This window comes from Scardinius erythrophthalmus (assembly GCF_964197995.2).
Source record: "Scardinius erythrophthalmus genome assembly, chromosome: 21".
Lineage (NCBI taxonomy): Eukaryota > Metazoa > Chordata > Actinopteri > Cypriniformes > Leuciscidae > Scardinius > Scardinius erythrophthalmus.
The window spans coordinates 27,756,237-27,827,382 of NC_138241.1; the positions used below are offsets into that span (position 1 = coordinate 27,756,237).

General features: G+C 37.1%; 6 protein-coding genes across 21 annotated transcripts in view; 2 read left to right on the forward strand and 4 right to left on the reverse strand.

Annotated features, from left to right (window-relative positions):
- Positions 1-1,709: 1,709 nt before the first annotated feature.
- On the reverse strand, positions 1,710-5,020 carry arl3a (ADP ribosylation factor like GTPase 3a). 2 transcript variants are annotated; one of them, XM_081351693.1, is made up of 6 exons: positions 4,970-5,020; positions 4,240-4,363; positions 3,728-3,844; positions 3,165-3,215; positions 2,652-2,837; positions 1,710-2,548 (listed from the first exon to the last, which is right to left on the reverse strand). In XM_081351693.1, exons 3-6 carry the CDS (start codon positions 3,731-3,733, stop codon positions 2,501-2,503), a joined length of 291 nt encoding a protein of 96 aa, XP_081207819.1. In that variant the 5' UTR covers positions 3,734-3,844; positions 4,240-4,363; positions 4,970-5,020; the 3' UTR covers positions 1,710-2,500. The 2 variants fall into 2 exon arrangements, with proteins under 2 accessions (XP_081207819.1, XP_081207818.1); XM_081351692.1 differs by having other exon boundaries at positions 4,240-4,383; positions 4,970-5,000.
- A 744-nt stretch (positions 5,021-5,764) lies between these two features.
- Positions 5,765-8,786, reverse strand: npm3 (nucleophosmin/nucleoplasmin, 3). Its single transcript, XM_081350885.1, has 5 exons — positions 8,577-8,786; positions 8,252-8,337; positions 6,864-6,983; positions 6,674-6,767; positions 5,765-6,541 (listed from the first exon to the last, which is right to left on the reverse strand). The coding sequence occupies exons 1-5, from the start codon at positions 8,647-8,649 to the stop codon at positions 6,438-6,440; spliced, it is 477 nt and encodes a 158-aa protein (XP_081207011.1). The 5' UTR covers positions 8,650-8,786; the 3' UTR covers positions 5,765-6,437.
- A 1,546-nt stretch (positions 8,787-10,332) lies between these two features.
- On the reverse strand, positions 10,333-24,637 carry oga (O-GlcNAcase). 2 transcript variants are annotated; one of them, XM_081350642.1, is made up of 17 exons: positions 23,917-24,613; positions 23,655-23,706; positions 23,301-23,398; positions 23,074-23,204; positions 22,812-22,983; positions 22,609-22,707; positions 22,249-22,533; positions 21,360-21,518; positions 20,640-21,265; positions 19,790-19,964; positions 17,171-17,224; positions 15,735-15,820; positions 14,638-14,742; positions 13,916-14,010; positions 13,624-13,816; positions 12,774-12,933; positions 10,333-12,446 (listed from the first exon to the last, which is right to left on the reverse strand). In XM_081350642.1, exons 1-17 carry the CDS (start codon positions 24,074-24,076, stop codon positions 12,310-12,312), a joined length of 2,787 nt encoding a protein of 928 aa, XP_081206768.1. In that variant the 5' UTR covers positions 24,077-24,613; the 3' UTR covers positions 10,333-12,309. The 2 variants fall into 2 exon arrangements, with proteins under 2 accessions (XP_081206768.1, XP_081206769.1); XM_081350643.1 differs by lacking the exon at positions 17,171-17,224 and having other exon boundaries at positions 23,917-24,637.
- A 1,932-nt stretch (positions 24,638-26,569) lies between these two features.
- pprc1 (PPARG related coactivator 1) lies at positions 26,570-40,629 on the reverse strand. The gene is made up of 14 exons (XM_081350251.1): positions 40,407-40,629; positions 38,554-38,691; positions 38,302-38,454; positions 38,132-38,197; positions 36,186-37,986; positions 36,065-36,118; positions 34,892-34,952; positions 34,538-34,605; positions 32,774-33,428; positions 32,465-32,674; positions 29,713-29,788; positions 29,501-29,622; positions 29,271-29,422; positions 26,570-28,977 (listed from the first exon to the last, which is right to left on the reverse strand). Exons 1-14 carry the CDS (start codon positions 40,485-40,487, stop codon positions 28,877-28,879), a joined length of 3,738 nt encoding a protein of 1,245 aa, XP_081206377.1. The 5' UTR covers positions 40,488-40,629; the 3' UTR covers positions 26,570-28,876.
- On the forward strand, positions 40,475-56,077 carry gng2 (guanine nucleotide binding protein (G protein), gamma 2). Of its 10 annotated transcripts, none has more exons than XM_081350259.1 (5): positions 40,609-40,663; positions 50,593-50,676; positions 52,379-52,511; positions 54,837-54,949; positions 55,053-56,077. In XM_081350259.1, exons 4-5 carry the CDS (start codon positions 54,863-54,865, stop codon positions 55,179-55,181), a joined length of 216 nt encoding a protein of 71 aa, XP_081206385.1. In that variant the 5' UTR covers positions 40,609-40,663; positions 50,593-50,676; positions 52,379-52,511; positions 54,837-54,862; the 3' UTR covers positions 55,182-56,077. The 10 variants fall into 10 exon arrangements, with proteins under 10 accessions (XP_081206381.1, XP_081206385.1, XP_081206380.1 ...); XM_081350258.1 differs by lacking the exon at positions 40,609-40,663 and adding an exon at positions 44,952-45,047; XM_081350255.1 differs by lacking the exon at positions 52,379-52,511 and having other exon boundaries at positions 40,475-40,663.
- A 9,200-nt stretch (positions 56,078-65,277) lies between these two features.
- The window catches only part of gabra2a (gamma-aminobutyric acid type A receptor subunit alpha2a), a 10,962-nt gene continuing 5,093 nt past the window's right edge, over positions 65,278-71,146 (forward strand). Inside the window, exons 1-5 of one of the 5 annotated variants that reach the window (XM_081350233.1) lie at positions 65,430-65,680; positions 66,051-66,135; positions 67,659-67,774; positions 68,238-68,299; positions 68,835-68,902. In XM_081350233.1, coding sequence (XP_081206359.1) covers positions 68,900-68,902 — 3 coding nt within the window. In that variant the 5' untranslated portion in view covers positions 65,430-65,680; positions 66,051-66,135; positions 67,659-67,774; positions 68,238-68,299; positions 68,835-68,899. Of the gene's footprint in view, positions 65,681-66,029; positions 66,136-67,658; positions 68,300-68,834; positions 68,903-71,146 lie in introns of all 5 variants that reach the window. The other 4 variants (XM_081350230.1, XM_081350234.1, XM_081350231.1 and 1 more) reach the window with 4 other exon arrangements.

Genomic DNA, 71,146 nt, shown 5'->3' on the forward strand with positions numbered 1-71,146 from the left:
GTTCAGTAATAGTGTTGATGTTGCAAAGTTATCCAGCTCAGTTCATATTTTGTTCTCAATATATTTTGTTCTTTGTATATCAATGCGTAGGCCTATAATTGCCTTTTAAACATAGTGTCCTAAAAATGAAAGTCAGTGGGGTCCCGTGTTGTTTTGGAACTCACTGAGTTTCACTGTATATGGACAAAAACAGCTACAACATTCTTTTTAGCATACAGGTTTGATGATTATGACAGAATTCTCCTGTTTGTGATTCCTTATCAACATCGCAGTGTTCGGTCTCACTGGCAGCTGACACACCTCATCGCCACATCCTTCACAGCACAGGTGGCTTCTGCGGAGAGTTCCGGTTCTGTGTCATTCAGTGGACAAACTCAAAAACAGCAAATGTCTGTTGCTCACTGATTTGCAAATGAAGGTGCTGACAGTCCCGGTGCACGAAAACCCACCCTGTGTCTCTATGTTTGCTGAGTGCTTGGATTGAAGACTGGGCAAAGCAAGGAGTTGAGTGAATGTATACCCTGAGGAATGAGTTCTTTTGTGAACCCACAACATCTCTGAGTGCTTTGTCTGTCAATCAACTGAGCGTATGAATTTCAGTTACCAAGAATAAAGCATCAATAGCTACGAGATATTTGTAAGTGCACTGCCAGCTCCAGAGAAAAGCGTGAACGCCTTTACTCGTTTATGAAACAGCAGGTATCTATGCATTTAACAGTTCTGACATGACCATAAAGCAGTTGCCATGGCAACATAGGGTTTAACGGAGGTGTGACATAGCCCTGCCCTCCAAGGGGGGAGGAGGGCCCCAGTGGAACACAAGGTCACCTGCCCACATCTGCCTCGCTCCATAGAGATGGATGGATGAATGATGGATGGATAGATAGATAGATAGATAGATAGATAGATAGATAGATAGATAGATAGATAGATAGATAGATAGATAGATAGATAGATAGATAGATAGATAGATAGATTCATTTGTCTGTGTTTCAAATGTAAATACAGGTCACTATCCACCTTTGGCAACACTATTTTTGTGCGATACTTCCGGTTAATTAGCCGCTATAGGAAGATAACTACAAGAAAAACAAAATACAGACCCGGTAAAACTATTTGCGATACAATCCAGTGCGTTTATGATTATGATAATACATTTGCCTACAATAATGACAGCAGCTACCTACTATTTGCAATATCAAGCAGCATAACGGACTGTTTTTGTACTGAAAGCGATTCAAACGTGACCGGAAGCCTTTGGCTCGCACATTCAAGTTACAAATGGCCGCGCCCGCTCTTACCTTAAAAATAAAGTTGATACGTTTAGATTCTCAGCTCTAATGGACTATAATGCATTTAAGGCGGATTGATTTAAGTGTGCTGTAATATGACGGGGTTCGAGTCGTAGTTTTGACTTATTAATGTTAAATGGTAATGAGCCGCTTCTGTCTCACAACTTAAAGGAGTATGTTAGGCTAGCCTACTTAGCTGGCAAAATGGGCTTTCAATAAAACTTGGCTACCGATACAGTAGAAAGGCAAAAAAGTTTTGAAATCTGAAAATCTTTAGTCTAGGTGCAGATTAATCTCTGGTTGTAAGACGGTAAAAAACAACTGTTGACTTTCACCATTAAATGTGCACTGGCTAACATTTTACAGACATAGCCTACACAAAATATTATATTTGAAGCTTAAGAATTGAAACCAAGAGAAAGGAGAAATGTCATTTAATTTTCATTTTGTAGACATTTCCTAAATATTTATTTTCATAAGTTTGAATGTATTCTGTTTTGAAAAAGAGAAAATTGTTTGTGACGAGCATCTGCGCTGCTGGTCTGGTGCTTGCTTGAGGCTTCTGACTTTTACAGAAGGCATTATGTGAATTCGAATATTGTCTCGATATCATGTCATAAATAGAAAAAACCTCCTCACTGCCACAGCCAGGTGCTTAAGCAAGCACACCTGTGTAGCAACCCTGCTGGTTGTTATACACAGGTATCCATTGTGATTCAGCCGGATGCTCATCCCACAGTAAAATATTTATTCAATGGTTCAAGCCAGTAAAATAACACAGGCTATGCAAAAAAAAAAAAAAAAAAAATGTATGCAATGTTTTATTTTATTTGATCTAGCATAGTATAAAACATCTAAAAGGAATAAATCATAGAAATCCAAGATATTAAAATAGATTCCAAGATCAAACGGACAACATTCTAATGAATAATAATAATACCAGAAAAACAAACAAAAAAACACTTATACACTCAATTCAGTGGTTGATTGTACATTATAAATCAAATTATTTCAGAGTATCATGCTGTTGCACAGTGTTGACAGAGTAACTGCGGGTGAGACAGAGTTGATGGCTGAGGAATGATTCAGAGGGGTCAGGGGTTAGAAAAGCCTCCTCATATCCCTTTAACCTGGACGAGCTGGTAGAAAATCCACACAGTCCACAAAGTTTGATTTTCACATTCCCTTTACAAAAAGTACTAGGCTTACTACTTCTTCTTTGCAGTAATGTTCTTGCAGACCCAGTTCATGCCATCCTGAAAGAAAGGAGAACTTTAGCCAAAAACCAGCCGCTGATGGGAAGGTCTAAACAACTGACTGGAAAAATAAAACAAGGCTAATGTAAAAGCAATGACTCACCTGGACTCCCTCTCCCGTAAGTGCAGAGCAGGACTGAATTTGCCAAATACGGTCCCGAATGGTGTGCAGGTTCAGTCCCTCTGCGATCTCAGAGGCTGGAGCAGCGGTCAGCAGGTCTTGTTTATTGGCAAAGATTAAAACAGGTACGCCACTAAGCTTCTCCTCATCTAGCAGCTCAGACAACTCCTGCACACCACATAAACAATTCAAATAGTAATTCAATAGCTCATTCAAATACTTTCAGCATGGATTTGCTTGAACAAATGCATATCAAGAAAGTATATGCTTACACATTTCTTGGAGCAATTTAGTGTTTCACTTCCAATAAAATAAAAACGCTGCAGTGAACTGTATTAAGCAGGAAAAAGTAGCTAGACATAGACCTGACCAAGTGTGAAGCCACATAGTGTGAGAAATATCCTGCAGCATAATCTCTCATCTACACACATATGCACACACAAACAAGACAAGTAATAATGAACACATTTACTAGAATGATAGATCTTTTTATACCTGTCCCGTTTCCTCAAATCTCTTCCTGTCTGCACTGTCTATGACATAAATCTAAAATGCAAAAACACAACGTCAAAATCATCACATAAACAAATATAAGAAAATATCACATACTTAAAAAAATATATATATACACAACTGTTCAAAAGTTTGACGTCAGTACGATATTTAAAAAAATTAATTAATACTTTTATTCAGCAAGGATGTATTAAATATATCAAAAGTGACAGTAAATTTATCAAAGAATTCTGAAAAATAGACTGCTTTAAAAAAATATTAAGCAGCACAACTTTTCAAAAATTGATGATAATAATAATTGGTTACTGCTTGCTGCAAATTAAGCTTTGCCATCACATAAAAAAAAACAATATTCTAAAATATATTCAAATAGCAAATATTAAAAAAGAAATATTTACTAGAATATTTCACAATGTTAGTATTTTTTTAAACTATATTTTTGGTGAGCATTAGAGACTTCTTTAGAACCTTTGAATGGCAGTGATATATGATAATGAATAATGGCTATGCATAACTCATAAACATATCTCATAAGAAACACTCACAAGCATGTCAGTATTTTCAAAGTAGTTTCTCCAGTATGGTCTAATCTTCCTCTGGCCTCCAATGTCCCAGACATTCAGTTTGAAGCCCTGAGACTGCACGCTCTTAATGTTAAAGCCCTGGCAAGGACAGAAGAATTAAAACTAACTGAACAATGCTGTATTGTGCTAAAGCAAGAAAAAACCCTTAAAGGGATAGTTCACCCAAAAATGAACATTTTGGCATTACTTACTCACCAGAAAGTTGACGGCACCCATTGACTTCCATAGTGTTCTTTTTTTCCTACAATGGAAGTCAATGGGTGCCGTCAACTGTCTGGTTACCGATATTCTTTAAAATATCTTCATTTGTGTTCAACAGAAGAAAGAAACTCATACAGGTTTGGAACAACATGAAGGTTAGTAAATGATGACAAATATCTATCCCTTTTTAAGAGCTTATTCTATGAAAATGGAAGAAACTAACTTTTTACAAGGCAATTTGTATTTCCTGCAAAAGGGAGATAGTGTGTTACCTGTGTTGGTGTGATGTGACTAATATCCTCAGAGGCTAGCTGTTTGAGAAGTGTCGTCTTTCCACCATTGTCTAATCCGAGGAGCAGAATGCGTATCTCCTGGTCTGGGGCACTCTTTAGTTTTCTAAGGATTGACAACAAACCCTGGAATAAACATAATATGCTCAATAACCAGATTTTAAACAAGACAACAATGACACTATATAAGGACATTTGTAAGGGAAAAAAACTACTTCTCTCAGCTAAGAGCCTTATCTTACAAAGTATGAAAAAGACAAAGACATTTGTAGATTTAAATTTTAAGAATTTAGTTATATTCAATACAAAATAAAATAAGAGATTAAAGATAGAATGACACAATTCACTCATTATATAAAAAAATCCAGTGAAAGTGAAAGATGATTAAATGATGACATTTTGTTCAACTATCCATTTAACGTCGGTGGCTACAATATCATAATCATTTCTTGAATGAGTTACAATCTTTACATTTGAATTATTCGGGGAATAAGTAACGTTAACGAGACAGAGGAAGGCAAATAACGTTAACTGAGACTTAGCGCCGCTGATCCATCAGGCTTCACTCCTACAGAAAGCCCGCTACTGCAGCTAATAATCAAGACTTCACGCTGCAAACGCGGAATAAATTACGCGTATTTCCAAAGTTTCTAAAATCTCAGTTAAATACAAAATACACTAAGATAGGACTAAAGGCAGATTAACTTCTCACCATTATCCTCCCTTCCGAGACGCCGACGATGGTTACTAGGGGGAGTTAAGTGACGTCACCAGCTGTTGGCGTCATTTTAAAGGAACCGCAGTTGTCACATTTTTCTGGTTAGGTTTCAAAGTCAATTTCTGTATCATCACAAATGTTAAAGGCAGGTATTCCTAAATAATAGCTACTGAACATTTCCACCGTTATTTCCCAAGAAGAAATACTATTCGCACATTTTGTCACACAACATGGGGTAAGTTGTCACCGAAAAACCCGACATTAAACAATAAACAGTCTATTATAGGTTTTTCAGCTAAGTTTGAAGTAAAACAAATTTAAATGGTAGAAGAATTATGAATCAAAACAATTTATTAAACAGCAAAAATGTAAAAGGTAAAGTACAAAAATAATGAACAGATGTTAGATTGACCTAATAGATCTGTTAATATTTAACTTTAGGTTAAAATCTATTTTCATTATATAAAAGACTTGTCTGAATGTATACATTTGTGGTTTTATTGTGTTCATGTTGGCCATGTGTTCCATTTTATATGTATATACACACCCACACACTAATATATGTGTGTGTGTGTGTGTGTGTGTGAGTGAGTGTGTAAGTATATATATATATATATATATATATATATATATATATATATATATATATATATATATATATATATATATATATATATAAATAATATGTTGACTTGCACACATGGAACAGTGCAAAACCAGGTTCACCCTGGTGAATTTACCAAAACAGTTGGTAAGTGAACTCTTAAATAAAAGTACCATTTGCACTGATTCTACTAAAACAACTAATTTTATTTACAGATTCTGTAAATAAATCTTTAAAAATACAAAAATGACAACAATGGCAAGTCCTCCTTGACTGATCTCAACATCAAATGCACCATGCAAATCTTCCCTCTATCAGTCCTTCAAAAAGGGACTAAGATTTAAAAACCCTGGTTGCCAAAAAAAAAAAAAAGATTATAACAAAAGTTCAAACAACAAAATGATGCGTGATAAGAAGAAAATCTGTAGAGAATAATGCTGGTGCTTTCCCTGAATGCAGATGCAGATTGACAGGCTTTTCACTGTCATGGTACAGTGTGTTACAGGGATAGTACATCCGGAATAATCCTCAAGTGCCCTCACTTAAGGGCAAAATGGTGACAGGACTGTGAATTCGTGGGTCTCCCAACTGAGAGTGAACCTGAAGGTTGGTGTTGGCGGTTACTTACATACACATAACAGTATCAACTAATATAAACATTTTTAACATGAAGTAAATGTTCACAGAGCTGGCTGTATTGAGGCTTCAAACGTTCTATTTAACATTTGTACAATCTGACCGTACAAAATTCTTCACCACCCTCCATCATGTCTCATAGAAGAACATTACATCTAATATTGTATAAAACGTATAAAGGTCTGATGTAAACATCTCAATTTCTGTTCCACAAAGTTTGATTTAAATCTGCTTTTTCTTGGCTGGTTTGACTGAGGGCATTTCCTCCTCACTAATATCATCATCTTCATCTTCATCTGATATTTCAGACTCTTCATTCTCTGTGGCTGAAAGAGGAGAAATAATCAGCACCATTCAGTTTCAAAACAAAGGGGATAAAATAGCATGCTGTGTGTGATTTTTAGCTTTAAATGCATTTTTGTGAAATAGAGACTTGCAACTGAGGTTTTATTTCTCACCAACTAAATGTAACCCACTGACAGTCACTGGTCCAGATCCAGATTTCAGCCGCAGTGTGACAGGAGCCATCAACTCAAACTCTCCAAGGCTTACCTGAGTAGAAACAGATGTGAAAAAAACTGATTTAAAAACTTGCAACATATTTGAATACCTATATTATACAACAGTTTAGTAAAAAAAAAGCATTACCATAGGGAGGCAGGAAATGTTGAGATTAGCTACGGGCACAGATATTTTCTTTCCTTGGTGATTCATAGCGGTCACTTCCACAACATTATTCTCCTCTTTGGCACCATCACCCAGACAAATCTAATGGTTTGAGAGAAAGGTGTTTAAAAGTACAGGTCATCAAGCTCTTTACACATCTTAAAATCACGATGAAATGAAAGCAGCAACTGATCATTTTGTCTATATCATGACATACAACGGAGTATAATGCATTATCGTAAAATAAAAAATGTTGGGCAGGAACTTGGTTCTATGAATCAGCTGTTTTTTTTTTACCAGACTGGATTTATGAGATGTGGTCGTTACACTCCAGAAGTTGAGCTTGCAGGGGCGGGGTTTATGCAGACTAAAGGGGCAGACACATTTACCACTGTCTGGCAAATTTTCACGAGCGAAATCCAGCTTTCAATAGGAATCCACCCAATCGGGAATTTCACATGATTTTAACAGATTTTGCATTGGGTTCACTGTGTTAACCAACAGAAAGCTGCTTGATTTGAAGTGAGTTCTGTGTGAGCTGTGCTTCATATATTGCTACACTACTTTTTGGCCCTTGAAACTGAGCTACGTAATGAGCTCCATTAAATGACTGGAGTAGTCCTGCATACATCACCTATGAGAACTAAAAAAAAAATATATAGGGCAGCACTTAATTTTGTCCATCGGGAATTGATTTGATCATTGTGGTTTGCTATAGCTGTGATCTCATATAAGTGACAAGTTGTCCCACCCCTGCTGAAAGAGGGAGGGTAAGTCATTTTAATTACGGTAACCACACAGCTGACAGCACCCTTTTGACTTCCATAGTATATATTTTTTTTTTTTTACCAACATTCTTCAAAAAAAAAAAAAAAAAAAAAAAAAATCTACTTTTGTGTTCAACAGACCAAAAAAAAAAAAAAAACACGTATACAGGTTTGGAACAACTTGAGGATGAGTAAATAAATGACAATTTAAATTTTTGGGTGATTTCCCTTTAAAAAAAAAAATAATGTACATGGATGAATCATTTATAAAAAACAAGGCTAAAAAATAAGAACTGTCAAGTTGGATTTCGTGGTGACTTCAAACAGAAGGTGATATGAAAAGAGAAAGAAACACACACAGACGAATTGTTCACAATAAGATCTATAATATGCATAGAGAAAATAGATGCATTTTTATTTCATATTGACTTTAAAACTATAAATTAGCTAAAAATGAAAATCTATCATAACTTGATCAACATTATATTACTTAACTTCACAGACACCATTACAAGAGCTGTATAATAAAACGTAATGAAAGCGAATGGCGACATACAGGTTTAGGACAGGCAAACTCTTCCTTTAATAAAATATTCTACGAACCGTCCTGAGCTCCAGAAAATGTTCCACATCTTCATCTTCGTCTGCTTGAAATGTGTAAAATGGAACTTCAGAAGACAACTCACAACCTGATGGAGATCAAAATCACACTATTATATAAGTAGCCTATATTTAATTTAAATGCAGAAATTAATGTAATTACTGAAAACGAACGCGTATGAACGGTATTTTGAGAGTAAAGTAATCCAGTTTTTTTAATGAACGTTAAACATCTCTGGCCACAATTATTAAAGGAATAGTCAATTGCAGTTGTTCCACGTGTGCTAGTAAATCTACAAAGCATGCAGCGCGTCACTGTTGATCTTACTGAACACATAGCTTTCCAATCGCGAGCGTGAGTCCACCCCACTGTCCGATGTTTCGTCCTCAACAAACGACATAACTGTTTGAACGTTACTAATATCACTCAATAAAGGCTACAATATCCACAGTGCAAGTCGCGTTTCCAAAACACATGTGACGGGTGCGCGAAAAACGGCGCGTGATTATGACGTCATTCGCACTGACCTAAAAGCTCGTTTTTAATTGTTACAGTATCTAAAATACATTGTAACGATTAAATATACAATACAGGTAAAAAGTTGGGAATAGTTACGATTTAAAAAAAAAAAAGTTTTGAAATAATTCTCTTATACTCACCAAGGCTGCATAAATATAGGCCTACAGCAAAACGGTATTGTGAAATATTCAAACTTAATGTCTTACAATGTAATTTAGTTCTGTTTGTGCAAAGCTACATTTTCAGCAGCTATTACTCCAGTCTTCAATCAACATGATCCTTTGCATAGAGTCAGGCGAAAAAGAAAATACACCCTTTCGAATTCGTTTTACATATCTGGACATATAAAAAAAAATCATCTGGTCTTTAACAGGTTCACAAAAATAATCCAAAATGGAAAAGCCATGTGTGACAAACTAAGTAGGCTACACCCTATGATTCAGTTGTTTGTAGAGCCACTTTTAGCAGCAATACGTTGAAGGAATAGTTTTCTATATGACTTTATCAGTCTCTCTCACATCATTGTGGAGGAATTTAGGCCCACTCTTCTTTACAACGTTGCTTCAGTTCATTGAGGTTTGCGGGCATTTGTTTATGCACAGCTCTCTGAAGGTCCCGCCACAGCATTTCAATCGGGCTGAGGTCTGGACTTTGACTTGGCCAGTGCAACACCTTGATTCCTTTCAATTTCAGCCATTCTGTTGTAGATTTGCTGGTGTTCATGGGATCATTGTTGCACAGCCCAATTTCCACCAAGCTTCAGCTGTCGGACATATGGCCTCACTTTTGAATCTAGAATACTTGGGTAAACAGAGAAGTTCATGGTCGACTCAGTGACTACAAGGTGTCCAGGTCCTGTGGCTGAAAAAGTCTTGAGGATTGTTCAGATGCAACTTTGCAAACCTAAGCCGTGCTGCCATGTTTTTTTAGAGAGAGAAAAGCAGCTTTCTCCTGGCAACCCTTCATTGCAACATGCTATACTCATCCAGTCTTTTTCTAGTTGTACTCTCATGAACTTTAGCATTTCATATATTAACTGAGGCCTGCGGAGTCTGAGGTGTAGTTCTTGGGGGTTTTGCAATTTCTCTGAGCAGTGCCCGGCCTGACCTTGGGGTAAATTTGCTGTATAACCCTTCTCAGATTGATGGCAATTGCTTCTTTAAGATCATTGTTGATGTCTTTCCTCCTCTGCATTGTGTTAACACACACCTGAATGCTCCAGATCAGCAAACTGCCAAAACATCTGCTTTTATAGAGTCGGTCACGCATGCTTGATGATCAGTTAATCAAGGCATTTGATTAGCAGCATCTGACTGCTACTTACCCTCTTAATTCCTATGGAAGCAGTAAGGGTGTACTTAGTTTGTCACACATGTATATAAATATACTGTACACATATATATATATATATATATATATATATATATATATATATATAAATAAAATCCCATATAACCCCCAATATATATTAAACCCACACACACAGTAGCTGTCAACACTTCCAAAATTTGAACCGCCACTACTCTACTAATTATAGTGCTAAAAGAAATTAGTATACTTGCATGCAATAAAATCCAATTTAGTTTAATAGCACACTAGGAAAGATAATGAGAAATGGGAACAGCTTTCAATTTTTCACAATTTAAATGCACCACCTGCAAAGTTTTAGTGAAACTAAGACGGAAATAAGAGTGTTCACCAGGGGTGGCGATTGTGGGTCTAAAAAGCATTTTTTCATTTCACTCACTGACCAGATTTTCTTTTCTATTTAACATTTTAATAACATCTTAATTACATACAACCCTTACAGAAATTACAACTATATTACATATACATTATCATAATACATCAAAATACAGAAAGGTCTTCATATTTTTAAATGTATGCATTGTATATGACCTTTAAAAAGAAAAAGAAAAGAAAAAGCCCTTTACATTGTATGTGATCAACTAAAATGAAATGATCCAAGCAACAAGCCATAGAGATAAACAATAGCAATTTTTTTGTACAAATCCCCTTAAATGGGAAGGGGAAGAAGTGGAAAAACTGTCAAAACTGCCCATGCACAAAAGTATTTACATTTTTCTTTTACCCGGGCATTATTTTAAACAATACATATGGGAATCTGCAAGGGACTTTTGTGCTCATCTAGTTTTTCAGGATACAGCACAACCGATATTATATAAATAAACAACTTTTCTGTCCGTACTTTTGGTTAAATAGGGGAATAGAACAAAAACAGTTTATGTTGTACCTACATACAGGGAAACAATCCTGACTGGCTTGCGATTTCAGAGAAACACAAATTAAACCGTGGGGCTTTTAAACATATTAACAAAGAGGCAGACCTTCATTAAGAACAGGCAATGGCTGCTATCATTCTCGTCAGGCAACAGAACACGGGTCTCAAATATGTTAAAATTAATTCATAAATATACCTTAATTTTTTCCACTTGTTTGAATTTTTCTTCTGTTCTAATTAAAGACATTGTGCAGAGCATTGGTCTTAAGGTTTAGGTTACAAATTGTACTTTTTTTGTTGTTGTTGTAAACAACAGAATTATAATGTAACCCTGTTATATCTCGGAAATGTATAATTCACCACTTTAAACAAAGGCAGAAGTGTAGGAAAGTATTTTTCATTATCCTAAAATATATTACAGAGAAGGACAAGAGCCAAATGGCATTTTTGTACAAAATGAAAAAATGTATCGTTAAAAGATACACATGCTAAAGGCTTACACAAAAGGTATCCCATGCGGTCTTAAAGACAATGAACATTATGATTTAACTGTATTTACTTCTGCCTGCTCAAAGTTCAGTTTCAGTTCTTTTCTTTTCTTTTCTAAAGCATCCCAAACCTCAAAGGATAGCTTTAGCCTGCTGCATTCTCCATATGAGCTCACCAACGCGGTTTAAACCTGGAAAACTGCAGAATTTATTACAATGTCCTGAAAAGCAATAACACAAACCATGACTGTTAAGAAGTCCTTCTGGATTATTGCTTTGAACACTGTAAAGCACTGAAATAAACTATTAAAAACAGTAAAGTGAAGATCTCTTATCAGGTAATGGCAAGTTTTTTTTTTGTCTGGAGAATCTAGACATTAACTTAAACATGCACATATGCCGAACACAAACTGCAACTCGGCCACATCTAAGAGATTTAGTAAGTTCAATGGCACTTGGCCAACTCAAGCAATCTGTCTACCAGAAAAAAGTGAAAGTAACTCATGCGTCCTGAATTACTCTTACAGACTCTATTCACTTCTTTTTCCATTTCTCACTCCCCCTGAACACACAAACCACTTGAGCATCCACCACAGACTGGCAAAGTGAATGAACAGCACCTAAAATTCTAGAAGTGCATACAGCATAATGATGTGAGTTAAGCTACCGTTACAGGGCACCAGAGTTGCCATTACAAAACGTGATATTTACATGAATAGGTAGCGAGTTGGGGCCTTAAAATGTGGGCCAAAGCTTTATGCACTTTCTAGGAGGCTCCTTCTGTATGATTTTTCTTCTAGGCGGCTCAGATTCACAAACTCCTTCCCATTAGAATAACGTCTTTTGGGAATCCCTCCATTTTGGCCACTTCAAAGCAGCCCAGTTTGCTATAAAAGTCCAACATCCTTTTGTCCATCTGCCGGACCTCACAGAAAGCACCATGCGAGCCTGAGGAGAAAAAGATGTGTTTATGAAACAAAGCATTCAATAAAATCACTGCAGCTTTTCATGTCCTCTGACAGTAAAGATCATCCCTCTTTAATGTCAGCATCTGAAACTGATAAATATAAACATTGTTCTGCTGATTAAAGTTAAAGTAAAATGTGGTGAGAAGGGATAGACCACACAGAGATGAAAAAGCAGCTTTACTGTACAATTAGTGACTAATTACTGTGTAATAACAATTTTATTACTATAGCAATGAATAACAGTATCATGTGGAACAAGGACACTGTTAAATAAAAAGTTCATGTCACACAACTTAACTCTACCTACCATTAGCTTTCAGTGATGAGAGGAGACATCCCATCATGCTTTTAGCTACACTGGGGTCAGTAACCTTTGCATGAATGTCCACTTTAATAAGCGATGGGAAGTTACTGAGGAACGATTCTGGCAAAACCTCCTCCTCCTCATGGAAACTTAGCATCATTTTCTATAGGGAAAAAAAATTGATGTTGCCACAAACATGTTCCAAACCTTTGTATTTTATAAAGCCTAATGTATCATATTTGATACGCACATTTCTAAGAATATTTATTATATATTATATTGCATTAATTGTTTTGCCCACCACAATGAAAACATCGCTTTGATAATAAAACGAAGCATTTAAATAACATCTAACTAAGACGTATTATTAGGAGACAGAGTGACAACTGATATTTCTATACATTATATTTCTATACAACAAGTAGTCTGCTATATTGTTATAAAATCTCATTGCATTACAAGCTATCAGAATTTAATCAAACTTTTTGGCCATATAAATAACAGCAACTGCAAATTGCATATTTCTTTCTCTGTTTTGGCCCCTGAATAAAACTAGGGATGCACCGATTCAACTTTTTCCAGAACGAGGCCGATTTGGATACTTTCATTTTTAGTACTTTTCGATAACCTGTATTTTCATTGCATTTTTTTTATATTGGCAAGCGAAACCAAAAGAATACAAATCAAATTAGCTGGCTTAGCAAAGATTTCTGATTCTGTCTGAAGCTTCAATAAAAGGTTATATATATATATATATAAAAAAAAAAAAAAAAAAAAAAAAAAAAAAAAAAATCATATTCCAGGCTTTTAAGAGGATGAGTTTGATGTAGAAGAAATGACATGACATGCAAACCTCTGCCTCTGACAGGTCCTTCTCTGTGTCTGGCTTGTTGTATTTCTCCTGCATGAACGGAATCCAACTCATCTGGCAATTCTTTACAAAGGGCTTGACATCCACAGTGCCCAGAGCATAGCCGCAGATACCTTCTTCATCCTCAAGCACAAAGCCATAGTCTGGGCTGAGTGTCAGAAAACCTCCCACAAACCTGCAATGATGAAGATGATGGTACAAAGTTAACATGTTATTAATCAAGCATGCATAACACATTATTTGTGATTAAACATAGTAGAAGCTCAAACTTCACCTGTCTCCAATAAGGTCCGGTGATGACTCATCTGGGAAAGAAATGCCATCACAGCTCTCAGTGAACATCTCCTTGCAGACCTTATAGATGGCAGACTGAGGAAAAAAGTGAGAGAGATGCAGTGTGAGAAGGCATCTGACAGCTCTCATTCCACAAAATGTGAACCTTCTTAGGACTAACAGGTGGACCAGACTGCTGTTTCAGCAGAATGCTTCAGATGTGATGCAAATAAACCTAAAAGCAAAGCTTAAACTGGGACACGTCAGATGGGAATTCAAGCAGCCAACAGCAAAGTTTTATTTAGACATCAACATCTACAGATTTTTCATACTAGACAGCTTACCGTAGACAAGCCATGCCCTCAACATAAAGCACAAAACTAACATTCCTAGGGTCGGTTGCACCAGCTGTGAGCAAGTTACAACTTATGGCCCATTTTCACTGCAACCGCCAAGTTACAAATTAACCACTATTAAATAGTTTTTTGTTGCGCCATAAAACAACATATAAATGAAATATTTAAGGAAGTCTGCAACCAAGTGTAACAGTTTGAATAAAACAGCAGATTGACTGAATTACATCAAAAAGCGAATGTTTTACATGAAAAACTTAAATTCTTTAGACATATATAATGATGTTGACAACCCTACCCTGGTGAGCATTTTTAATTGAGTATTTTGATTATAATTGTAAGCAAGTACAAAACGAAAGCCAAAACCTACCTCGTCTTTGGAAAAGTAAGGCCTTATGGTATAGATTTTAGAAGTAGGCATTGATGGTGGTGGCTGGTAGAAAAGATCATTTGCCCCATCAATTGGCAACAGTCTCTGTGGAGACCAAAGCAAAAGTATATAATAGTTTAGAACTTTTCTAGATTTGATCATGTGACTGCACTGCTACTGAAACTTCAGCATGAGTTTACCTGCTCAAGCTGTGCCAACCTCACACAGGAGCTGAGCAAGAATGCGCCTAATACAGGCATGGAAATAAATGCCTTCACAAGTAAACTGGCTTCTCTGGTTGGTCAGTTTTCAGCAAGAGCATGTAAACATCATACTTAAGATACATACCATTGACAATCATTTTCCACCTTTTTTTTTCTGAGAGAAACCAAAATGAAACAAAAGTGCGCAGGCTTGGTCTGAGAAAGGCTTAACTGGCTAAAGGAGATGCTCCTTTCCCGCTCTTTTTCGCTGCGCTAGAACGTCCTGTAGAGAAAAGGAATGATGCTACAGCGCAGAGCAAAACTCCATGACCAAAAATGTCAAGCTTAAAACATCACATATTTTCCATGACACACCAATTATGATAATCAAATTATTTTTAAATGTTTCGAATGTTGAGGTTATGGATTAGTAATACTTTGTTCGTGGAGCTTTGAGTAGGCAGACTCGCAGTCGCACACGCAGGCGCAGTGTTGTGGACGCAGGCGCAGACAAAATGTGGAAATAATTTTTGCGCTGTTTCCTGCAAAGAAACAAGATGTCATAAAATAAAACCTAGCCATGCTGCGCTGTCGCGAGCGCAAGGGGAAAAGCAGCATCTCATTTGGGCAGTTGCTGAAAGAAATACAAATTTAGGCTGGGTTAGAAAACACCATCACCCCAAACACTAGATCTGACAGTTGTCGTTCGACCACTTCAGTTGACACTTCAGAAAAAAAGCCCAAGTGGCTCAACACCCCTTTGTTTTACTGTGCAGCTGCTGACAGCTCACCTTAAACAGACCAACCCGTAGCGTTTTGTAACCACACCAACATCTAAAACAAACGAAAATATATCTTCGTGTAACATTTTGCTGGTAATTCAATATTGGATACCTGGAACTCTCCTGCTAGACCGCCCCTAAAGGCCCAGGGCTCTTGGTCGCCACTTAAGAACTGTGCTGACGACTGACTACGACACCCTGTTGAGATCAGATCCAAGCGGAAAACATTATGTGAGGGGCTTTCTGGCATAATGAGGGGGAAGGGGTATAGGGTAGAGGTGTCTTATTTCCAAATAACGCATTGAAAATAAATGTAGATACTACAATCAAGGAAAACGCCTCAAGATTAACAAAAAGCGTGGATATCTTCTGCCTAGGGCTCAAGCAGCTTAAGCTTACGATGACAGAGGGCTTACACTGACTGCAAAGTCAGATTTGGGCATATTACTGAAACAATTTGTTTTTCCACATGATCCTCAAGAAGTTATAAGTGAGGTTCATGATGCAATCTAGGATAAGGTTTGGTACTAGCTCTTCAACTCAAGGTTTCTGCCTGTTTTGAAGAGATGAGATATTCAAGAATAATAAGCTGTAGCCTAGCGCTTTTCCTACAACAGCCTGTGTGGGGATTTTGTTTGTTATACGTCATCAGTTCACTCGCTGGTACTAAATAAGCTTCAGCTGTTTAAGCCCTCTGAATTCTAACCTTCATCTGAAGTCACATTTAGACCTATCTGCCTTGTCACATGACTATCGAGCATTGTTCATCAGCCACCACTGTGGACGCTTCCTTTGCGATGGAAACTTTATTTTACATGATTGATGGAGTAGATCTGGACCCTTCCAAAAGAAAAACCTCTAAATCAAGAGTCTGCAGCAACTGAATATTTCCAGTCACAACCCCTATTTGCTCCAATAACTACGATAAAATTGGGCACTTTTTAATCGTCATTAAGCAGACACAAGCATATTGAAATTTGAAATCCATCCGTTTCTAAATAGCAGTACCAATGTGAGGGGATGAGGACTCAGTGTCATGTAACAAGACAAATGCAGCGCAGATCCAGGAGACAAAGTTCCCCCATTTTCAATCAGTTTGATCATACTAACACATCCTGTGGTGAAATGGCAGGACACACAGCACACACACCATCTGAGGGGAATTTTATCACTTCCTTTACTTTTTTTTATTTATTTATCCATAAAATTATATTCTTGTTAACTGATTATTTTTATTATAGAGATGTTTAGATGAGGCAAGAATATCAATTTTCCCCTAAGATGGTGTGGTAAAGCTTGTCTGAGCCATTTCAATTGGGCCTACTGATAGAAACAAAAATTATGTTAGAGCTGCCAGAGAAAAGAATTGGGGGGTTAACACCTAAAACTTGAGCTATCGCTGCGCAAATGTGACTTCATACAAAAACCTTTCCTTTCCTGAGACACTGAAAGAAATTAAAATAATTTGGGCACATAACGAAAAAGAATATGATCTATAAACCCCCGGAAAAAAAAAAAAAAAGATAAAAATCGCAGCACTGTGCATACATCGGGCACTGTCCATCCAATAGCAGTAGACACTTGTGCTGAGGACTCTTCCATCTGTACATAACGAAGGGAAAAGACAATACAACAGCTCATTAGTAAGTGATCTCAGCACAACAGCAGTGAGCCGCTGACTGAATGCCATCTGCAATGCTTAGGACGGGGCAGAAATGCTGGCTGGCCTGGCTGAAAATGCACTGGGATTTGGACTGTCCATCTAAACAAAGGCTGAAAAGCATATTGAGAGGGGACAGTCCACACAAAAACCTAATAAACTTATAGGGATGCACAATATACTGACCACAATATCGGTATTGGCTGATATATGTTCATTTTTAATGTTCTAGTTATTGAACTGATAAGAAATTTAGCCGATATATTAAAGCCGATAAATACTGTATTATTTGTAGCTGAAACACTTCAGAAGCGCAGGTCCGCCATGAAGGTTGCTCGACATTTGCTTGAAATCACTTTGAAAACACAGTAAGGGGAACATTTTCAGTGCAAGTCTGTCATATAGGCTAGAGCGGATCCACAACAGGAGTTGTGGACACATTCTGAAAAGCACATAACTTAGTTCAAGTTCACTTGTGCATTTGCATTATTTTGTGAAGATAAAAGTTGTAATATGTTTATGTTGTATAAATAGCTTATTAATCTCATATAGCATGCGTTTCGTTGAGTTAATTAACCCCCAAACAAAGCACTTCAGTTTAAATGTTCATTCAGCTCCAGCGCAGCTCAAAAAAGCAATGCTGATATTTGAAACAGTAATATAACATTTTAGATGTTTTTTTTCTTTTCAAAAATAAATTATTAATAACTAGCACTTTTGTTTTTCTTGTGTCATTTATCAACAATTTAATTAAAATAATTTAATAATTATCTGTGCAGATGCTATAACATTTATTTATCAACAGCACATGCATTTTGATTCTTTATATGCAAGTCATGTTGTCCAGTGATTTGTTTGCATTATTTAGTGTAGTGTAAAAGGAGTGAAAAATAATTTTAAAACTTGCACTGGTTCAAACTAGTCTACAGTGCTGTATATCTTTGATGTACGTTGAAGTGCTTTGGACATGGCTTTTAATGGTGAGACTTTTGTTTTTGAAATCAGGCTCTCAAAAATTATATAAAAATTTGGATTTAGATTTATCAGCCATATATATCGGTTATCGGCTTTCAAGCATAAAGAATTATCGGTCATCGGACAAAATATCGGTGCATCCCTATAAATTTACACTAAAGGGTCAGTTAAATCAACATCACATTTGTTCCATGGGTATGTTCTCACATAAAGAGAAGCCTTTATGGGGGGGTTTTCAAAGAAAGCCAATCAAGTGTTTGATTCCATTTCTATTGAACACACTCATTAGTGCAGCATATTATACACTTGATTTTCCCCTCCATCAGCTAACAATTTAGGTGTGGCATGCCAGTTTTGGTTGCTGCCTGCTGTGTTGCTTTGTTATAAAGCTGGACAGAAACCTGTGAATAAAATGTGGTTACCAAGGTAACCCAGGCCATGCTGGTGCTATAATTACTCAACCAACTTCCAACAAAAACCTCATTTAGAACCGAATCCATTACTCTAACTGCACTGTAGCGATGCCCAGAAGCTATATGGATAACAAACATGGGCATTCTCAGTAAGTGACAGGTCTCTCAATAAAATCATCGTAAATAAAAGGGCTGGCTAATGACCCAAGCGTTTCTCTCATGAGAGACCCTTCAGTTCGCAGACTGCACAAATGAATTTAGGATCATGAGAACTGTGTACAGTTCACCCGAATGTAGTATCACTTAAAAAGTGTTTTCTGGCTGGACCAGACCGGACCAGTTCAGTTAGAGTAAAGCATACGCTGAGGTTGTTTGTGGAGTATCTTCGTGTACACAATCTGTATATTATGTTGGTTTTTTTTACCATATCTGCTTAGTAATTGCTCAAGGTGCACCAGAATAGCCTTACACAGCCGCCTTGCTTTTCAAGTTCGCATGCGCGGCGCGCTAGGGCGTAAGGGGCCGATTTTCCTTCACGATCACACCCCTGATCGAAAGAGATTGCAACAGATGTTGCCAAGTTAACGCACTGAATGCACAGCAAGCAGCAGGACCCACCCTGGCAACTGTGACCACAGCCATCCAATTCATTTCACCAGATTAAGAGTGGCCTGAAGAAGAGGCACTAACTAGCAATGAGGACAGCATCCAGTCAGTAGAGGAAAACAGTATTTACACAGTGAAAATAAGTAAGGAAAAGCGAGTGTACACTAGACTTTCCCATAAATGGCAGACTTCGCCCAAGAAATTTCAAGTGGAAGCTGTTCATACTGTAAGTGAGAACTAAGGTCTTATGATAGAGTAGAAAGTGTTAATTTACTTAAGTATAAAAATATGCACTGCCATCTATTAAGGAATGCATTTTAAGCACCTGAAATCTTAATGATGTCACTATAAAACGGTGCAATGCTTGAAGTGTAGTTTAAAAACTGATGAGGATGTGACTGACGAATTTAATGCTCATCATTTGGGATTCAACTAAATGACTTAAGCATTTCATGGGCTCAGCATGGTTAAAAAACAACGAGGGAGAGCAAAGAGATTTGTGGCCATACCTACCTAACCACTGAACAAATGATTTCACCATTGAGATGATACTCTTTATATCCCAGATATAGGGATACAGGTCATACAGAATGGTCCTGTTGGCTGAGTTGGAGAGTCTGGTGAACATCTGGATGACGGAGCAGCACATCTCCTCAAAGTATTCCGCTCTGGACTGCCATTCAGTCACCTATGTGAAACATATGAAAACCACCTTATTACCACTGTATCTAAAGTCTACTGCCTCAACACAGCTCTGCAGCAACTAATAAAAATGTGTAGTTACCTAAAAAGTGAGTATTTTATTCTTATCATAAAGGCACCACCATGTGGTGCAAATAATTACTGCATTGCCACCATTTTGTCTGTCTACTGAACTAACACTTTTACTTCCTATTTAATTCAACATGGACAAAACAAGGCCATGCCAGAGAAAAAGAGTTCCCATACATTGACCAACACATTTCCATGACTTTTAGATGTCTTTTCCATTAAAAATCATTCAAATTCACTCAAGTTTGCAAATAAATCACAAATTAGCTCACAAATCAGACAAAGGATCACAAAGGATGTTTTACTCTACTCAAGAGCAACGTTTAGTCAGTTAATTAAATAGTGTAATGTGAAGCATCAATTAGAAAAAAGTACATTAATTCTGGAATTTCCAGGAATTTATATTCTTAAAATTCTATTAAACTTCATGACTTTTCAGGCCTAGAAAAATGCAATTTTAAAAAGTCCCTGATAATCCTAGGTTTCCCATGAAAGTAGAGTTTTTTTGTTCAGTTTGACACCTAGTTGAACAAAAGCACTACATATTGACCAGCCTGCATTTCTATCCGTCTTTAAATATGTAATTTCTCACCTTCTCTGGATCCTTTGCTTTGGAGTTAACACTGACATAATTACTATTGGCTCTCAACCAGTTAAACTCTTTTAGCATCTGGACTGCTTTTGGACCGTGTTCGTATGGCAGGTAGAAGAGTTCAGCCAGCAGGATTAAATCCTCCAGGGTAAGTGCTTCAGCAGTGAACAGTGGTTTCTCATTGGGACCTGGAACAAACAATTCCTTGTTGAGTTGGTCATCAGTCTGCATCGGTGCAATATCGCTGCCTGAATCCTCTTGAATGGACATCTCTGGGGACTTGGACTCTGTCAGGCTCTCTTTGTCTGTGTCCATGGGTTTGAGATCTTCTGTCATCTTAGCCTTGACAATCTCTGTGAGGATCTGGTTGACATTTTTATTGTCCTCCACCTCGTCATGTTTCTCCACAACCATCTCCATGGGTTCTTCATCAGACTCCTTCTTCTCCACCTCCACCTCTTCTTCTTTGCAGAGCACGTGCAGTTCATCGCTAAGTGGCACATCTGGACTCATGATGGGCTGTTGGAAGACTGTAGTCACTGTGGTGGAAGTGTCCAGGCTGGGAGAAGTGAGCGCAGGAACATCCACAGAACTGCTTTTAGTTCCACTGTGAGGTACCTGCCGACCTGCAACAAAAAAGAGAAAGGTTAAGATAGATGTTACCAAACTTCAAAACAACTTAGATCATGTTAAAAAATATCACACAAAGAAGACAATTACTGTTGTACTGATGAGGCACTCCAAACTCAATTAGCCATTCAGTGAGAGCCAGCTTGAGCGCGATCTGAGGGCTATAGAGGATGTCTGTTTCTAGCTCCTCATCACTGCCCTCGTTTTCCAGCTTTATCTGGATGGACACAGTGCTGTCTTCACCGTCAGCTAAACAGAAATGAGAAGCAATGAAGCTACAATCTGACAAGAAAAAATAAAAAAACAGCACTTTTGCATAACATTTTTTTGTGGAATATCAAAAATAAAGCAAGATTTTTCCTTAAGAATGCTAATTGTGTATGTATATTGTGAATTCTAGCTGATTTAAAAGTCGTATGCTTCCCTGTTGTGATGTATATCAGAATGGAAAAAAATATATATATATGTTAGGTGGAATTTTGTCCATTGGGGATTGATTGGAACATTGTTGTTTGCTAATTGCTACAATCTCCTGTGAGTATTTATTAAACGTTTTTTTTTAAAAGGTCCATGGCTGAATAATTTGTAATAAACGCAGCAAATGACCCTTTCACATTTCCATGTTTCTCAGAAGCAGAAGTTGTTTTCTATAACTATAAGTTATATAGTGGTGAATGAGAGACTACATTAAATATATATTTCATGTTACCATTTGCTCACATAGCAAAGGAAAAACTCCACAATAATGCTTTTACAACTTTCAAAAGAGGACACAAAATAAAGATTGATAACAGCAGACACAGAGAAAGATTTTACCGCCACTTCAATAGCCGTTATATTAGAAACACACTCAACAGCAGCGTTAAGTAATTTGATGCAAATGTAATATAATACAAAGTATAGTGTTATAAATGTACATACATATATTTTATATAATATATATATATATTTTACAATGTTTCCATAAAGAAATACTTACTCATGACAACATCTTTTCTCACTCCATTCATGTTAGACTTATACCACGTGGCTAACGTGTGAATGGCCACAAAATTAGACTCAAATTCACAGTTGGGGTTGGTGAGGACTCCCTTTAGCCGAGGAATGAGCTCTGTGGATCTGCCTTTATAAGGCCCCAAGAAAAGTCTCTTCTGATCATAGTCATTAGCATGAATATTGTCCCAGATGACAGGGGCTCTCCTCAGTATCTTCGTGACTTCTTCAATAGATTCAACAGTTATGTCTTTAGAAACTACCTTTGGACCTGGTCAAACACAAAAAGGCATTTTTAATATCTTCAAACTATTATTCCAGTCCACTCAAAGAAAATACAACTTACCTGTCCACAGCACCTCAATACCAGGAAGCAGCTTTTCACCTACTGTGCGCAGGTAAGGCGATTGTGGCACATTTGGATAACAAAATGTTCCACAATACTCTGAGGACAAGGAGAAATTAAATAATTATAAGGCATGATATAGAAACAATACATTTGATAGAATCACACAAAGCAGCATGGTTAGTTGATAAAAATAATCTTACCTGTGGGGCAAAATAAAAATATTTCAGGTTCTCCCAAATATTGGAAGATCTCATTGGTGATAGACACTTGGGCATGTGCGAAAGAGCTGAATACCTCCTTGTCAGCCGGGCACATGTTATGATCGATGTCATCAAACAGTAAGGCAAAAGACTTGCACCCAAAATGAGAGACCTGCACAAAAGACAGACCGAGATTAAGAATGTAGGTCATAAAAACACTGACATCAGTGCTGTTTAAGCTTCTGAATAGGTTCATTCTTACCTGGTCTAACTTCCTTTTAAGTGTCAACACTTCCTTCTGATTTGAGAACGTAATATCCAGGCCAGGGGAAATGGCATAAATGAACTCAATCTCTTGCTCTTTAGCAGCACTTATTAAAGTTGTGAGTTGCTCTTTAAAAAAACAAGACAGAAAATTACACAAATAAATTTTAAACCATATAAAAGACTAACAACTGTTACAATATCAAAGGACATGTGATATATCACCTGCTTCCTCAACGGAATACATTTCTCTCCAAAACATTCTGTGTTTGTAGTCATCTTTTGGGGCATACAGATAGGTGTTCAAACCCCATTTCTGCTGCCTGAAACACAATAAATTTAAGTTATGATTTTTGTTTGAGGTTAATCTTGCAAAAACAATACTAGCATGTTTAGACTTGTCTAACAGTGTCAATCCCAGAATCAGAAATAATATAATACGCACACACACAAACGTATGTACACAATAGACAAGATATACAAAATATATGTACAAAAATAAAACACAAATATATACAGAATAGATACAATTATGCTAGAAAATGTGAATAAGAAAGGGACATGATATTTGCACAATACCTCCTGAAAAGCTCTTTCCTTTGTTCCATAGTCCATGGCCGTCCATAGAAGCCTGTGGTGAACAATATAAGTGCAACAAACGATTTTGACAAACGCAACACATTCCACACACAGATGCTACAATCAATCAATGGCTAAAGAATATATAACTATGTGCTCTAATTACACAGCGCATGTAATTAAGTGAAAACATATAGCTGAATATACGTGATTTTGACGACAGTATGTAACAATTAGGTTGGATTTGTCTAAATTTGCTCACCCTCTACAACACCAGTGATGAATTTCCTTCGGCCTGTTCGCTCAACTCCGATACTGGGCTCGTCAACTGGACACAGCGTATCTGCAACAGCTTCGGTTGGCACTGGATTTACTTCATTCTCTGGCTGTGACGACTCGATTATTTTGTCTTTCTGAACCATTTTGGATCGTATTAAATTACCGCTGTTGGAAGTATCGGACTAGTCGTTAGCCAAAGCGTTTCTTCCGCAGGAAAACTGACCAGTCACCCGATTCGCTAACTTAGTGGGTTAGTAGGCCATTGAGTCACCGGTAGGGAGCGGAATTCAATCGGACGCAAATTATCTGCATGAACTACCTGCAGATCTCTTCTTTGACAAACACGACAGTCATTCGCGTGCAAAAATGAAAGCTTTCTGAACTATATTTGAAATGCCTTCTTGCAAGTTAACGCGATCCGTCTCAAAACGATGTGTTTGTCAGAACCGCCAGTTACGTTAGCATTACCCGCTGTTTTCGCTAAGAGCTTTTGTTGACTCTTTCTACGTCGTGTGCTAGACATACATTAATAACGTTTAACCGAGCTTATTATTGTACACCTGCATCGCGTCTTCGAATAGATAATGTCAATGTATCATAACGTTCATCGACGCTGTTTAATGTTGCACTCTTCTTCCTGTTTACACTTACTGCGCACTCTCAGAAAACTGGTTTGAACCGGTAAAGGACGGTTTGTGTGAGTCTGAAAACAAATCTCAAGCAAGGCTCTTAAAGAGACAGCGAGAATATCAGCTCTCGTCCAGGCTGAATGAGGAATTTTGATGTCATTAATTTAATTTAATTCACCAAAAAATAATTTTGCATACGTTATATATACATATACATGTAGATGTACTAGTAAAAAATAACTTTGTTGAATTACTGAATAGACATGGACAGTAATGGACACTCTTTAAATAAAAAAATGTCAAGACCATGTATTTTTGAAGTTGTTATAAAGTTTTAAGTTGTATCTTTAACTCCGTGTACTTTTCCTTGTTTATTAACCACTGTATTGTATGACGTTATTGTTGTCTGAATTAAAAAAAAAAAGATAGTACAAGACGACTATATTAATAAATTGGTGGATTTCCGTAAAACCGGACGTGCGTTGAGTTGAACATCTCTTGCGTCTGCAGTCTCTGCGCAGACGTGCACACACTTAAAGTCTGGCTATGAATACTTTTTGTTTGTGTTAAAGAAAGCAAAGAAATTAAAACATTGAAATACAATGTTATATTTAAAGATAAATTCATTAAGGTGGTCTATATTTAATTGTCACGTTCAGCGGCCAATGGGTTATTGCATAGGAAATGTCACCCCTCTGTATGTCGTGAATGGTTCGGTCCACTGTTTTAGCGCTGGTTTCAAGGTTTCAACACAGCGTATTGTAGAACAGCGATTCCCAAACTGTGGTCCGCGGACCACTAGTGGTCCGTGAGGGTACTGCAGGTGGTCCGTGGAAAGGCAAAATGAAATATAAAATAATATTTTTTTTACCTTCATTTTACCAGGAAATTCACATACAAAAAAGTAAAAAGAATATGTAGGCCTATATTGATGTAACATTTTAATTAAATTGTCAAGTTATTGTGTGATTACTAAAAAAGCCTAGTGGTGTTCGGCCGTGACATTCAAGTTTGTGCCGTTAGAACCACAACATTGGTTCGGTGGATAGCAACAGGTTCTCTGAAGAGAAAAGGGCAGTGTTGCCAGATTGGGCGGGTTCCCGCCCAATTGGGCGGTTTTGAATTTGATTGTGCGGGTAAAAAAGGGTTTGGGCGGGTGGACAAAATTTGGGCTGGTTTGGGATCAGTTCGGCGGTTTTCAAACATCTACATTTTAAAGTCTAATTGGTTAAAAAACTAAAATAAAGTGTGCATGTAGTCCATAAAATCAGTCATCATGACATTACTGTACACACACGCCCATGCAGAGTCAGCTGGCATTGGTGTTGACATCACCGACGAGCACGCACTTTTAGCCAATCAGCGATCAGCAGGCAGATGCGATTGAGCGCGATAAGTTGTAGCTGTATATTCAAGTGATGGCTAATGCCTCTACTAAGTTGTATGTACACAGTAAAGAGTGAGATAGTGAGCAACTCTAAAAATGTACACGTGGTGGGAGATATCGATGGTGACTATAACTCTGAGAGGAGAGCACAGTTATGTCCATGGTCATGTGCACACTAGCCTAACTGTACCAGACATCGTCAACTTTACACCGTCCAGACTGCACTATACTCGCCCCTGACACCTGCTGAAAAAGGTTTGAATCAACGATGAATCAGTTTTGACTGCTAAATTCTGCGTTATGTTCTGCATTGTGTACTTTCCTAGGGTTAAAGTCATCGGTTCATTTCTTGATTGCCGTTTTGACAGTGTCCATCTGGACATTTTAGTCATATTGGCTAATTCTCCTTAATTATTGCCGTTTTGATCTGTTTTCCTGGTTTTTTTTTTTTTTTTTTTTATCATTGTTATTTGTTTTAAGGAGATACAAATTGTGCTTATCAACCTTGAATGACATGGTAATGAAATTATATCATATTATTTTGGCAGTAAAATTTTGGGCGGTTTTTTCTTGTAGTGGGCGGGTTTTGGTGAGCTTTTGGGCTGGAAATCACCGTTCCAATCTGGCAACACTGGAAAAGGGCAGAGGCAAATATTATCTCATTATCACATCACACGCATATCCTTTAATGGTGCGTTCACACCGGACGAAATTTCGCTTCAAACTTTTGTTTTGACGCGGGAATTGATACAAAGTGGTCAAGCGTATCACTAGACGCGGCAGGCGCGATTTTGACATATGATCCCTTTTTGAATTTGACGCGCTCGCGTCCGGTGTGAACGCACAGTTAGGCATAGGCAGTTTATATGAAACGAAATGTTTATAAATGGAATGAAAAAGGCCTGTTATTATTTTAATTTCCAGTTAGTTTCTTGATCTCGCGTTTCTGAAATGTTTTGCGGATGTGCTGTTTAGTGGACAAACTCAAGCCTAGGTACTTTTTGAGGAGTTGTAAAATTCTGAAGATTAATAATCCCCTAAAATCACCAAAGGTTTTGAAATGTTGACTATATTCCAGTGTTCTTATTACTGTATAGATTTCATACTCCATTGCTATGGAAATAAGCCTGTTGTTCAAATGAACCTGATTATGCCCTCGGCCTCGGGCGCTTGAGTAAATAAATAAATTAAATATGTGGCAGCCGTTGTGTGCAGTAAACTTTCTTTTAACAAGTCTGTTGTACTGATGTGATGACCAATGATAGTTTTAGAGCTAGTAAGCCTATTTAGAGGTGCAGATTAATTCAGGTAGGACTCTGTGTAGACATATTTTATTATGTGTATTATGAGGTGGTCCGCGAAAATTCTTGATTACAAATAGTGGTCCACACACAAAAAAAGTTTGAAAACCCCTGTTGTAGAAGACATAAATTAATCATCTCTCAGGCCGGGATTATACGAGACGTATGTCATGTGATGTCAATTTCACACTAGTTGCTGTAAAATCCACATTATATTTGAAAATACATTTCACTTGTATTACCTAATCCTCCACTAAAGGGATAGTTCACCCAAAAGATAAAATTCTGTCATTTACTCACCCTAAAGCTGTTCCAAACCTGTATGAATTTCTTTGTTCTACTGAACACAAAATATGATATTTTGAATATGGGTAACCAAACAGTTGTGGGGCACCATTGGCTTGCATAGTATGGAGAAAAAATACTATGGAAGTGCTCCACAACTGATTGGTCACAAATATTCTTCAAAATAAATTTCTTTGTGTTTCGCAGAACGAAGATATTCAGGGTTTCTGCAGGTTTTATGAAGGTACATACATTTAAAACTTTAAGAACAAGTAAAGAAAAATTGAGTAAATCGAAGAGAACACAATACATCAGTAAATGTCTAGGGAGAAACACGAGTTCTATTAGCAACACTCCAGAGTTTGAAAATACAACTTCCATCAGATATCAATTACTTTTTAATTAATTTTACAAAAAAAAAATCCTAAATCAAGATACATCTACTTGAAATGCAAAATGACACAAAATATGAATTCTTGTTTTCTTGTGAAACTGATGAAGTGAGTTTATGATTAAAACAAATCTGCCAGTGGGCTCAGAAGTTTCGTAATTCATTGATATCTGTTAATGTTTTTTAAGAATAAGCTATTTGCATCTCAATAAATGTATCTTCATTAAATATGTTTAGATATTTGTATTGGAAAACATGGCAAAATTACAGAGGAAGATATTCATTTTTTTGTTTGCAGCATTTAATGCCATGACTTTCTGCCCTGATTTAATGACCTTTTTAAGGCCTTAATTTGCTTAATGGCGAATTAAGATCTGCAGTCATGTATTCTAGCCACGATTTCCAAATTTCAGTAAAATCAAGACAACCCCCAAAACACCACTTATTTCAAATCAATTGTTGCTCATTTGGACAACATATTCACACAAATGTTTTGATAATCTACTGCAAAAGTCTCCTAAAAAAAAGAATGAAACAGATTTTGAATCACAAAAGAGACAACAAAAAGAAATTTATATATTTTAGGTTTATTTAGATTGAAATAAATTCAGCATATAAACCCATTATCCCCAACATAATGTTTCCATTCAATTCATTTTAAAATGTATCCAACATTCAGCATCAGATTAAACATTTAAATAAATGTAATTCTTTTTAAAAAATTCTCTTTTTTTTCATTCCAGAGTTTTATTATATTTCATGATTTTTTTTGCACTTTTGATTTTTCTTACAAATCTTCACTTCAATAGAAGGTGTAAACTTGCAGAAACAAAAAACACAAATAGAAAAACAAAACAAACAAAAACAGTAATTGAGAGCCAACACTGGAAGTGTGGGGCAGCATTTCGCTCCGAGGTAATAGGTCTTCTCATCGGTGGCTTGAATATTCGTTACCTTTTCAGGTTCCTCTGAGCTTGCTTGAGTAAAGTGTCAAAGTCTAGTGCATCAAATTTCCCCTTTGTAGGCTTTGGATTATACTCCCGGTTTGAATCTGAAAGTAATCAAAAAGAAACTGTTACATCTGGAGGCTTTAATAGGGAATGTTTTCAATGACTAAATTAATGATGCACCGAAATCTCAGCAAAAAAAAAAAAAGAATTTTCAGTTTCGGCCAAAATAGATTTGTATGGCTGAAACAGTGACGTTTAATTAGCGCTTCTCCAATGACTTGTTTTGACTGCATCAGCGTTAAATGAAAGCTTTCATTTTGTTTTCGGTAATAAATACATTCTGGTGCATCACTACTTTAAATGGAAGGAGAACAGCTAACGATGCGAAGCTCACCAAGATCAGCATAACTGGTTTTGCAAAACTGCCTCCTGCCTCCAAAGCAAAGGTCAAATGGAAGCTCATTCTGCTCCCTCAGCTTGCTTCCATTCTCAATAGCATTAAACGCATCCTTTTTGCTGTAGTATGTAACAAAGCCGTAGTTGTCTCTGAAATAACAGGAGTGTTAGCAATCCTCTAGTTAATGTTAAACAATACATCAAATAAATACAACAGAGAAGCCATACCCATTTTCTCTAAAGTGCACAGTGCACTCCTCAATCTTTCCGAAGAATGAGAAGCGTTCTTTCAGCTCCTTACGAGTCATGCTTCCCCGAATTCGTCCAACATAAACAACTCTCCGCTCCTCCTAAAAAACATTGCAATTGAAATGTCAGAAATCAATTACCAAGGTGCCTTTGGGAACAAATGAAGATATTTCCTTGATTGAAACACTCACAATGGCTTTCTCTTTGCGCATCTTTGTATCCTCATTGCAGTTTTGTGAAAGGTGGTAATCGGGCCTCTGATTAGGGCTGTCAAAAGTTAAAACATATCAGGGTTAATATATAACTTGTACTAACACAAACCATTAAAAAAAAAAAACTTTACTTGAAACAAACTGAAAAATATAGTCAGGATGAAATCGATTCTTATTTTTTTATGTAATAATGCAATAATTATAAATGATTTATCTGTGCACACATTTTTTTTTTTGAAGTTCATGTGCCTTCATAATCTTTAATCAAAGCAACTTCCTCTCCATCTTGAAGTGACATCTCTTCTCTGGACTCGTTTACACCTGGTATTAAAGGGCCCCATAATGGATTTTTGTAGTGTGTAACATAGCTCTAAGTGAATGAAAACATCCTGAAATGTTTTAAATCTGAAAGTGCACTGTATAAAGTTATTGTCTTTCAAAAGTAAGAGTCGACTCCAAGTCAATGAAATGAATTGTTTTTTCAAACGTTGTGACGTCAAGACGAAACATTAGCATATTACCCGCAAACTTATTACGTGTGCACACACCAAGGAAAACCTGAACACTGCAGCGGATTTGTTTGGATACCGGACAGCATCATGTCGAGTAGACGCTGTGCTCTACAATGTGAAGGTAAAGCCAGTTATTTTTTTTCACTGCCCAAGGACGAGCATGTGAAGAATCAGTGGTTAAAATTCATCTTTACCATGATATCACAGCAGTGTAATCCTAAACTTTTACTGTGTTACCTTTATTTCACTGACGACTGCTTCTCAAATCTCGGGAGTTCAATGCAGGATTTGCAAACGGCTTCCTCTTGAAATATGGTGTTCAAAATACTTAGATTTGAATTTTATATTGTGTAGGTCTCCTGCTAACTGGTAACTCACATTATTACTGCCTTACTGAAATACTTCTGCTAATCAGTTGCGGGCCACTATTACCAAAACTGTCTATTAATGCAGATTGTCTGTCGTTCTCACTACTTTGGGGGAAGATTAAGCATGGAGCAAGATTTGTTTTACCAACGTTTGTTACATCAGTCATTCACGCTAGAGCTCGGCTAATGTATGCACTGTTCTTGATACAGTTTCCACGTTCACCGCAATAAATTAGAAACATACTCGGTAAATAAATAAGTACAAGTAAAATAATCGGTTTGTTGATGGACATGCACTTTTTAATGCTGATGGTGAGGAATTAGCGTTACAGTTGCAACATATCATATAATGTACCTCAAGCGCATCACTAAGAAACGTCCTGATCGAGTCGTCCTTGAGATGGAGGTTCGGGTTGAATAATTAGTTCTTAGTGTTTCATCATTGGACTCGAGCTAGGATTGATATGGTAAAATCGATATCATTGTTCGTTACTGTGTTTAGTTTACAGTGTAGGAAGCCTCAGGACACGCAGAGCTGCGTTGTTTTGGCAATGGGCGTTTTTGCTTTTGATATGCGCTGTACGCAGTAAACCAATCACAAAAGACTGAGCCATCTGGCCAATCAGAGCAGAGTGCTCGCGGAAAGGAGGGATTTAGAGAGATTAATTCATCTAACGAGTCATTTGAGAATCATTGGAAATGTGATGTGCAAATATGTATTATGAGAAAATGAAACTTTTTGACCAATGTTTTTTGACCTTTGATGCATGTAAACCTGTCGTAGGAGACTCTAAAACAACATTAGGAAACTTTAAAATAGCATAATAGGGGCACTTTAAGATGCATTTTGCTTGATCGGATCACAAGTAAACGAGGGATTCCCATTTACACCTGATGTTTTAATCCTGATGTTTTAATTTGTCCACTTTTGGGCTCTATGGGTGGGTAGATGTATGGGCTTTTCAGATCTTTCAATCTAATGGATGTGAAAGGAGATGACAAAAAAAGGAAATAAAACATACAAAGCAAGTAGCTTTCATTTCTTCTCTGATTGCTGCAAGACCACGCCAAACGCTGTGAGTGTGTTAGATATCAGGAATTGTGCTTTGTCAATTTTTCTTTTTCAAACCAAACTTGGGTCTTCATCTGACAAAGTTTAAAATCCCGTCTGGCTACCGCTTACCATAATGATTACGCGTTAGGTCAGAAGGTGGAGAGAAGGCAGTCTTTTGCGGTTATTAGAACACATGAGCGGATACACTACAAAAGCAATCTAGTCAAATGCGTTTTCAACTACCCCTGGAAGTGGTCAAACGTGGACAAGTGCAAAATGTTTTAGACCCTGTTTACACGCGTTTAGCGTCATCCACTTGTAATCAGATTGATGAAAATAGTTTTTAATACCAGGTGTAAACAGGGCCTCTGATGACGCGTTTACTGGCGCAAGGACAGGGCAACCTGTCTCTAACATGAGATCACAGCAATGGAAAACCACAACCATCCAATCAATTCCTGATGGACAAAATCAAGTCCCGCCCTTCTTGTTCAAGAAGCAGTTTCACTTGGATATACAGAATGTCACAATAGCGAAGAAAATGCTATTGCAACTTTTGTTTCATGCTAACTTTAATGTACTAAAATTTACATAAACCTAATAAAAACTTTAGACACAATAAAAGCAAAAATAAATAAATGACAAATATGTATAAAAATTACTAAACTTTAAAATTACGATGAAAACAGAAAAAAAACTAATTCAAAATATTTAACTATAATAGTATCTCAATGATACAAAAATAACAAATGAAAATACACAGATGACAGCACATTTGCTAACATGCCAGTTCTCACCTTCTATGAGTTTTCCAACGCAGATGTCCATGAGAATCAGAAGAGCGGGACCTAGATCTAGAGCGGCTGTGACTCCAAGATCCAGAGCGTGAGCTTGAATAGGAATATCGACGCCGACGGGGTGGGGAAAATGACCTGGAGCTGGATCGGGAACGAGACCGAGACAGAGATGAAGAACTGGATCTGCTGCTGGAGTGACGAGACCTGTATCTGTACATGTAAAAAAAAAAAAAAGGATACTGTGATCTCAACATTACTTTTTAATTATCATACAGGTGTATAATTAGCATAGACAATGTCAAAGCGGACCTTTTCCTGGGTGGTGAACGTGATCTAGAGGAGGATTCAGAACTGGATTCTGAGCTACTAGAGGATTGGGCTCTGTATCTTCGCTTTGCGCGGCCTCTGTCCTGCTGGTACTGTCTGGAGGAACACTCAGAGTAGTCCAGAGGTTTTTGCTGGTTGCCTTTCGCTTCATCCAGTAAAGAGCTTTCAGTGTCAGGCCTGTTTGGAGAGGCATCTGGAGTCACCAAGGTAGAGCTGTTTAATGTGCACCTTGTATCTGCAGAGGGTTGACTGAAGCTGAGGTTTCCTTCTGTAACTGGAGTTGATAAAGCCTTGGAGACACTGTTCTGTGTCGGCTTAATGGAGGACAGCTCGACAGACTTGATTACAATGCTAGGCTGTTGTTTGACATTCCATCGACTGCCAACTTCATTTTGGTTGGCTTCTTTTGGAGGGAGGCAATAGTCATGGTCAAGGGAGAAAGGTTGAGTCTGCCCAGTGGTAGTAGGGGTCGGAGGCTTGCTGCGCAGCTTATTTGAAGGGAGTGGTTTTGCTTCTATCTGAATGGCCTTGCTAGGAGTTGGCTTAAGGACCTCTGACTTCTTGGTTTTCCCCAGTAAAGAAACCGGTGCAATGGGTTTCCACATCTGGTGTGGGGGAGTGGCAGGTGGTGTAAGGCCTATGGGATGATTCAGATAAAAAGAGTTTACTTTTATTCATTTTATTACTTTATTATTTGCATATTCTATAGGAATGCGTTTACATTATATAACAAAATAGATCAAATCATATGCGATTTATTTAAATTAAGCTATTTTATAAGTACACTACCATTTAAAAGTTTGGGGTCAGCCATTTTTTTCTTTTTCTTTTTTAAGAAATTAACATTTATTCACCAAGGATGCATTCATGGAAAATCCATGACAGTAAAGACATTATAATGTTACAAAATATTTCAAATTCAAATAAATGCTGTTGTTTTAACCTTTTAAAGAATCTTGAAAAAAGTATCACTTTCCACTAAAACATTAGGCAGCACAAATGTTTTCAACATTGATAATAATAATAATAATAATAATAATAAGACAGCTAATCAGCATATTGTAATGCTTTCTGAAGGATCACATGACACTGAAGACTGGAGTAATGATGCTGGAAATTCTGCTTTGCCAGGGATAAAAAACAATTTTAAAATATAACAAAATAAAGAACCGTTATTTTAAATTGTAATTATATTATACAATATATGACCCTGGACCACAAAACCAGTCACATGGGTCAATTCTTTGAAATTGAGATTTATACATCATCTGAAAGCAGAATAAATAAGCTTTCCATTGATGTATGGTTTGTTAGGATAGGACAATATAAAACTATTTGAAAATCTGGAATCTGAGTGTGCAAGAAAATCGAAACATTGAGAAAATCGCCTTTAAAGTTTTCCATTTATGTTCACGATTGTGCTGCATTCACTCACAAAAATAAATGTTTTATATATTTACGGTAGGAAATTTACAAAATATCTTCATGGAACATGATCTTTACTTAAAATCCTAATGATTTTTGGCATAAAAGAAAAATCAATAATTTTGACCCATACATGTATAGTTGGCTATTGCCACAAATATACGCGTGCGACATGTGACTGGTTTTGTGATCCAGGGTCACATATTACAGTTTTTACTGCATTTTGCTTTGGTGATCAGAGACTTCTTACCAAACCCAAACTTTTTAATAGTGTATATAAAATATATTGCACACTAAATTATTCTTTTTTATTTCTTTTACCTGCTGTGCTTCCCAGGTCATGGTTGCGGGTTTTCTCCAGGGCCTTAGTCTCCACCTGCTGCTCATAACTGAATTAAGAAAATAAAATGAATAAATATAATTTGCAATGGCAACATCAAAAACTTTGAATTGCTGATGTTGTTAAAACATCACTTAGACTGACAAAAGCTATGCTCATGTTTGTCTCTAATGGCCACCTTCACATTCTGAAGTCATGTTGAGAGACTTCATTTGTTTCGGTAGGTCTTGGTGAAATGTGGCTTATGGCCACACACACACACAAACATTGAGTTTGGTGCAAGAGCAGCACAAGGGCTGTAGGGTAACTCCATCACTCTGCCTCATGATACTCACCTGGAGTTTCCTACAGCGGCTGCTCTACCACAGACCTCCGGTACCCTTGGCTCTTCTTTTGCTGGAAAGAAAAAAGGAGGGTTGTGAATGACCAGATACAGGAGGTGAAAGTGGGACAGACCCTTAAAATAACTGCAACAATCAAATTGTTCAGCATTTAGCAGAACACGGCTACAACAAAAAGCATGTATTGTGATACACTACAAAACGTCCCCACTCAACAGCTGAGAAACAGCAGACTAAAGATAAATGCTTGTTTAATGGATACACAATCCGTATTCAGCCCCTGCATGTCCTCAGACAAAGACAGCCAACTGTTTTAAAATGGTTTTGTTAACAGGGCAGAATTCCAGCAGTTCAATGAACATTAGCACATTGCAGCTGTTTTCATTAAAGCCACGCCCTCTCTTAAAGTTACAGACCCTACCCTTAAGGTGTGGTCACAGTGTAATTTCAGCACGTTTTCGTGGGCAAAAATGTTTATTGTCTATTATTAATAACGTTGTGGTGTATAAAGCAGAGCTCACACAGAAGTCACTTTCAAGCAAAAACTTTCACCAACAGTTTCACCGCAGTGAACTCACAAACTAGAAAATGAGCTAAGTTTCCTATTTTCCACAGGGACCAATTCCTATTGGAATGACTGGATTTTGCCCATGAAATTACCAAGCAATGGTAAATCTGACCGCACCTTTAGAAATACCACACCCTCTTTCTTTTTTTCTTCTTTTTTTTAAGCTTGACTGGTTCTATATGACTGGTTAATGTTTTATCATTTTACAACAACTACACCATTTTGGTTAAACAGAATTCCACTAGGAAAAGGGAACAAACCTTAAGGCAATTTTACCTCATTTGAACCGAATGCCATTAATACATCAAGATAAGATGAACACGGTTGTGTGACAACAGTCTTATCTAACCCACTGGGTCATGTTAAACTGAACTCTGAACTTGCAATCTGTGCTTGACCTGGCAAAATGGACACAAATTCCTTTGTCCCAGGAATGCCAACTTTCTCCAAGATCCAAACGTTAGTGTGCCCTGGTTGCTTACAAACTAATGGTCTGTATTCTAAAGGTGGCAGTATGTGTTCACTAAGGAGGTGCACTGGTTTCCAAAGAAATTGGTGAACAAATACTTTAAGAAAAAGAGCTCAGACACATCACTTACTCTGAGACTCCTCAAACTGCTCCAGGAGGCTTGTAAGATCAGCAGCTTCAATCCCTGAAAGAAAAAGTTCTTTATAATCCAATCAACTGAAACTTTTAATTACATACGGAAAAATGCTCACCAATTTCATTTGTGAATGACTCAATCAGCTCAACTGTGGTGTTCTTCGGTTTGGTGATCTCCGAAGAAACCATCCTCATCTGCTCTGCCAGTTCAACAACTCTAGCCTGAACTTGAGCTGAGAAAAACGGCTGAACAGCTATCGGTGCAACATGAGGCAGTAACCGTGAGGTCAGCTTTTTAGAATTAGTTGGCAGGGTGTTTTTGGCTTGATCAGACACGGGGGCCAAAACAACCTGCTCGGTCTCTCTCTTTGCAGGAACAGCAGCACTAGGTTTAAGAGGAATAGAGTTTGAGCACTGAACTGGTGTAGTGATCATCTGAGGCCTTGAGGGATCTTTAGACGGCACACCTTCACACACATGAGCAGCATTGGGGTTACTATGTAAACATTCCTTATAACTAGGTGCATTGAGACTGTGAGAGTCTCCAGATTTAGTGGACACTGGTGGTGAAACCATCCTTTCAGGAGGTACCTCAGCCATATGTATGATCGGGGTAGAGGTCTCGGTATGAATAGTGTTTTGTGGCACGCTGATGGGAGTAGGTAGTTTCTGAGGTGATGAGTGGACTGAATGGGGTAAACTTTCAGATGATGTACCTGAAGGTGGAAGGGTTGATGCTTTAGAAGTAGCAGGTTTCTTAGAGGAACACATCAGTGAAGCTGGAGGGATGAGTAATGCTTCAGGTGTTGGGGGAGCAGCAGGGCCTCTCGGGTGCCATGCAGGCATGATTTCAGGTGCAAGGTCTTTTTTAACAGGAGTATGCAAGGTTTTACGTGGGTCTCTGGGGTTTGGGTCTGGCAGGCAAGGTATTGGGGGAAGTTCCTTGGGTGCTTCAGGCAACTTGGGCCATTTAGTGCTGTAATCCTCCGTTTTGTCCACAGGGTCTGGTTTCTTCTGCTGGCGGAGGAGACGGTACTGCTGTAAACTGAGAGGTTTGGGCTTGGTTTCATTACGCTGACAAACAGCATGCTGCTCACTAACAGGCTCTTGTTTTGAGGGTGGTTCTTCCTCTAAAGACTTTTCAAGAGCTTTGTTCTCTGGCTGTGAGTCAGTAATTTTTGCTTCAGCTTGAGGGGTCATGATGTGCTCCTTCTCAACCCGTGGCTCAGGGGTCATCAACTGTGTTGGACAAACAATTTTGGGTTTCTCAGGCTCTGCCGATAAATGAACAGGTGAAAAAGTCACCTTTTTCTTCTTTTGTTCTTTCTGCCGTTTCTTCTGGGGCTCCTCTTTAATTCTTGAGCTTCTTAAAATCCTCTGTTCAACCAGATCAGCTTTAACAGGTTTACATTTCTTTTTCCCTTTACATAACTTGCCAACCTTTTTCTCCTCTTCCACAAGAGATACTTCAGAAGGTGGTGGAAATTTTTCAGTACTATCCTCTGGCTTTGGTTCCGGCTTGTCTATGCTTTTCTCCGGGACTCTTTGCTCTCCTTCTGCAGAGTCTGTGTGAGAAAAAGGGATGCTGAGATCTGGGATTGCCAGGATGGGCTCTCCATGCTCTCCTTGATCAACCACTTCTAGCACGAGGCCCCCCTCGGGCAGGAGATGCTCTTGACCCTCTTCTCCTTCCACACATAATGTCATGCAGTAAGGGTGCATGTGTTTTACTAAATCGCTTAGAGTGACAGGCATGCTCTCTCCATCCTGTTCTAAGGACACTGGAAGGCACCAATCAAATTCCTCCAGTGATGATAAATCAATATTAGCTATTGGGTTTGAAAAACTAGCATCCCCATCTTCCTCCTCTTCTCCTTCACTGTTCTGCTTGGATACTCTCTGCATTCGTGGGAGACTCTAAAACAAAACATCATATGTCTCACATTAGTTATATATAAAAAAAAAAAAAAAAAAAAAAAAAAAAAAAGGCAAATCTAATGAAACTATGCATTTAGTTGTTTTTCAAAAATAGATGAGGAATAAAGATTCAGAACTTAAATACCTTTCCAGGAAATTGTCTTGCATGAATCAGTGCCTCTGGTGGAGACCGTGAAAACAACTTTCTCAGCTAGAGTGGATAAAGGAAAATAAGTATCTGAAAATGCATCAAGAAAAAAAACTCTATTGCATTCCTGACATGCTTGGACAGGTGAAGACCAACTGGAGACTCACCGGTGATTGTTCCTGGCCCTTCTGTCCTGAGAACAGGTCTGAATCCGGCAGAGTGTCAAAAGGGGACAAGTTCTCATCATCAACATTGTCAAGTATTTCAGTGAGAGCTGTGAGCAGTGTTGCTTCACTTTCCTCATCAATATTACATTTAACCTGAAACAAAGGAATCATTTTATGAATACCATTGCTGACTGACATGAAATTTGAAATTCCAATTCATGCAATGAACAGTTTTATAAAGGCATTATTTACTTCTCCAGTGGGGTTGTCCTCAAAAATGGACAGAATAGAAGGATCCAAGCAGCCATGTAAAACCTCCAGAGCATCTCCGTTGTTAATGCTGGGATAGTCCAGACAGCTTCCAGTGAAGCTTCCCTGAAGGATCTCTGCCTGCAATATTCCATTAAAAATAAATGTCCATTTTTATTTCATGGAGACTTTAATGTTTGGTCTTGCTTGACCCATCACCAGACCACTCCATAGAAAAATATCAACTGAAACTCAATACTTCAAACAGTCATTCACATCTGGCTGATGCTACACAAAATTAACATTAGTATTAATAATATCATATGTTTTTAAAACAATACTTCCAGAATTAAATATGCTTCTAAAACCAGAAATCACTGCATGGTGAAATATGCATTAGCTGAGTTTGTAAACAAGTTCATGTTCCCATTTTTAACAACTGCAAACAATGTGCTGCCTTTAAGGCGTGTAATCGCTGGGATGTTCTGCAGCAGCTGATGTTACGGTCAGCTTTGGTGTTAATACAGCTCATAGAATCATTTATTCACATGACTTCAAGTGAAACATTGTTAATAATCAACTCTCTTTGTATGAATCATTTTAATAATGCTCATGAATTTGAAAGCAAAACACTAAACCTCAAAGAGTAGACAAGCTATTTAAATCTGAGCAATTGTAAATAGGCATTTAAAAATGTGATAAATATATTATGGTAAATAATAAAATGCGAGCACGTTCAATTTATAAATGCGTTCATTTGTAGCTACAACCACGTGTTGCGCACACACGTCACCCTGCCGCAGTGCATTACTGGGCAAACCCAACACCGGCACAGTTCAAAACACACCGTGCGCTACCAGACATGCTGCATGGCCATTGTCATTTTCTTAAAATATATCTATATGGCATCTTTAGGCCAGCTTGATAACAAATCGTTCTCGCTTTAAAACCAAAACGGGCTGAATTAAAGAGTGCTGTCAGTAAATACACATGGCCCAACATGACTGTCCCACTCATACCAGCACCACGTGCTGGACAGCTAGTCAACGCAAACCGCATTGAACAACATGGGGCTAACTTTTTAATTCACAGTCACGACCATGCCATATAAGAAATGAATAGGTGATAAATCCAAACACTCGGAGTAGAATAAATAAAAAGTGTCCGTGGCCTGATAATCGCAGTTTCAGTGTTAAATGTTTAAGTTAAATGTACGACCATGCATAAACACTGTTAGATTCATTCTTTGAGTCAGCCACGTGGGTCAGAGTTACTTGAAAATGTAACAAACAATAAAAAAAAGCCATATTTGATCAACAATGGCATGTGTACTAAGAACTTACTAATACATAATTTCAAAAAACATTTACATTAAATTGGAATTCTCCTTCAGAAGTGACACATTCAAACAGCTAACAATTCCTGGTTGCAGAATATCGATAACATTAAAGCCACAAAACAATGCATTTATTGTTTACGAAAAGCAAAACTGTACTATTTTTTTTATTTAAAAAAACGATAATTTGTTGTTTAATCACTGGTCTAGAGTAATAAAGTTTTTATGAATGCAAATGGGTGGCAACATCATCTAACACGACCAAACTTTTGCATCAATCTCTTGACAAGCAAGTTCAGTAAACGTACGAAATCTAGCAACACCTGGAGAGTGCTAAATCTGTTTGTTTTTCTGTTTTTTTACCATATGTGAAAAAAAAAATGATGGTGCATCAGCATCCACGTGTCACAAAGTCCTGCACATAATCGCGTATTTACCTCGAATATTTGGCACAGTGATAAATGTCATCGATTTCATTCTGACACAACACCATATAAGTATCAGTATGTGCAGTTCTCACCTCGTCAAGATTCACCGGGGAGAACATTTGAGTATTACAGGCTTTTAACATCTCCTCGCCTGTTCCCCACCGCGCCGCCATCTTACAACTCAACTGTGTGTGTGGAAAAACGTGAATCAACTGCAGGCGCAGCAGCAGCCGGTTACAAACCACGTGCTATTTGCGTTCCCGGCAACTGAACGGGTTTAGTCCCGCCCCAATTATGCGTAATCTATCTAACGTCAGCTAACTCACAAACTCTTCTCTTTAGTTAAGGGGTAAGTGCTGGCAACCTTTTTTCTTTCTTGCTTGATATTTATTACCTTATGTAATGTTATGGTTTATATAAACGTTTGTTCAGTATAACGAAAATTGAGAAGTGTGTTTTGAATTCGTGTATTTGCAGTGTTATTTTATTTTGAACACGATGTTTAGTCACAATATGGGAACTTTGTAATCCATAACATCGATTTCATATTTCTCTGACCTTAGAAAAAAAAAGTTTTGAAACTTTAATAATTTTTTTCGGGGACTTGATACCGTGAACCAGTGTCATGCTGCTGGTCAGTTTTGTTATTGCTCAGTTTTGCTTGTGCGGGCTAAAAATACATATAAAATACATTGACATCTTTGCTAAATGTATAATGATTCAGCTGGCATACTTTGACTAATCAAAATTATTCGCATGTGTCCATTTCACTAACACTATGCATAGGCTACATTTAAAATAACATAAACACTGCTTTAGAAGGCAAACTTCTTTTAAAAAACAACTAAATTATAATTAATAATATTATTTTTATAGATAGATAACATATTTGTTGCTTTTAAGGAAGTATGTCTTCTAATGTATTGTGTGCTGGCTGCTAACTATTCTGCAAAAAATCAGTCAATGTGTAGATAGTCCTGTATTTGCAGTGACACATCTTGGCCAGCAGATGTCCTCCGTGTTCCTTCTTGTGAGCTATACTATACGCTACACAACGATTTTAACACTTATGTAGCTGTTTAAACATGGCACATGCTATGAATTGTTTAATAAATTCCTGTTTCTCTTACTGGAAGGATGATTAAACGCTCTCTTTCTGTTTAAACTAGCCTTTCCTGTCTATTTCTTGTAAAACTGCTGTTGTGGGCTCCACACTTTATGCTGTTAGCCACTAAATGGTGCCATTACATCTTGGTTTGGCTTTGTTGTCCACTGCTTTCCTTCCCCTTCAGTGAACTTTTAATTGAACAAAATGTATTTTGTCCATGTCACCCTTTTTAAGTGTCACTGTTTTTATGCTCTTTGCAGAGCTGTTGTGTACAGTTTAAACTTAAACTAACGTGTGATTTGTAAAACATATTGTAAGTCAACCAGTCTAAAATACTTAAAGCACTATCAGTTTCAGTTAACCCTTATTTTAGTGAAGATATTTCTCAGAGACTCACGTTCAAAGCTCTGCAGTTTAAACCCACGTTATAGTTGGTCCATGGTATAGGTGCAACCTTTAGACTTTTATTACCTTTACAACCTGTTTTATTGACCAACAACCCACTCCATGGTCAAATAAAACAGCTTTTATTAGACAGCTGAGATGAATCAATATCAAAATTAATATTTATTTGTATGTGTAAAACTGTTTAAATGAAGAAGAAACCAATAACAGACATAACTGATGACTATTATTAATACTGCAAATATATAGACTAATGCAACATGGGCATAAAATGAATCGCATAGTACTTGCCAAATTTGCCTTTTTTTACTTGTATTGTTATCTCTTCTTTTCCAAAATAGATATGAGTACCTGGTCACTTGGAAAATGTGCATTATGTGATAATGCACTTTTTATTCGTTTGGTGTGCCGTGAATTTTGTTCCTCAGACATTTACTGGGAAGCACCAATACTAGCAAAGTGTTTCAAGAGAATGTCTGTATGAGCATTGAAGACGTCACTGCATCATCTTGAGGGTTTTGTTTGCGTAAGCAGTGTTTGTGGGTTGCTTTCATAAAAAAAAAAGTCTCTCATAGTACAGCTGTCTGTCCCAAAGTGGGTGGACGAGAGCAATTACAATGAACATATTCGTGAGCAAGAAAATCCTGCTCCACCTCTCTTTAAAGCTGTGCTGTCCTGTTCTCTTCAGCCTATTCCTCGCAGCTACCTGACTGTACTTGAAAATCATTCATCCACTACCACTGTTGCCATGGCAACTAGAGGGGAAATCCATTTCATCAACCCCTTCGTCACACTACATCCTTCCGTTCCCCCTCTCTCTCTCTTTTTCTCTCATTCCCTCCAACCATCGTTTTCTTTATCTCTCTATGCTATCTCATGTTATTCTTCTTTCTTCCTGTCTCAGTCAGAGAATAGACAGGCAGCAGAGGATGCAACTCCCTCAATAAACAGAACCATGCTGTGGCATCAAGATGTTATAATACCTTGTTTTAGAGATTATGTACTTGGTTGAATCATGCTGTGTCATCTGTTGTGTTGACTGCAGTGTGACACGTTTGCACTATGTACTAGTTATCATTCATATGACATATCTACTACCCTTTGCACATTAGAATATTTCGTTATGTAACACTTATGTTTAGTTAAATTTCTTTCAAGCTTTTTTTCCTTAAAAACGATTTTTTAGTCTGTTATTTCTGTGGTATAACACATTTTTTTAGATTTACATTTTTGTAAATATATCTTATATTATTTTAACAGACTAAGTGCACAATGTAGAGGTTTGTAGAAAGCATATTTCACTACTAAAGATGTATAAATGTGACAAATGAACTTGAAACGTAAACCATTCAAAAGTTATTTTAAATTGCATAAATATATTTCACAATATAATGTATTTTTGATCAAATAAATGCAGATTTGGTGAGCATAAGAGACTTCTTACCTACCACAAACTTTTGAATAGTGCTGTATCTTTTATTCCATGTTTTTAAAGTATGATATTGATCTTCAGTCTAAAATTTGTCATTTTAGTTCAGTTCATGAAGCCAGCCGATCACTGACCTGAATGCAAAGCCTTAGCGGCAGTTATTTCTATTTGTCCACTATCCGTTAGAACAAGTGTTCATGTCAAATTCAGTCTTTGTTGAGTGCACAAACAAAACATCACTATAAATGATTGATTAACATCTTTGTGCAGGGAGTTTGTGTTGAGATCAGGGTGATTGTGCCTTCACTGACATCCTCATGGTAATCCCATGGGGCAGTGGGGCAGGCAAGCAGCTACTGGAGACACCAGATGGCTTCAAATTAGAATTGAAATCATGCACACACACATACACATACGCATATTCTCTCTCAGCCTCAATTGCATCTTTAAACTCTAAATAATAATTTGTTATTTCACTGAACGCAGTCTTTTGTGGTGATGTTGATGTATGGGAATATTAATGAAATTAGCCTATGTTTTAGTGAGTAATCCGAAAGGTGAGATAATTCCATTAGTTCATATAATGAATCTCTGTAATCAGATCACAGATACATTAATTCTATTAATTCCTCTAAAGCTTTTCAGCCCAACCAACACTCTACCTCTCTCACAATGGCTCATCCCAAATCACTCCACTTTTACTTAATTCGTTTTTAAATTATTATACTGATCCATCTACTGAGAACCATTGAACGGTATTGTACCCTTCTGAAAAGTATGAAAGCCTGTTTATCCCCTATAGAGTAAAAAAAAAAAATGCAATTTTGAGTCCAAAACACTTTGGCTGCTTCAAGCTGCTCAAGCTAGTTAGGCAAGCTAGGCCTGGTGGAGACAACAGCACAGACCAGCATCTAAAACACAACATATGCTGGTGACCAGCAATGCTCAGCTTGCAGTACACATATGCATGGGGATCCCAAAGTGACAAACCTAGACTCAGTGGTCTCAAGAGACACACCAGACTATTAAATTTCCAAATATAGAATAGCAAATGTTACACACACACATCTGCAATCCTGTAACACATCGTCACCTCAGCCTGCCCTGTAACTGTGTATGTGTGTTTACTGAAGAGTTGCAGTTGCAATTCCTTTTTTAATCTTCTGTCGCTATAATATGAGACTGAAGATTAAGCTTTTGATTACAGGAGCTCAGGCTGTGTGTGTGTGTGTGTGTGTGTGTGTGTGTGTGTGTGTGTGTGTGTGTGTGTGTGTGTGTGTGTGTGTGTGTGTGCACAATGACTCTGAAAGGGAGGTTTTCTCGCTCTCTTTCTTTAGACACACATACACATGCTTTGGGGGAGGGGCAGTTGTGGATATTTATCTGTGCTCCTTGTCAGCTCGGTGCAAGAACCTCTGTGCGGAGCTGCACATGCATGCACAGGAGCCAAAGAGCAGAGAGCAGAAATAACACACTGGTGTGCATCAGCACCAACACACTAGAATCACAGCACTATGGTCTGACTGGGGTGGCAGCAGGTAAATAATCTTGTTTTTCGTTTTTAGACAATGTCTTTGTGAGTGTTTGGGAGCAAGAGGAAGTGGCTTTCAGCTGGCTTCCTGAGCGATTCCACTAGTTGATGGGCGGAGCGAGAGGAAGGCTGTCAGCTGGGGCAGTGTAGCAGCGTGTGTGTGTGAGTGTAGGTGCCAGAGTGTCAGAACAAGGAGTGCATGTGTGCTACTGTTACATACTGCTCTTGTGTTATTTAAGATTCTGCACACACTGAAGGAGGTGAGTAGAAAATCTTTTTCATGTAGGCACAGACAGATTTGTGTGCAGATAGACAGGCGTGAATGTGTCAGTGGGGCAAGCTGTCTAAATGAAATCATTTTCATTTCATGTTTTTTTTTTTTTTTTTTAGAAAAAAAAAACTCTTTTATCATGTATGTTTGAGTTTTTTTGTGTACTCCTGCACTGGATTATTGTCAAATGTGTACAGTGTTTTCCACTGTGTAGATGGGTGTGTTTGTTCTGACTAGTCTTGCATGGACGCACTGCTTGTCCTCAGCCGTTGCATGTGTGTCAGTCTAAATCAGTCTTAAATCGCTCTGGGGACGAATATGTTTGCTTGTGATTTACAAGAGGATGTGTCTGTTTGTACGGATCAGGGTTTAGTAATTTTACGCGCAGTAATGTAGAGCAGAAATGCCTTTTTTGGTCAGGTGTGTGTATGAGGAGCATCAAGCATCTGTTTGGGGTAAATGCTGCCGGAGATGGGGGGATGAAAGTGGAGGAGAGCATGGGGGAGGGGTGGGAGAAGATGCTGAAGAGAGAAAAGAGAGAGAGAGAGTGAGATGGAGAAATGGTAGAAGGAGAAAGGGGTTTGAATATTTGAGAGGAATCCCCCAGGAGTCCCCAGAGAATTTTGATGATGACTCTAGAACAGTGCTCTTTCTTGCAGAACGTTCCCCTCAATGGTATGACAGGCTGAACTCTGGTTAGCACTATATAGCTCACATACATTAAACAGTGTTCAATGCATGGAATTATTCTTATAAGAGCTTATAATCACAGAAATTATTGTTTCTAATCTGAATGCTTTAATAGTATTTTGTTAGTGTCATAGAATTGTTGAAATGATGAGGAGAAAAGGATTTAAATGCGGCAATTTTAGTTTTAACAAAAGAACTCGGGAACAGAACAACCAAGTTAACACGTGACAATAACTGACAATGAACAGAAGGAATCACCGAGCTTAAATACACTGAGCAAACCAATCAACTAAATGAACATCCGGTGCAAACGATAATCAAACAATGAGTAACCTAGGAGACTAAATAACTGGAAAAAGTAACAAAGGAAACCAACTCAGTGTAAAACTCGAACACAGATACATTTTGAATTTATGTGTCATACTTGATGCTTTGGTAGGCTTTTTATTTTATTTAATTTATTTATTTTTATTTATTAGGCAATCAGGATTCCACAGCATCTTATGTAATGTTGAACTTTTATCATGAAGATATCCAGTACTTAATAAGATAATTGTCCGATGGGTGTGTGTGTCCACAAACATAAATAAATATTCATATAACAGTTTTCTTTACACTTTTTTTTATTAGGTTTAGAATTTGCTATAATTTCTGAAAATGTTATTTATTTTATTAACTATAATATCCAAGAATGCTTGTCATTGAAACACAAACATTTATTGGAAAACAATTGTTTATTGTGCAAATATGATCAATTCAAGACTTTTAAAAAAAGATCACAGTAAACAATGTTCATACATTACACAAAACTAATTATTTACATATATCTATGTAATTATTAGTTGGTTATATTGGTACATAGATATATGTAAATAATTTATCTGTATGTATATTTATAGAGAATGAGTCATTATACTTTTTAAAACTTTTTTTTTATAACTTAAAAGTGTTTATAAAACTATGAAAGTGTTTGGAAAATAAAGTTATGTACATTATGGTTACTTTTATATCTTCTGTAAAATTGAAAACTCAGAGTGAGGAAAAAGCCTTGTATTTATTGATAAGGGGACACTAAGAACTGTGTATGTGAGTACTGTACATTTTAAAAAAATGACTTGAAATTAAGTTGAAAGTAGAGAATGCAACCCCGGATGTTTGGAATAGTGTTAACTCTCCGGGAACCTTGGGTGTTGTTCTTGGCTAAGTGGCAGATTCTGCAGGAAGTCATTTTAACCCACTGTAAACACACACGAGCTCCTGTTTCATTAAAAACCACAAGTCTTGATAATCCTGAACGATCTCATCCTGTATTTAAGTTTTAGTTTAGATAGTGTTTTATGAACTCACAATGAAAGAAATAAAGTCAGAAGACATTTTTGAATATTGAATGAGTGTTAGCCTAAGTTCATAGAGAATTGCCTAGCTTTCCTAACTCATAACACATGAGGGGAGGCTACTAGTCTTATGTTTATAAGACTGAATCTTGCATGAGAACAGACCCGGACACCAGAGGAAACAAACCATAGAGCAATACGTATAGTTCAGACAGAATCACAGACATTTCATATTTAAAGCTGAAAAGCTGTGTCAAATTTACATGGGAGGTTTTTGATTATGCTGACAGACTCTGCAATGTGTGGCAGACGTTAGGCGTCAGAGAAACGGAATGACGGACATGGTTTGAGTCTTGAGATCTGGGGCCTAATTTATAAAATGTTGCGTGGAAACCATCCTACATTTGATCTTACGATCATTTCTCGAATGTGTGATTCAGAGAACCTACGCAGAAAAAACGTGCGTACGCTTCTCTACCAGATGTGAAACGTATAAATCGCAAATGATCTTGAAATTGTGCAAAAATTGCTTAGAATTCCAAATACCTGTAGCCTACTCCGACTCTCTGCCACAAGGAAAAGTGCATGTCTGCTTTGACCCTGATTTGGTGCAAGCACTTTTCCATGTCAAAGATCGTTTTTATCTATCTGAATGTTGGCATGAATTTTAGGGGCCATTTACATGACACCGTAAAACTTTTTTTGTGTTTCGGCCATTCATTTACACGACAACAATGTTTTGGGGGCCTGAAAACACAAACATTTTTTTGAAATGGGTTTCAAAGTGCCAGTTTTTGAAAACGTGTAAACCACAAACACACAAATTTGTGAAACCGGTGACGTCATGCACATGCATATTACATGTTCAGTCTATAGGCATGTGGTGTTTTTTTACAAATTGACATCGCCAACTATACTGGTTTTTAATTGGTTTTGCGGATTCGTCTGAACGGGGATCATTTCGACGACGTTGTTGTCTTTACGCGAATAAAGCAAAGGAAAAGCTTTTCCATTTTCAGTACATCGCTGTCATGTAAACATACCCTTAGCGTATGCACTCGACCTGATCTCATAAATGCGTCTCTAGCACACTTTGTATTTATCGTGCAATTTATATGCGAAAATTCGTTTTTACGTGCATATGATACGCACCTTAAATCCCTTGGGTAGAAAGAATTATGGTACGTTCGTGTTTGGGTAGGATTAGTGGTGTGGGGTAAATGGGTATTACGCGCAAAAAAGTGCGTTTCATATGCACGCGAAAACTACGTATCATATGCACGTAAATTGCACCATAAACACAATGCCTGCTATAGAGACGCATTTCATGATTGGCACTAGGTTTAAATCTGTGCGTACGCATGTTTTATTAATGAGGCCCCTGGTGGCAGGGTCAGTGTCTACTATGGGACCCCTGGAGTGAAACCAGAAAAAAACATTATAAATCTGTCTCTTTCTTTCACTCTCTCTCACACACACAAACGCTCTCTCTTTAGCATCTGGGGCTCAATGGATAAATTATTAAACTGGCCAGTGTCTGCTGAGGCCTGGAGAGTGTAACGTTTAGGTCCAGATGATAAAGATGAATAGTTCAATAAAACAAAAGATTTATTGAATAAAACAAACTCAAGTAATCCACATGAAGAAAGGCAACGTGACAGCATGCATAACACAACAATACCGGACAATTGAGTGGAGCACAAAGAGGAACTTAAATACACAGTGATGATGACAAAATAACAAACAGGTGTGATGATTGATTGAATGTCCATGACAGCTAATGCCTGGCAAGAAACTAGGAACAAAGTAAACACAGAAAACAAGAAACTGAGGAATACAAACTAAAGGTCCATGAAAATGAAACTAAACACAAAGATCGTGCCAGCTGAGAAAATGTTACAACCTTGGATCAATGGAAAAATGTGCCCGTAACTTCTTTTCTGCAAAACTCTTAAAGCGTACCTATTCGCTGCAGTTTCAAAATTGACCCTGTTTACTTTATTAATATGTTCTCTGTATTTAGAAAAAATAGTTTATGTTCATAATCTTTCATAAAAAAAATTATTTAGGCCATGCAGTGGATAATGTTAACCAATAGATAAATAGCTGGGTGTTAAAAAAACTTGCATTCATTCAAGTAGCCTATGTATGTAAGCTGACTTTTCAAAATTCAATCAATTCACAATGAATAAAATCAAGGCCTGTTCTACATTTGTGCTTGTTGAATGTCCTGTTTCACATGGAAATATGTTCCACATTACAGAAGTAAAATTGGGTGTGAACACAATTCACATTGACTATTGTTGCCTATTGTTGGTGGTAGAGTTAGTCAAGCACTGTGTCAGTTACAAACATTTGACAACTTCTTAATCCAGCCTAAGATGCTTTCTGGTATATTTTTAAGATGTTTTTTATTGGTTAAAGATAGTCTCTCTGCCTGGCCAAGACCCCTTTCTTACAACTGACTGCAAGCCTCACATTCAGATCTGCCTCCATTCGATTAACACCCAATGAATTATACCAAGTCCCCACCCTGCATTTTTTTTTTTTCGTTAATCCGTGACTTTACTCGAATGTACATCAAAAAACAGAAGAAAAGAACCATATTCATCACCATTAAGCATTAGAGAGACCAACTTCATACATTCATCAATTATTTCCATACAATAATTTATTAAGTTAATTTATTATTTCTTTGAATGTTGTCAAGAGACAGCCAAAGCATCTAGTAAAAGTATGCCATTAAACAAGCAGCAAGCTAGTAGCTTTGACCATGTGCGTAGGTGGACATGTGACCGGGGTTTTATATTAAAGTGTGAGGCTACTGTTCCTCATTCCTGCGTTATCACAGTCATGTTACCTTCAGTGAAACTACTTGCGAGTGTATTAATTCTGTTCAAAAACAAAGTATTGAAGTAATAGAGTGACTCATTTTATACCAACTTGCGGTGCACCCTAATGTTGTTTAAATGATTTGGTGGTGCTGTGTCCACTAAGACCGAAAAGACGTGGAGAGATGAATTGTTGCTGGAACATTCTGGGTGGAAATGATTCACAATAGTGGAATTCCCTGCTGCTGCAGAGCTTTTCCAGCAGAGTAATTGGCACATTTATCACACTGACAGAGACAGACAGAGGAAGAGAAAGAGAGAAGGTGGGATGTGAATACAGCAATCTGTACTCTTAAAAGTTCTACTTAACCCTGCTATAGTTTTACAAAAAGAATCATATCGATCAACTGAATGTGTTATCATCACGCTTAAGTCAGTCGTGTTGTTTTTGTTTCGATTGTGCAGGCTGGGGTTTTTGTATAGGCACGTAAGATAAACTTCAGTCAGGTCTCGACTGTAACTGCAAACAGTCTGGGAAAGGTGTGACATTCTAAACCCTTCAACCAGCACATGCACACACTGTACACATACATGCACACAAACACTTGCAAAAGGCCTTGAGCTGCAACCGGGATATAGAGCATATGGACTCTAACTGCACGGCTTCCTTTCTCAACAGAGGCTGAAGACACACCGCAGGAGGTGAACTCACTTTTGAAGATATACAAAAAACGGGCAGAAGGAGAAAAGAGTCAAAAATAAGGTGAGAACCAGAAAGAAAATATGTAAAAAGAGAACAGAAATGCATACTGTATATCACCCACTGCAGTGCTAAAACATAGTCTACTAGTGTAAGAGGGTGATACTTGCTATTAGACACATGCGCTGATAAATGTTTTGGGATTTTTCTAATTTTTCAAATTTCATAGCGCTGTGTTTTTTGTAGTTAGGCCAAAGGCATCCATTTTCCCACTTTTGCTCTGTTCTAGAATGTTCTGTTAGGAAGAACCTTTTTTCAGCCCAGGGAGACTCGATATTACACCTTGATTATTCTTGTTGTGTTACATTATAACAGACTTCTCAAATGCTCCCTGCAGTGGCACTTCCATTTCCCTGCTGGCCTTCCTGTAGAAATGCGGCTTGGGTAAATGGCACACATATGGCCCACTCTCTGGGGATACAAATTAAATGAGCGCCCCCTGTACCTCTTCAAATATATACATGCCGATTTATAGACCCCTAACAGTCTTCTGATGAACAAATCAATAGAGATATTGATTTGCATTTTTTTTTAAGTCAAAGAGAGTGCATGAAGTTATTGTGAAAACTGGCTATTGCATAGCTGTGATCAGTCCACTAAATATACTACATTTTCAATGCCAAGGACCCCCAAATATAATGATCCCCTTGTGAGGGGCTCTTCTTAAAGTAGAAAGGCAGCTATTTATACTATGTGAACAAAATTTAAACATGTTTTTACGAAACAAAAGTTGACATGATGCAATTATATAATTGAAATTTCTTTCTGATTCTGATAATTGCCTTTCATTGTCAACGTTAAGGAGCCCGCAGGAAGATGATTAAACTTATACTAAATACAGAGTGAAACAAAGCTAGACAAGACAAGGAACTGAGGAAAACCAAGGGCTTAAATACACTAGGAAAGCTAACCAACAGAAGAGGGTGAACTAATAAGGAACCATGGAAACTAACTAGTGGCAGGAACATGAGAACAAAGGAAACAGGAACTACAACTAAACCAAACCAAAACACAATGAAACCAACATACATGTGACATTCATATTGTACTTTTAGATTTTTATATACTAAATGAATATAGTATATGAAAATAAACAGTCTATTTAATTTTTATGGAGTTTTATAGAGAATTTTATGGATAATTGTATTTTCCCCCCACAAAATGATATTCAGATATATTTTTTCCCAGTTAAAAACTAGGACTGCTAAAATAATCCTATAATTTCTGACTTTTGACATTTTATTAATTTAGCAGCAAATCTTATTTTTTCCTGATGACTACTATATAGGGGCTGTTTAAAAACTGAAAACATGTTTTTTTTGGGTTTTTTTTTTGGCAGTTTTGGTCGTCCATTTACACACCAATGTTTGGGGGCCTAAAAACGCAAACTTTTGAAAACGGGTTTCAAAGTGCAAGTAAAAAAGCACAAAAAAACTATTGTCTCCTTGTAAACTACAAAAATGTGAATTTGTGAAAATGGTGATGTCATGCGCATGCTATATTATGCACAAAGTAATGGGTTAACTGGCGATAGATGTCTCCAGCACATCTCTGAGCCTCTAGTTGATCACATACCGCACGGACTGTATATCAGCAGGCTACACACTCTTCAAGTTACTGTCTGGCGCTGTTCTCTTTCCTATCACTGACATTCTCCTTTTGCCTCCTGAGTTTTAATCCCCTCCTCTCTCTGACCCCCTATAAGGTAAAGTTTTGAGCTCCCGGAAGACGAATAGGGACTGCAATCTAAAATGGCTTTTAAACACAGACTCCACCCTGGATTTGTGTTGATGTTCCTTGTCTGGCTGTAAATGTCTCTTTAGGCCTGATTTACAGAGGTAGGCAGTGTGCTGAAGCTGTCCCCTCTCTGAACTCTTAAGATGTATGGGTTCCCCAATCTAAAGTTGCCTTTGGTGAGCTGAGCTCCATCCTTGATTTTAGGAGTGGAACGTTTCATTGCTGTCGGATCGCTCTGTATCTCAGTTGCCTAGCAACTGAGGTCCATTGCAAAGAGGCATGGGATGGTCACTAGGTTTAATGAAACAGTCTTTACAACAGATTACCAGGAGCTGAGGATGAAGATGCTGCTTCTCTCAGAAAATTGGAGCCTGGATTCTCATTAATTTGTGGAATAAATGCTAAATCCTTTGTATTTTACTAAGCATAACTGTATTTACAGTTACTTATTTCCTTCTTTAATCTGATAAAGCTTTTTTCAGTGGCATACAAAATAACGCATTAACTGTTGAATCATAATGTAATAATATCAGGAAATATAATTGTAGATAATGTTATAAGAGTGAGGACATTGTCAATGAACATTTGGATGTCAAGATACTGACTACATTTGCGAGCTTAATTGGTTTACAAGTGGAAAGTTAATAGGCCATGATGAACTTGTTTTCTTCAGGCCAAGTTGGAGTTTCCTCTCATTTTCAATTGTATATTTAATTAGATTCACATTATAAACACTCAAGGGAAGGTGGGTCTTGTGAGTGAGGAGTAAATAATGCTAGACGTTGGTCAGGGATAGGAAGTTTCGGCTCTCTTTCAGTGAGCTGGGTTGGGCTCGTTACCTAGAATGAGGTCAGTGTGACAGCTGATAGTCTAGCGCCCCCTGCTGTCTACTCTCAGCAGCAGGCCTTTGTGTTTAACCTCACTGCAGGAGGGCCAAGTGAGATTAAACACTCCAAAACACCACAGGCCTTTGAGCTCACAGTCATGACAGGTGTGTCACAGTGTGCTATCAATACCCATATGGCAGAGCTACATAAATACGTAAGAAGCACTCACATGCATTTGCTTTTTCTATCGTTGTGGGGACTATATTGACTTCTATCATTTTTATACTAAGCTACTATTTTTTATCCTGTACCTCTATATATACATAGATTTAATTTAAATTAAATTCATTATTGATGACTGTAAAACTGTGAGGAAATGAAAAAAAAAACAAACAAGCAAAAATATTTATATTACTTTTTAGCCATTAAATGTGTTGTGGCCCTCTCTGAGAGACTTTGAATGAATATGGAGTTTGTTTGGAGTCTAAATAGTGGGCAGACAGTTTGGAAGGAAGTAAGGTACAGAATCAGTGATTTTTGGTGAACCAGGTTCCTAAGAAAAGACCATGCTGGTTTACCAGCTAACCACATCTAACCAGCTATGATCTATCACTGTCATAATACTCTAGACGAGCAAGGATTTCTGTTTTTTTTTTAATGGCATTAACCACCAAACACGTTGATGCCCTTACAAGGGACCACCTTAGAATAGAGTATATATAATATGGGGGATAAGTCTCTTATGCTCACCAAGGGTTGCATTTATTTAATCAAGAAATCTGTAAAAAAGAGCAATATTGTGAAATATTACAATTTAAAATAGCTAATGTTTTTATTTTAAAAAGTATATTTTAAACTATCTTTTTTATATATTTCAGAAATATTTCTAATATGCTGATTTGGTGCTTAAGAAGCATTTCTTACTATTATCAGTGTTGAAAGCAGTTGTGCTGTTTAATATTTATGTGGAAACCGTGATACATTTTTAAAATAATTTTTAAAGATATTATCTGGAAAATAAGTTTACACACCTCTTTTGGTCTCTGTCAATGAAATAAAATAAAAAATGCTGGGTTGTTTTAACCCAATTTTGGGTCAAATATGGACTAACCCAACGTTGGGTTAAAAATGCAATTTAAAAAATGGACAAATTGCATTTTGGACAAATTCAAAAATGGACAAAAATGCAATTTAAAAATGGACAAATTGCATTGGTTACATTAAAAATGTAACTCAACGGCTGGGTTTGTCCATTTTTAAATTGCATTTTTAACCCAATGTTGGGTTAGTCCATATTTGACCCAAAATTGGGTTAAAACAACCCAGCATTTTTTAGAGTGCAATAATTCATTTCTGACCAGTGTATAGAAAGTGGAATGAAACAGCAATAATGTCAACTTCAGTCATTTTTTTATCAGATTTATTTATTTATTTGACATTTTTCACAGCCCCCTGGACCCCAGTTTGAAAACCCCTGCATTAAGGCACACAGCAACTATTTTGCACATATCGAATTAGTGACAGTTAATGCACAGACACACTCTTTCATCCATATTTGTCTTGTCAAATTTACTGAATTTGTTCTTCCATCTGTGTCAGTGCAACAGGCCTGAACCGGAAGCCTCATGGCCACCAACAACACTGCTAGCATTGCTCAGGCTCGCAAACTGGTGGAGCAGCTCAAGATGGAGGCCAATATTGACAGGATAAAGGTGAGAAGAACATGAATCCAAATAAACACATTAACTTGATTAAGAGCGAAAACACAGTGAGCATTGTTTGGTGACTGTATGTGTTTACATGCATCAACATTAGGTCTCCAAAGCAGCAGCAGATTTGACATCGTACTGCGAAGCCCATGCTAAAGAGGATCCTCTGCTGTCCCCTGTGCCTGCGTCCGAGAACCCCTTCAGGGAGAAGAAGTTCTTCTGTGCCATCCTGTAACCAGCGCTGCCCATCCATGGACTCACCTGCTCCCTCTGGGATACACTCATGGACATAAAACATGTTGATCTTTTAAAAGGGCTGGAGAGATGCAGTGGAGAACCCTTAAATTCTCCCAGCTGTCTATGAGCCTCCATTAAAGCCACTGACTCCACCTAGTGGCCTTGAGATCCAAAGCTGAGCATGGTTACAAGAATCTGTTGAAATTCGTGAGGGAGCGCAGCAAAAAAACACGAGTGACTGTCATTGTAGCAGATCAGCCAGGATGTGTTGTGAAAATATTCAAGTATTCAAAGGTTCCTGTGGTTCTGATGAAGTATTAAAACGTTTTTCTTGATTGATTTTTAGTGGGCTGTGATCGTTAATCTGATCACTGATCGTAGAACCCATGGATTACTAAAGTTGCTGTGTTATTTCTGTATTTTCTTTTCAGTTTCTTTTTTCCCAGATGGAATTGCTATATGCCTACCATTTAGGTAGCGTTCTGTAGCCTAACGTTCTTGTGGGTACAGAAAAACTTTTCTTTTTTAATTTAAAGAATGACAGTTTAGTGAAATTTTGTAATGAATTCATGCTTGGACGGATATTCTTAAAATGAAATACCTATCTTTTAGATGCTGATAAAAATTATTTGTCTGTACAGAAAACTGATGTTCTTTCTTTTTGGGGCGTCTTAAGCATAGTTAAGCATTTCTACTCTTTGTACAAAAATGTTAGCAAGTTCAGCTGTGATGTGCTATATGGTTTGAATATTTGTGGTGATATCAATAATAACTGCATGAAGCCTGACAAAGTGCCGTCTTTTTTCTTTCAAATGGTTACCAAAATTCTTTTCCTCAACCATAGTTTACAACAGCTATATAGATCCCTGTCTTCCATTAAAAAACAGATTAGTCAAAAATTATGCATAGCTTGGTTACTAAACCATAGCATTTGGACCGCCTTTTGCCTTAATTCTTCGTGGCATAGATTCAACAAAGTGCTGGAAAACCTCCTCGGAGATTTTGGTCCATATTGATCGCATCACACAGTTGCTACAGATTTGTCCGTTCCATCACATCACAAAGGTGCTCTATTGGATTGAGATCTGGCGACTGTGGAGGCCATTTGAGTATAGTGAACTCATTGTCATGTTCAGGAAACCATGATTTGAGCTGTGTGACATGGTGCGTTATCTTGCTGGAAGTATCAGAAGATGGATACACTGTGGTCATAAAGGGATGGACATGGTCCGCAACAATACTCAGGTAGGCTGTTGTGTTTAAGCTATGCTCACTTGGTACTAAGTGTGTCAAGAAAATATCCCAGACACCATTACACCACCACCACCACCCTGAACCATTGATACAAGGCAGGATGAATCCATGCTTTCATGTTGTTTATGCCAAATTCTGGTCCTACCACCTAAATAGCTGTAGAAATCGAGACTTATCAGACCAGGCAATGTTTTTCCAATCTTCTACTGTCCAATTCTGGTGAGCCAGTGTGAATCGTTCTTAGCTGACAGGTGTGATCTTCTGCTGCTCGATTGTAACAAGTGGTTATTTGAGTTACTGCTGCCTTTCTATCAGCTCAAACCAGTCTGGCCATTCTTCTCTGACCTCTGGCATCAAGGCGTTTTTGCCCACAGGACTGCTCCTCACTGGATATTTTCTCTTTTTCGGATCACCTTTCTTCTCGATTCTGATGCTCAGTTTGAACAGCAGATTGTCTTGATCATGTCTACATGCAGTTGCTGCCATGTGATTGGCTGATTAGATATTTGGTACATGGAAGGCTTCCTTTATCGATCAGGGCTGTACCTCTCGAAGGAGCCTGACACTGTAAAATGTAGGCTGGTGTGGGCAAACAACTAAAAATCCTGCACGAAATTGTCAGTACTAGCCAAAGACCAGACCTGTTGTTGTGGTCCAGCACCCTGTGTATTTCATTGAATTGACATATACATGGTGCTGCTGGACCACAATACCAAAATATATCATTTGTTTGCCCACACCAGCCTACATTTGACAGTGTCGGGCTCCTTTGAGCCTGGGAGGATGCTACTGAGGAGGCAAATGAGAGGGAGAGGTTTCCGTATGTGGAGATGGCAGCGGATGCTGAGCAAAAGGGATGGAAAGTATTGGTCCATCTGGTAGAGATTGGCTGCAGGAGCTTTGAGGCAACATCGACCATCAGGCTTCTGAAAGAGCGGGGAATCCACGGCCAAGTCCTGCACCAGACAATCAAAGAAACAGCAAATATTGGAGAATGCTGCAGTCGGTGGCTTTGGATCCCAGTTGGACCCCAAAATGATGGGGACTCACACCTGGGCCTGATCAGCCACATGTATGTGCACAAACACATTGTAGGCTATATACAGTATGTATACACAACTTATGAATTTTACACAGTTATGGAACTGAATTGAATCAATACTAAACTGACATAAGCTGAATATTGACACTTATTGGCTTGCTAGAACTACTTTACAGCAGAATTTGAATTTGTTATTACAGTTTTTTTTATTCGCTTTGGCACTATTTTCACAAGTTAGGTGTACATTTTCCAAACTCTTAGTGCTAATATCACAACAGATCATCAAAAGTGCACTTTTTTCAAACATTTCATTATGTTTTCAATTGTGTTAGCACAATACACAAAATCACAAAGTATCCTTTTCACAACACAAAATAAGTGTTTCATCTACATAAATGTTTCATTCACAGTAACTGCCTTTCATAAAGCTCTTACTATCAAACTTTTGATTTGCATCTCTTCTTGTTCAGTTTAATACATGTGTCTATTATTTAATCCAACTGATCTTAATGGTTAATCAATGAATCATTTGGTACACCTATAGATTTCAATAGATATTGATTCTATATACAGTTTCTATAGAACTTTTTTGCAATTTCTGATATGGAAAACCAAATGTAATTAATTATTTTTACATAAGTGATTTACAGTATAGATAATAACCTCCATCATGTTCAAAGTGTGTGAACACGCATGTGTGTGTGTGTGTGTGTGTGTGTGTGTGTGTGTGTGTGTGTGTGTACGCGTGTGTGTGTGTGTGTGTGTGTGTGTGTGTGTGTGTGTGTGTGTGTGTGTGTGTGTGTGTGTGTGTGTGTGTGTGTGTGTGTGTGTGTGTGAGAGAGAGAGAAAGATACAGAGAAATTTGCCATTTGTGAAAATACTGTGAAGCAGAATAGAGTATAAGGGAGAGGAAACAGGCAATGACTGTAAAACATCAGATTGATCAGAGATCAGTAGAAGGGAGACAGACGGCATCAAATACAGCATTTTACATTACAGTATGTATGCCATGTGATACTGTAAACATGGTAGAGACATGGTATGGTAGTTAGATTAGTGTAACTCAACCTTCATCTGTAAAGGTCCACTACAGTATATTCAGTCAAATTGTCAAAATCATTTACAGTACTGTATTCATTGCCAGCAAACTCTGTTCTAGCACAGAACATCATGGCTGTGCTTCATCACAGCTTTTGATAACACACTGGATAGATACTATTACAAACATTATGGATTAAATTACATAAGTTAGGTTATGCACGTGTATTTTCTAATGTGGCATAGCCTGTATTACTGTAATTAATTCAGCAACAACGGTGATTTGAAACATGTATCTTGCATTGTTTGCTGTTGAATGAGCTGATTGTTAAAAGTACTAAATTGAAAGAAGATCATACTGTTGTGTTTCTGTGATTAAACCAAATGTTCTCATTACATATTACAATAATCTTGTGTTTAAAACAATGATTATGTGGACTGAAAACATGTGCAACTGACTGAAAGCATTACATCAGGTTTTGAAAGAATGACTAGCTGTGTTACAAGTGTGATCAGTTTGGATTTTTGTACTAAGAGTTTTGAAAATGTACACCTTACTTGTGAAAATAGTACCAAAGCGAATAAAAAAAACTGTATTGTGAAGCTGCTGTGAAACATAACTCATATATAACATATATACACACACACACACACACACACACACACACACACACACACACACACACACACACACACACACACACACACACACACATACATGCACACACTGATATGCATACAGTCCAAGTTAGAAAGCCAGCTTTATTTCTAAAGCACTGTGTCTGTGTGTGTGTGTGTGTGTGTGTGTGTGTGTGTGTGTGTGTGTGTGTGTGTGTGTGTGTGTGTGTGTGTGTGTGTGTGTGTGTGTGTGTGTGTGTGTGTGTGTGTGTGTGTGTGTGTGTGTGTGTGTGTGTGTGTGTGTGTGTGTGTTTGTGAGTGTGTGTGTGCACATCCTGACGTCATGTGTCTAGGATCTTTACGGGATGTGTCACAGATTCTGCAGAATCCAACGATCCCGGGACAAAATCGTGGGACACATTATCCATGTATTTTCCGGAATCTCTGTGTGAAAGGGGCTTGTGTGTGTGTGTGTGTGTGTGTGTGTGTGTGTGTGTGCATTTATGGATGTCTAGGATATCTTAAAGAATCAGCCTACATTAAAGGGAGTGTTTATTTGAAGTTGTGTTTATTGTAAATTACATTCCAATTTCACGGATTAATAGCAGCATATGTGCTCATTAATTAATAAATTAATTAATAAATAGACTGTTATGCAAGTGCAGGAAAAAGTACACATAAAAATTAATACTAAATAAATAAATATAAAACATACATATGCACACCCCAAATTCCCTTAATTGCTGTTTTCTTCTTTTACTCATATTTCATCGTTCTGTATTTATTAACACATCGGTTTACAGTTTTTTTCAATCGCTAACAAGCGCTTACCCATACTTAAGATACTTTTTCTAAACTCTTAACACAGACTCACACCTACAAAACACAATTGGCCAAATGGTTAATTGTCTTCTCAAAAACACATTTTGTTAAATATATACTAACTCTTCATTTCAAAACAGAAAACATGTTTCTCTGCGCACACACTAACTTTACCAAAACACTGGAAATCTGACTCAAAATTAAATTTTTCTGTCAAAGAATAACACTTGTTTTCACTTCACAAGGTACATGCAGTCAATCAAAGTACACCAGGTTTCAAAATCCTGGCTATTGTTGACATTACTAAAACTGCATAGACTTTTATGTTTCAGTTTTACAGGTATTTGCATGCAAAACGTGCAATCCACCATTTTACACTAAATTCTTGGTTGGGAACTGTCCACATGTACAGTACTTTCACATTCATAAGCATTCCAGTAAAAAGCAAATCAGTTTTTATTCCTTTACTGTTTACTACAGGAGGTACAGTAGAAACACGGTTTGATAGAACAGAAAAAGTTTTACAGTATTGCTTACAGTGAACAAAATATCCATGAAACACACAAGAGCATTCTGAACAAAAAAACAACAGCAAAAAAAACATAAAATTACTGTATCTAATCTCTGCGATCTTCAGGGTTAGGCATGTTTTCATCAAGATCACATCTGATATCATCCAAGGCGATGCACCTGGGATAAAACTGCTTGGTATGTCGGATCCACCCTTGGAGCCAGCATCCATGACTTCAAGGAGGGACATCTGCTCATGTGGCTGATGGTCATAAACCTTCCACCTCCACATTACATTTTGTCCAGGTCAACGCCTTTTGGCCAGATTGAATCCTGCCTCATCTATGTATATGAATTCATGAGGGGCCTGTTGGCCTCCAATTCCATAATTCTCAAAACAAAGTTTATGTAAATCATGTCATTTACTGTATACTATACTGTACTGTAACCTATTGCTGTGTAGGTTACCTACTTGCAAAGTGCAAAGCTTATAGAACTGGACATTGAATTGAATATACTATACCTGGACATATTGTCGTTGTAGCTCCTTGACTCTCTCACTGAGATACTGTTTTTGAACTGATATCATTGCAGAAGCAGAGGATTTTATAAACTTTCATATTGTGAAATATTACTGTAGTACAATTTGAAATAACTGATTTCTGTTTAAAAATATGTATGTCATGTAATAAATTGTGTAAAATGTTATTTATTCCTGTGATGAAAAGCTGAATTTTCAGCATCATTACTCCAGAAAGAAAAGCTTGTTTCTTCATGACATTGTTCAAAAGCAACACATTTTGCTAGCAATCAAAATCACATTTTGCTAAAATCATGAAATTTACAAAAATGGTAAAAGTTTCATGTAAATGGTAAATAAATAAATGCAGTCCATACTGTATCTAAGGTTTGGAATATTGTTTTTGCTATTGTGGGATGTTGTGTGTTAACATTTGTAAATACTACAAAAACAATCCATCATTTTGTTGGGAGGTATAGCTTGTCTGTTAAGACAATGTAAGCATTGTGGAAATGTGTTCACTGACTGCATATTGTGTGAAAACGACAAGAAATGTGTGAATGGTATGGCCACAAAAGACCGATGCTGTGCTAATTGTGTTTAGAGTTTTGAAAATGTGACAACTGATTGGACAAACGCTTGTTAGCGACTGAAAAAAACTGTAATCAGACAGATGACACGGTGACTTAGAGCCCGACCCAGACACATAGGCCTACATAAACAAGATGGCTCATTTTTAAGGAAATAACAAACTCATCACGTCAGCTTCCTGCAAAGACGTCTCACACAGTGTGTGATGTATTGCTATGGAGACCGCGCTGACGACATCATTCTGCTTACACATGCAGGCGTCAGAGACACACTTCTGTTCTGCACACATATATGGATCAAATGTCCAAACGATTGTTTCTCAGTGTGTGCCAAAATCACACTTGCTGGAGGGATAGTTGTGCTGCTTCAAGTTTGAATAGGCCTACTTGTTCCCTGACCCTCTCTGGAACCTGAATCGCTTTTCAATAATCAGTCAAATAAATATGATTATTAAGATGACTTTTACATAAAACAATATAGACAATAGCCTACATGAACTATGAAACACTTAAACACCAATATAGAGTATTTATTTATTTATTTCAAAGTATCTTCGGTATAAAAATGTGACTTTGTATAAATTTATTTATTTATTTATTTATCTATTTAATGCATGTCTTATAAATTATCTATTGAATAACCCCTATTTAGAGCAACCTTATCCGTTTAACAAAATAATTATATTTCTGGTTTTAATTCCATTCCCGCAGAAGCACTTTCTTTCAATGACAGCAGGAGGCAGTATAATATCACTTGTAATTTCTTGGGTTTCGCCGGTTCACTCATATCTATCTATCTATCTATCTATCTATCTATCTATCTATCTATCTATCTATCTATCTATCTATCTATCTATCTATCTATCTATCTATCTATCTATCTATCTATCTATCTATCTATCTATCTATCTATCTATCTATCTATCTATACAGATGATAATCTCATGAACTCTAGAAAACTGTTCATGAGCTAGATTTTTATGAAAAACTGACAAAATTGCATATATTTCTCTCAGTAATGAGTGATTTTCTCCCACAAAGTATTTTGTTATAATGACTTGATGTGATGCATGTGTGTGTGAGCCAGAGAGTGTGTGTGCACATTCTTGTGGACACAATGTTTAAGTAGTATGTACCTATTTGTTTTATCCGGGTCTTGACATATTGCTTATCTGCCCTGTCAGTGTTTTTAGCTTTCTGTACATTCTACCTGCACTGCTCCTCCGACCACAAATCTTAAATGTCAGAAAATGTCAACAAATGTCAGCATAAATAAGCTTGAAATGGTATCTTCCTGGAGATCCATGACAACAGACAAAAATAAATGTTAAATAAAGCTGTTCGTGTTTAAACAAACATGTAAAAAATACATCTGGCTATGATAAAGTTTGATATAGGGGAGAGCGGGGCACAAAGAAACGCTTTTTGACTTTCTCAGTTTGTGTAAATCTACTTATGGTTCAGAGTATTTATTTTTTCCCCACGTGTCTAGTACAATTATGTGTTTTTGTTTTATTAATACAGTATATACTTTTTTCTTGATATACCCCGAAAGAATGGAAGTGAAATGTGACAACATGCCCCATAGGTGGGGTACATTGTAACATGTGAGGGGCACATTGTAACATAACATATGACAGCTTAAAATGTTATCTGATCTAATAAAAAAAATATACAAAACAAACTAAAATATTTTCTAAATAAAATACAATTAAAAAACTTTTTCATATAAAATAATGCCAATTTTTAATAATTAAATATAAACTCATTTTTGAGTTTTGACTACAAACACAGGAAAACACAGCTATACAACATAGTTCAAAACAAATAAATAATTAGTAATTTCTGAACATTGACTCTCAGTCTTTATTCACCGTTTTCTCAATAAAATTAATAAAAGTATAGAATATAATAGCATATTTCTAATAGGGGCACATTGTAATGCAGTGTTACAACATGCCCCGCCTGCACAACTGGGATTTAAACCCTGCTAGTGTCTTCTGCTAGTTAGCGAAGCATTAAATAACTATCTCAACTGTTAAATAACATCTTGGAGATTAAAATAATATCAGATTTGTCTTATTTTAAATAAACACAAAAAAATAGAGATGAAAAATTAACTTAAGTAAGACATTTACTTTTGCTATGGTTTAATAAATGTCTATGGATAGCCTATCTCTGTTCCTCAGCGGATTATTTTTTTTTTATATAGTGTTGATATGGCAACTAGTAAATACATAAAGTTTCGTCATCAAAGCATGTGCGGAAGTATTTAAAACAAGCGTGTTACAACTAGCCCCGCGCTCCCCTATATCACATTAAATTAATACTTTCAATGTTTGTCTTGGGAGTTGGCTGCATGTTGGTTTTTATCCTTTTCACAACTGCATGTGAACTGCTGTGATAGAACAAGTGTTTATTATTTTTACAACCTCATCTTAAGAAATGAAGCAATTGAGAGTGATACTTTTGAGTAGGCTATCTGTACTTTACTTGAGTATTATTTTTTTCTGGAAACTTTTTACTTTAACTTCACTACATTTGAAAGACAAATTACTCCACTTCAATTCTGTCAAGGTCCTTGAGTAGAAAGTAATGTCAGACAGGGATGATTTTGGTTGCAGGGGGTGCATTTTGGTTGGACATGAAAGTCGGGTTGACGTCAGAACCCGACTAATGTTGGTTTCTGACGTCAACCCGATTTTCATTTTCAACCACGTCTGTCCAACGTTGGAGATTAATGTCAATCTGGCGTTGGATTCTGACATCAACCTGATTTTCATTTTTAACGTTGGGTTTGGTCTTCTAAATGCGAATTTTGTCATTGTCTTGGAGCACACTAACCTATAGATAACAGTAAGGCTAACATATTCATACTAAAAGCCAAAAAAACTTTAAATAGGGCACTATTTGAGGGAACAGACATTTGGGTGTCCGAGGTTATGGAGTGCACTTATTCAATCTCACATTCAATCCCACTACTGGAACTGTGTTCTAAAAATATATTTGATATTGATATAGGCAAGCATAGATTCAGAGGCATAGGGTACTGTAAGTATTACATACAACAATGCAATGACATTTACATTTTACTTTTGATACTTAAGTAGCCTACTTTTTAAAACAAGTACTTTGTAATTTTAATTAAGTAAAAATCAGTCTTTTTCGGTCAAGTAATATTTGACCAGTAGTACTTTCACTCAATAAGGAAGTTGTGTACTTTGTGCACCTCTGCTCTACATGTAAAATAAGTCACATAGTATTTTATTGTTTTCAGTACCAAATGTGAATAACACATCTCACTGATTACGACAAAAATATGAATGATAATATAAGAAATGTTTCTTGAGCAGCAAATCAGCATATTAGAATGATTTCTGAAGGATCATGTGACACTGAAGACGGAAGCAATGATGCTGAAAATGTAACTTTGCATCACTTACATTTTAAAATATATTAAATTAAAACATAAGACCTATACAAGAATAACATATAGATAAATATGAAGTTTGAATATACGATATGTTGCAGAATATTGGTAACCAAACAATAGTTTTGGTGACTATTGTCTTCCATTGGGGGACAAAAGAAACCCTCACAGAGGAAAGAAAGTAATACAGGTTTGGAACGTTTGGAATTAAAATTTTTCGTTATATGGGTATTAGCATCCTATTTATTCAACACAGTTGACAGAATAAACGTGACTGATGTGGTCATCCATATGATGTCCAGTGGACAGAAGTGTGAGCTGTGCTCGCTCTAGGACCCGGTGTCCCCTCTTGCGTCTTTTGGCTACTTGATGCTCGCCGGGCTTACGCCTATATGGACTCATACAAGCAGATCTAGCACTCTGATGACCAGCCTTGGATATACAGAAGGATTGTGTGTCTTTGCGACCAGGGGACGCCTCTTGATCATGTTTCCGTGAGGATTCACAGAAGAAGGCATATTCCACGTATCTGCACTCTCACAGTGCCAGTCTAGGCTACATGCATTTGCGCGCGCCCTGGGAGTTTCCGTGAATACGGATGAGACAGAAGGAGCACGAGATTCCAACTTTTCATATTTCTTTTTCTAAAAGGAGCTGCACTGGTCAAACGAAGGTAATTTGTCTGATTTTTTAAATATATTTTGTTTGGTTTTGTAAAACTGTGACCATCCAAACTTAGCCAAAGAGGGCGTGTCAGTCCTTCTGACCGTTTTAATAGATCTATGTTGTAGAAGCACTGTGATTCTGGCTGTTATTTTAGTAATAGTTTCAGGATGTAAAACTTTTGAAGCCCAGAGGCTCGCTCCTTGCTGTCGGCTCCAGCTCATTGACATTAGTGCGCGCTCTGAAGATGCGCGTGTCCACGTTACTTTAAAACGAAAAAAGCTTACAAGTGGAAATAAACGTCACTGGAAGTTTTGTGTTGATTCTTTGTTATATAATCGTTTTAACTGATGTTTTAGACTTGAAAACTTCTTTGGCAGGAAAATACTCAACAATGAATCAGCGATGGGGTCATTCGAATGGATTTCTAACCTACCTGTTTCTGCTGGTTTTATGGCGTTCCTGGTAAGCAAAACAAAAGACTCATATCTCAGAGAAGCGAACAAAAAAAGCTTAATTGGTATGATTGCCACAGGTTAAAATATAACCAAAGTAAAGTATACTTAAAGTTTTGAAATAGACAAAATAAGTAGTGCGAGATAGTTCACTCAAAAAATGTAATTTAGGTCATTATTTACTCACCCTTTTGTTGTTCCAACCCTGTAAGTTTTTCTTTCTTTGAGGAACATAGAAGAATATATTTTGAGAAATGTCCCGTTGTTTTTCGTCCATACAATTGAAGTCAATGGTCACCAAAACGGTTTGGTTACCAAAATTTCTTTCTGTTGAACATAAAGTAATACATTTATGAGAAATGTTGGTAACCAAATAATTTTGGTGACCATTGACTTCCATTGTATGGATAAAAAATAAAACACTTCTTTCTCGAGACATTTCTCAAAATATATGTTCTGTTCCACAGAAGAAAGAAAGTTTCACCCAAAAAGTCATACAGATAGGCTACTAATTGGGTGAAACATACACAATTTAATAATTGAAAGGAATGTTCCTGGTTAAAGTTCATCTCAGTGGACAGCATGGTGATTACCACAGATGGTAATTTCGATAATATGTTTAAGCTAAAATCATCAAGGCAACCTGGAATAAAAGTAAACGAGACTCCATCCATCCATTCATTCTCCAAACCTTTAGCCTCTACAGGGTCATAAGTAAACAAGACTGTGGGTAATATACATTAAAATACACTTAGTTTATTATACATAACATACTGTAATACTTGTGTGATACAAACTTGTTATATCAGCCAGAAACAGTTCAAAATAAATATTTCTGCTGTCTTAAACATACCTGGTGGATAACGTACAAATATTACGTCTGTTATGAATAACTAGACAGTTGTTTGCATAGAACAGTTGTCCCACCGCTAGAATGACGGTTTAGATAACGGTATACCATTTTTATGTAAGAGTTAATGAAAATGCTTTAACAGAAATAGGAGCAAAATATTTCTGCATGCTAGCACTAACTTGTGTTGTCAGTGTCTTAAACTAACCCTGAGGTATTAAGTTAATTTAATAACTGAAATATTACCTCAATTTATTTTTCTGCGTTAATTGACAATATTCAAAAATACTAGTGATTCTTTCACTCATAACATTCCTAGTCAGTGTTTGCAACTAAATTATGACAGTGTGTCAATTTCCACATTTTTAGAAAAATGTTCATAAAATCTTATGCTCACAAAATGAATTACCAAAAAAGAAAAAAAAGAAAAGAAAAAAAGCTGTATGTAAATATGCACAAACCTACAGGGGATAGGGATATGTTAGTGGATTGGCCATTCAGAGACAAGAGACACGTTTCCTAAAAGTCTCAGGTGTTTTGGTACAGCTGCCATGTTTGTGCTTTTGCCAGATGGTCATTATCATCTCACAACTTTATTGGAAAAGAGCAAAGCTTTCTCTGTGTGCAACTCTGTGCAAGTTTATGTAATAGACTTTTTGTGATGTCAAATGTATCTTGTGCAGTTCTGAGGCAGAAGTATCTGGCTCAGATGCCTTTAAAAACAACATAACCCTCTTCACGCGGATTTTGGACCGGCTACTCGATGGCTACGACAACAGACTGAGGCCTGGTCTGGGAGGTAAGAAAGAGTGTGATGATTGATTAGACAATTAGATGCATGGAATTAGAGCTGTCTCAAATGAGGTTGTTCAATAAGCCTGTGCAAAGTTGTTGTTTTTTTACAATTATATGCACTTGATGTACTAATAAGCAAATGACAGTGATTGTTTTTTCTATTTAGGAATTTTATAAAAACTCTTGTGTTACTTATACAGTCCAATGGATTTAGCACAACAGTGGGAAAAATCAGTAGCTGGATTCATTTATGTGTTCAGAAACATGATTCAGTGATTCAATGTTTATGACCTGATTTTACCACTGTTAAACGAATTATAACGAGGTGTTGATGACCTGAGAATACTGACTGAAGGAGAGGAAAACAAAACCAGCAATCTCAGCTCCACTTGACAGTCGACAAACCCTGTTTGTGTATTCTGTCAGTGTTATTTATGTGACCCTTGCCATTGTTTGTACACTCTGAGCTTGGCAACATGAAAGACACCTTGGATCAAGCAACGCCCACCATGAGGCAAATAGATTTCTTGTGAGTGTTTCCTTTTGAGATTTACAGAGACTAGCACACACATACGCATACACTGGAGTCAGTGGACATGCAGTCGAGCTAAGAGCCAGGATGAAGTGTTGCGGTTCCACTAATGATAAGTTAAAGTATAACAGTTAGCTCAGAAATGGAAAATCGTACATCTTTTTTCACCTCCATATCATTTGAGCACTGAATTAGTTTCCTTCATCTGTGGAACACAAATTAGATCTTAGGCAGAGTATCTGATTTTCTGTTTTTCAGCCATTAAAGTGAATGCCGATTTATCAAGCTTAAAAAAAAATCACCATCATGAAAGTAATCCACATGACTCATCTGCTAAAGCCAAACAATATATTTATATGAAGAGATGGCTGAAATTGAAGTTGTTGTTCACTGATAATCTTCATACAAAGCTATTATGGTTTTAGTGAACTTTGAATATAACGCATGAGACATATAAGGTCATGAAAATGTTGTTAAATTGAGTTCCTGGTTGATAATGTAATTTGAACTTTCTTTTTGCTGTGTGACACAGATCGAGTGACAGAGGTGAAGACTGATATCTATGTGACCAGTCTTGGGCCAGTATCAGATACAGACATGGTAAGACATTCTATGTTTTTTTTTATAGTGCAAATCAAAAAGTATTTATAAAAATATTTGTTATTGTTCTGTTGGTTAGCATTTTTATCAGTTCTTACCCCACTCCTTGTTTTCCATCTGTTGTCTATTCATAGCATTTGGTACCTGCTGCTGGCTAAAAGCTTTTCTCAGTACTCCTCTTTTCCCCACTTCACACTGTCTGCTCTCTTTAGAATAGAGAAAAAAAGGTCAGATGGAAGAAAAATGGTTTTCATTCAGTCATTATTTATTTATCATCTTTTACTGTCCAGCTGAGTGTTTTCTAAACCCCACTGAATACTCTCACTATCCTGTAGTAGGGAAATCTCTGTCCGTAAAGACCATATTATGTCAGGACGATCATCACACTAGGTATTTCTGTCAGTTTTATTTTTTTCTGGGTGCTCTTGGGAAATCATGATTGACCCGAGTACATTGCTTGAATCGCATGTCTCCACAGTTCCCCAGTCATCACTGTAGTACAGCTATTTAATATCCTATTGAGTAATGTCAGATTCTAGAGAGATTTGCATAATTTTGTAGATAATATGAAACAACACTGCACTATGTAATTAACGCTACCATTCAAAAGTTTGGGATCAGTATGATTTAAAAAGTTTTTGAAAGAAATCTCTCATGCTTATCAAGGCTGCATGTATTCAATGAAAAATACAATAAAATCTGCAATACTGTGATTTTTTTTTTTGCGGTTTTCTATTGTAATATATTTTAAAATGTAATTTCTTCCAGTGATGGCAAAGCTGAATTTCCAGCAACATTACTCCAGTATTCAGTGTCACACGATCCTTCAGAAATCATTCTAATGTGGCAATTTGCTGCCCAAAAACCATGTATTATTATTGAAAGCAGTTGTGCTGCTTTTTGTGAAAACTGTAATTCTTTTTGTGTGTCAGAATTCATTAAATGGAAAGCTCAAAAACAGTAATATTTGTGATATTATCAATGTGTACTGCACTTTTGGTCAATTTAAAGCATCCTTGCTGAGCGAAAGTATTCATTTCTTTCAACGAGTCTATGATGGTGACTTTTATAGAATTTATAATATTACTGTAATTGATACTGATATCTGTTTTACATCTAGTGTATGTGTGACATAAATCATGTGTTCTGACAGACAACTTCCTAAATATCTTTACAAATGATCAGACCTTAGTTTTAGAGTTCCACAATTCCATACATTATAATGCCTTAAAATAGTATGGAGGAACACAAAATTAGGTTATTATTATTAGTCTTACTGTGCCACTCCTTTCAGGCCGTGTGGTTATGATATGACAGAATGGAAAGTGACAAGTATGGTCTGTTTGCTTGAGGAGTTCTGCGGGACTCCTGCATAATGGTGGGTAATGTTGCAAGACGTTAGCAAGAATTTCAAATGACAGGCCAGCTTTCCTCAAACTTTGCCTGAGATAAAGGTTTTAGATTTTATAACAGTACTGGAATTAACTTAGTATGGACCCATAATAGGTTTGTTCCTACAGTATGATTGTGACTTTGTGAAAGCTGATGGAAGAACGAAAGGAAACGAAGCATCACAGATTGGTTCTGTGAGTGTTGCAGAGCTCCAGCGCTCCAGTGACAGCATGTACTGTCATACCATGTTATCTTTCCTGTATGAGTGTGCGAGTGCATAAGTATTTTCTTTTACGTACATAACATTGTGTTTTCTGTCTCTGTGCTGCCATGGAAACTGGATGCCCGCCTTCACCCTGGGGGTCGATGCATGGCAGCATTGTGCCTGGGAGATTAGGATATAATGCAGTGATGTGAAGCTCTTCTGACACTTTGCCACTTAGTAGTACTAGAGAGGAAGATGAAACACACACATTATACACAGACAATGATCACATTGAGAGAACTGAACTTACTGGCCCTTGCTGAGGAAGTCCATTCAGTCTTAACTTTATACTTTTTTTAGACGTTTTTGAAAGATTTACAGTGACGTCCAAAGTCTGAGACCATAATGAATATGTGAAATCGAATTTAAAATCTAGAAATAGCTCTTATGCTCACCATGGCTGCATTTCACTATTGGTCAAAAATACTGTAAAAACAGTATTATTGTGAAAAATGATTACAATTTAAAACTGCTTTCTGTTTAATCATGTTTCGAACTGTAATTTAACTGAATTCCAGCTAAATTATTACAATTTAAAACTGCTTTCTGTTTAATCATGTTTCGAACTGTATACATGTTTTTAACTG

Excerpts from the sequence above, each read along its gene's own strand:
- npm3 (XM_081350885.1), bottom strand. The coding sequence starts at position 8,649 with ATGTCGTTTGTTGAGGACGAAACATCGGACAGTGGGGTGGACTCACGC. Across the intron at positions 6,984-8,251 it reads ATTTTCTGGAGCTCAGGACG|ATTTGTCTGGGTGATGGTGC; the intron begins GTTCGTAGAATA and ends TCAAACCATTAG. Across the intron at positions 6,768-6,863 it reads ACATTTCCTGCCTCCCTATG|GTAAGCCTTGGAGAGTTTGA; the intron begins GTAATGCTTTTT and ends GTTTCTACTCAG.
- gng2 (XM_081350255.1), top strand. The coding sequence starts at position 54,863 with ATGGCCACCAACAACACTGCTAGCATTGCTCAGGCTCGCAAACTGGTG. Across the intron at positions 54,950-55,052 it reads CCAATATTGACAGGATAAAG|GTCTCCAAAGCAGCAGCAGA; the intron begins GTGAGAAGAACA and ends CATCAACATTAG.
- arl3a (XM_081351692.1), bottom strand. Across the intron at positions 3,845-4,239 it reads GTCACATCACACCAACACAG|GGCTTTAACATTAAGAGCGT; the intron begins GTAACACACTAT and ends TGTCCTTGCCAG. Across the intron at positions 2,549-2,651 it reads TTACGGGAGAGGGAGTCCAG|GATGGCATGAACTGGGTCTG; the intron begins GTGAGTCATTGC and ends CCTTTCTTTCAG.
- oga (XM_081350642.1), bottom strand. The coding sequence starts at position 24,076 with ATGGTTCAGAAAGACAAAATAATCGAGTCGTCACAGCCAGAGAATGAA. Across the intron at positions 23,707-23,916 it reads CATCACTGGTGTTGTAGAGG|GCTTCTATGGACGGCCATGG; the intron begins GTGAGCAAATTT and ends TGTTCACCACAG. Across the intron at positions 21,266-21,359 it reads AGTGCCTCATCAGTACAACA|GTCGGCAGGTACCTCACAGT; the intron begins GTAATTGTCTTC and ends TTTTTGTTGCAG.
- pprc1 (XM_081350251.1), bottom strand. The coding sequence starts at position 40,487 with ATGGCGGCGCGGTGGGGAACAGGCGAGGAGATGTTAAAAGCCTGTAAT. Across the intron at positions 32,675-32,773 it reads CGTTCACCACCCAGGAAAAG|ATACAGGTCTCGTCACTCCA; the intron begins GTCCGCTTTGAC and ends TTACATGTACAG. Across the intron at positions 29,789-32,464 it reads CGTTGGAAAACTCATAGAAG|CCCTAATCAGAGGCCCGATT; the intron begins GTGAGAACTGGC and ends AACTTTTGACAG.